We start from the raw sequence: 72,089 nt of genomic DNA, 5'->3' as shown, positions 1-72,089 counted from the left end.
AGGTGTCTGGTTCCTTGATGCAGGCTCAGTCCACCTCACCCACCTGGGCCCTCCCTGCCACACTGCTGCATTCATCACCATGAACTTGCTGTTATCACTCCCATCGACGGCCACCTCCTGGGTTGATGACTGGACCTCCGCCAGGCCGCTGCTCACTCCCTTTTTGCTCAGGCTCTGAGGGGTCACCCTCTCCACATTTGTTAGGATACAGAGGAAGGAGTGCATCTTTAGGATGTACAGCTCAACAGACAGCTTTCACCAACTGACCGATGCCAGGGTCAGGGGACCTGATGGGCACACAAGATGTTCTCTGCCTCCTGCGGGGGTGTGGGAGGGAGCACACGGCACTCCCTGCATCGGGTGCTTGGCCAAAGAGTGAGGCTGAGTGTAAAATTGAGGAAAGCATCAGAGATCCTCAGGATGCAGACCCCGAGCCAGACACCTGGCCTGCGCCTTCACACAGTCAGCGTTCCCATCATAGAAGACAGCAGAAGGGGGAGATGGTTGGGGTTCAAAAGGAGGAAAGAGACCCTTCCTGTCCTTTTGAGCCCCAAAGTCTCCTCCTCCTGCTGTCCTCTATGCAGAACGCTGACTGTGTGAAGGAGAGGGCCAGCTGTCTGGGTCAGGGTCCACGTCCTGCAGAGTCGGATCCTCTCCTCTGCTCACATGCAGCCTTGTGCGCAGGGTGCTGTGTCTCTGACACTGCCCACACCGAGCTCGCCCCATCCAAAGGCAGTGTGTGCCCAGGGTCCTATGCTGTTTGCTTCCAGCTCCTCCTGACCTCAGATCTCTACAGGAGGCAGTTGGAGAGGAGCCAGGTGGTGTTCTCTCCAGAGCAGCTGTGGAGTCAGGCCTGGGTCTCCTTAGGTGTTTACTCGGATTGGAGGTGGAAGACTGTTCCAGCTCTCAGGGAAGCAGCCTAGTGGATAAAAACAGCCGAGGGCAGGTCATGGTGTTGAAATTGCGTTCTTGGTGTTCTGGTTGCTGTTGAAGCGGAGCTCCTGTGTTAGATGTTTGGAAGAGGTGGGGATGTTACAATCAGCAATACTGTTCTGTCCTTCCAACTGTACTTGGGATCTGAAAGAGGGAGAGAAGGAAAATCAAAGGAGAGCTGGGTCAGGTCCAGGTGAGAGCTGAGCCTGCATCTGGGCCACCGTGGGGCAGAGGCCAGGCAAACTCAATTCCAGTGGGGAGACTGGCTGAAGGGGAGCCCTGGGCTGCTGAGAGGGAAGTGGCAGCCAAATGAGCAGAGTCCTGCCCTGAACTCCAGCCCAGCTCTGCAGTGCTGGGGAACCAGGGCCCTTGGCCTCTCCTAACCAGGAGTGAGTGATGTCTCCCCACTTCCTCCTGCTCTCTGGTGCATTAGAAATGGATTAGTTTTCTGCAGGTAAGCAAAGAGAGCTGGGAGTGTAACCACAGCACAACTCATGTCAATAGAACAGACACCAAGTTTCTCTGAAGATTATTCCACATCTAGTTACACCTAGGACCATTCTGCTGTGTGCCTAATAGCTCACTCACTCAACTCTGAAGGGAACATTAACTTTAAAACAGGCACTCTTTAGTCATCCTAGAGTTTCCCCATTTCTTTTTCAGTTCCCCTAAGAAATTTTCTTTTTGAGAATATCCTGTTTGTATACCGGTCAGAGGGAAGGACAAACATGGGAGAATGAGACCTAAGAATCTGCATTGGAAATTGGCCTAGGAATAGAATCAGATAAAATGTGATTGTTCAATGTATATTTCTCAACCCAACAGAGGACTTGCAATCAAGTGAGTGGATGGTGAACAGCATGTTTTAGGGAGAGAAGTTCAACTTTAAACATTTCAACTTGATTATGAGGGGAGGTATCTATTTTGTGGGTCAGGTTTCTACATGAGAAGGATTTTCTATTTCAAATTATTGATCCAAACAGAGAGGTTACAGTTATACCCTATCTGAACAAACAGAAATGAGCTATAATCTGTGCGCAGTGTAAGAAGGAATAAGTACATCTCAGACACACACACAGGATTACCTCTGTCTAGGTGTTAAGGCCCAGGAATCTGAAGGTCAGTGCCCACATGTTGGCCTGTGGTTTTCCCTTCATCTCCTGGCCAGGGAATTGACACATGATTTTCCTCTCTGTGGGCTGTGGTTTGCCCTTCATCTCCAGGCCAGGGAACCTGCAGGCCAGTTCGCATTTCCTGGGCTTCCATTTTCCTTTGATAACATTTTCTTTTGGGGTACTTGGGACATCGCTGGGGCTGATGCTATGACTCTCACACTTGCTGGTGATGGGATCTTTGTGAGGACCTCCCTCCAGCAGGGAATGGGTCTTCCTCTCAGGGGCAGCAACAAAACTCAGTTCTGAAATAGAACCACAGCTGTCAGGATTGGTATTCATGCTCTCTCTCTGGCAGTCAGGCCTGCAGCAGAGGGACTACAAGTAAGGAAAGGGGCCCTGGACAGTCATGTCCAAATTAGCAGATGAAATCTGCACAGACACTAAAATGTTTTCATTCGGGTTGATATCATACATATTCACTGATAATTTATCACTAGGCAAAAGTAATAAACATGGCTCAGATGATCACAATATTCAACAAAGTTGGACTAATAAAACACACAGCTCTTAAGCTTTTAAGGCACAGAAACCACACTGTGTATCTGTTGAAGGTTTGGGGGGATGGAGCAGGATCATCTAACCTGGAGGGCATTGTAATGAGAGACAAGGACAGGGGACCACTCACAGCTGGAATGAACAACACTAGCACAAGAACACATGCATTTCATACATGCACATGCTTTCCTGAACATACACCAAGCACATCGACTCATAGGATATATGCCTTCAGTGCCTGTCATATAGATAATAATATATATGATGTGGCCATCACTTTTCTGGTCAGTTGAAGGGGGAACCTAGTTACAGGTACCTGAAGAATGGAGAGACAAGCTAAGGTGAAACACAAATGTTAGGAAGAAATCCCAGGTGGGCTGTAAGGCATTGCTTTGGCCTAGCACACACATCTCCCTCCTGAGACAGTGTCTGTGCACTTGCCACCCTCCCCATGACTGCCCAGCCCTGGCACTGGGTGTTTCTGAGACAAAGCCACACAACCACTGGTCTGTGGCAAAGACAAGTTCAAGGCCTCACTGGGACCCTGAGTGCAAAAAGCCCGAGGTGAGAGACCAGGAACTTTCAGGACATGGGGCACTCTTGAGCTGGAGTTCTATCTGAGAACCTCAGTTAGGTGCTGACCCTGCTCAGGGATGAAGCATACCAATGTCTTCCTAGTGGGAGATGTTTGCAGGGCCTTTAGAAGTTCTTGTTTGCAGACTGGAACTTTTCTACTGATATTTGAAATTCTCTCAACACAATTTGTTACAGAAGAAAATGTTTAAGTATGAATACCCATAGCAGCCACATGGCTGGCATGTCTGCTGAAAACAAGTGGACTGAGCCTACAGACAAGGGGCAGGCCAAGGAGTGGTCTCTGATTGCAATGCACACAAGGTGGGGTGATCTGGGAGAGTGACCTTGTTGAGCCTCAGGATCCTCCCCCCAAGGTGGGGACAGAATCTCCACCAGGAGAGGTCCAGTGAGGGTTGCATGGATCAGGACAGCACAGGGTCTAGCACAGCACAGATGCCCATGAGAGTGGCCTTCATAGCTGGGTGTGAATCGCTGTGACCTGGGATGACTCTGCACATCTCTGTACCTCTGTACAGAGGAAAAACACATGGTCTCACCAAGAAAAGGTGCCTGCTGATCTATAGCACTGGGGGGACAACTGTCACTGCCAATTATACTGCAGAACACTGAGAAACAGGGAAGGGCATCAGGATTTCTTGATTTTCCTACTGAATGATTTGATGAGTGAAGGTGCCTCAAACCCTAAAGATTCCTCCTGAGAGAAAGTGTAAAACCTCATTGAAGCTCAGATTCAAGGAAATTGGACTTTTTCTCTGCCCCCCTTATGAAGCCATGCTCCAAGGCTCCTACTCAACAAGAGGCACTCTGCCTGTGATGACGTGAGGGAAACCTCAGCCTCACTCAGATAGTAAATAGATTCCTGTCCTGGTGCAAGATTATGGAGGCTTTGCATGAGAAAAAAATGCCGAGTGTAGACACTGGATTAAAACTACAGACCTCATATGAGCACAAATCAGTGCTGTTAAGCTGAAGATGAAAACCACACCATGGACACTGGTGCGGGACTGGACTGCTGTGCTTAACACCAAGCTGCTTCAGAGAAAACAGAGAATCTGCCAACCAAGGATACCTAGTATCAGATAACTAAGGAAACATTGTACAGACTGCCAAAGCTTTAAGCCTGAGAAGTTTGGAGGATGCTGTTTACAATTGCAACTGTTGTTCAAATTAAGAACATCACAGTGACTTGTTAAAGAAGCCTCTCCAAGAGAGATGGTGGTGGCTCGGTGTTTTGCCATCATGCCTTCCCATCCCCTCCTTCCCTGTTTTGATATCAAAAGCTGCACCTTGAAAGTGGGCCTGGTGACAGCCAAGGGATTCCCCTGTTTGATGACTATGAGCAAACTCCATCCAAAAGCCACATCCAGACTGAGATAAGTCCCCAGGGCCTGAGTGCACAGTGGTCTGTCTCACCCAACACAGGTGCAGCAACCCAAGACTCCAGAGGCCACCTGGGAGACCAGTGTAGTGTTCCTGTTCACAATGGAGCACTCACTGTCTCCAACAAGAGCAGAGCAGACAGGCTGTTTCCCAGTGAGGACCAGGTGCTCCTAGTATGGGAGCAGTCAGAAGCTTCCAGAAGAAGTGCAGGAGTCAAACACGTACTGTGAGAGTCTTGTGAGACATCTTGATCTTCAATCTCTGGAATCTCCCTGATGAGACTGGAGGGAGGGAAAGGTGGGTGAGAAGCATAAAGGGAACAGAAAGCCCCTTTCCAAGCTGTTCCTAAGAGGAGGCTTCCAGAAGTGGCTGTCCTGAGTAAGGGGCCACCCACAACCTTGTCCCTATCTGGGGAAGACTGGCTACTAACGGTGTAGACAGGATGCAATGTCTTCCATTTGAGGAGGCTCCTTGCTGAACCACCTGGAGGAGACGAACTGAACGTTAACACAGGGCAGCTTTCATGTGAGGAAAAATGAAGTGCTCATAGGAAGCGCGTGGCAAACAGAAAGCCAGTTACAACAGAAACCCCACCGCCTTCACTGAGAATAGTATGTGTGTGTAGATATATAATATTTACACACAAATCAACTACAGCCAAATAGTAAATGTTATTGAATCTGTGTGTTCTTGTAGACTTCTTTATGCTGATTTGTACTGCTTGAAGTCATTTGAAAGTAAACAGGCAAACAGAACTCTCATCTTCTTGGAGAAAGAGTATTAGGTTTGAGGTGATAGGTGAGTAGCAGAGATATTGAAAGGGCATGGAGACAGAAGCAGAGAGAAACAGAGAATTTCCTCTGTGATGAGGTCATTAGGGACTCAGCCTGGAGAAATGACTCTCAGTTGGTCCACTAGTACCCATGAGTATTTGGAAAACAAAAACTGGCTTCAACAGATTTAAGCAAATTACATGCAGAGTCAATGAATTCCCCTTTTGGGATACTAGAGACTATCACAGCTTTAGCTGTCAGTCTTATTCTCAGTGCTGAGGCACTAGTTTCTGTCGGGTGGTTTCACGTGATTAATGGGGTGCAGAGAAGCTCATGAGAAGAGGAGACCTGTGAGCAGCACCCTGCCCTTCACTGCATGTGAGAGGCAATGATGGCAAGGAATCCCTGGAGAGGCTCCTTCATGGAGTCAGCCTGCTGCAGGTCACTACATGGAAAAGGTAGGGAGAAGTGGAAACCCAGACTAGTACCCTAATGATGACAGACAGCAGTGCTGACGGGGTACCGCTGGGTTGGCTCAATGGATGGGAGATGCACAGTGGCACTGCTCTTCTTCTCTGGACCTGGAGTCTGCCTGTGTCAGCACTAAGCTCGCTGCCCAGGGTTCCTAAGACTCACCTGGAGTGTGATAGGGCTTGTGTTTCCTCTTGCACTTCATCATTGTCATGTTCCTTTACTGCAAATGAATTCAAATAGGCACAGTCATCTAGGATGATCCCCTCAAAGCCTGTACAATGCGCTGTCCAGCGCTCGCACAGCACACCAGTATCCTCAGTGTCACTGCCGACTCCTCAGATAGGAATTGTCTAGAGGGTTGAGGTCATTTCTGAGGGAACTAGCTTGTTCATTTTTCTTGACACATGAGGTAAACCTCCCTATTCCTCCAGTCATCGCACCAATAATCGCTGACCTGATTCCCTACAGAAATGAAACGAATTTTCCCAAGTGTGGGTGCTGTGGCAAGCAGGTAAAGCTGCTGCCTTTAACCCCAGGATCCCATGTGAATGCCGGTTCAAGTCCTGGCTGTTCTACTTCTGATCCAGATCCCTAATGCACCTGGGAATGCAGTAGAAGATGGTCCAGTACTTGGGCCCTGCACCCACATAGGACACCTGGGGGAAACTCCTAGTCCCTCCCTGGGCCTGGTCCAGTCAGTGCCATTGTGGCCATGTGGGGAGCAGACCAGAGTATGCAAGAGTTGCCTCTCTCTCTCTTCCTCCCTGTTTCTCTCTCTAATTCTGCCTTTCATAAGATAAAATCAAATCTGAAATAATAATCTCTGGAGATGCTTGGTTCCTAGTGTGATTCCTTTCCATGAGAGGAAGTGCAGTGCCCATGGTTCTCAAACAAGCTATCTTGGTAGTTTGTGGTTTACCATATTTTGTACATTGAGGATAAGATAAAAGGTGGAACAGGTGAATTTTCAGTTCTGGGTATCAGAGTGAATGTGTGCAGCACAAGAGAAAACTGGGCTACTCATGGAATCTCTCAGCACAGGTCTCAGACTTGCAGCCTGGGGACACACTACTAAAGGAATGGCAGAACATTCTGTACGTGTGGTAGGTGAAATGATGCCAACTTTGAAGGGACAGACAACGTGGTTGGGTTCAATGAAACAGGGGGAGTATCTTGACTGCAATGGAGATGAGCATGCTGCTGGCTCTGACAGGAAACAATGTCACATGACAGGGACGGGGAATGACTCCTGTGATCAACACTGCAGGGGGCAGAAGGGTCTGCTTCATTATGAACGGATGGCAGAGACAAGCATGAGATGTGCTGCTTAGGTTGGTGTGCATCTGTGACATTCTTCTGGCAATGACTGAGCACTGGAATCTGAGTGACAAAGCCACACAAGGAATGGGAAGACAGCAAGGCTGGATGGGCCAACCACACCTGTGCAACAGACTGGTTGAAAAAGAACAGATGCTGAGAATGTCTCAGACCATCCCATGTCCAGGAGCCCTCTCAGTCAGGTGGGAGTGATGAGTGCAAGGATAGTGCGGGCTCCTTGGCAAGCAGAGGGGGTTGTATCACCTCACAGTGGGGGACTCACTGTTTGCATCTGGAGCAGAAAGCATGTCCTGATGCTCCAGGGAGCACCAGCTGCCCCACGTGGAATGGTCAAGCTCAGAAACGACCGGAAATATCGAGGGAGAGAGGTAGCACTCATCCAGCCGGTCGTCTGGGTCTTCCCGCTCTTGCTCCTCTGGGAGCTTCCTGCTGAGATGGGAGGGCAGAGACACTGAAGACACGCATCACAGGTACAGAAGTGACTTTGTCATCAGACTACAGGTAAAAATATGTGAGGGATGTTCAAAGGGGGAATATAGAGGGAAACAATACAAAAGGGAACATTATGAACGGAGCCATTTCATCATTGGCTGAATGTTCAAAATGGCTGTAGTCACCAGTTTCTCCAGCATTTCAATTCCCTAGTAGTCCATGCTACACTGTCTGCTCTGCCTCCGAGTTACCTGGAAGTGTATGTGACAACTTGCTCTGGTACCTCCACTTCGTGATATTGATTTTCTGCAAACAAATTCAGAAAGATTGACCAGGTTAAGCAGCTTTTGGGTCAGATATGGGTATCCAATGGCCACTACTACCAAGGGGACAGATTGTTCTCGTGTGAGAACAGGAGACTGTGACAGAAATCCTCCAGGAGGACTAAGTTGACATCAGGAGATGGGCTTGGTGAGCCATCCTGGGCAAGGGGTCAAATCTCCCTGTTCACAGTTGGATCAGCATCTCAATAACCTCTGTCCAGAACCCTTAGAAACAGCCTGCAATGGTCCTCAGGGATTCTAAGCTCACAGCCCAAGAACTTTCTAGGAGGCAAACTGCAGTTGTCAGGCTGCTCTCATTAAAGGACCCAGGTTGCTGACTGTGGAGAGGAGGTAGAACACTGGGAGAGAGCTATGCATGGAGTCTGTATGGCCTGGAATTGAAACCTGTTTGATGCCACACAGAATCTTGGCTATTCTAAGAGTTGCTCATGAATAATCTCCCTCTTGTCTATGGGAACAATAAAAGCAATTCAAGAGCTCTCTCCCCAGGCCCTTTAGGGTTTATGTTTCCAAAATCTATGAGTGTTGCTATAGTACTGACTCATCCTATCAGACTGATCATGGTGAATAAGGGTAGAGGAGTTTCTACAGAAGGCTGAATGAACTCCATAACACCTTGCATAGATAAATATGCAGTTATAGAGAAACATTGAACATTGATTTTGTAGGATGTTCCTAGATTCAGCTATGTTTTTTGAACTGTACAGGATGTACAGTATAAAAGACTTTATGTCCTGGTTTTGAGATGATTGCATAGCTAAGATAAGCTGTATTAAAGAAGACAGAGACTAGGGATGGAAGTAGGGAAACTAGGATCACAACTTGGCCCACACATGGGAAGTGTTACCAAAAGCCTGCACGGGGCTAGAACTCCAGGGATGCAGTAGTAGAACAGAATGATATCACTGCAGGTGACAGCAGGCATTATTTCTAAGTTAGAGTGTCTGAAAGGCACTTCCTACACAGGGCCTCTGTATGTTCCCATGGGCTAGGATGCAGTGAGACAAACAGCATCTGAGGGGAGGGAAGCTCCTTGACTCTCCTGATGTCTATGTTCAGTGCCACAACCTGGACCCAACCTGATTGAAACCAACTTGTGTCTGCAGGGCCTGTGCTCAAAAGCAACCCTCAACCTGAGAATCATTGTGTACAAAGAATGGAGAGGCTACCTGGGAGAACGGTGACAGGTTCTTCTTTCTTGTGTGAACAAGCGTGTTCCCCGTCTACACCTAGCACACCGTGGGTGTCCTCAGCATCATGAGATATTTGCACAGTGCCCTCAGGCAGGCAGGAGTCACTCGGCAGGTGGTCAACAGCACCAGTGATAGATGTTTCCTGCTGTGAACTTTGTGGGGTTTCCATTTCATCCACTTCCAAGAGCTCCCTGAGAAGCCAGGTGGGATAAGGATGACAGAGATTAAACCAAGAAGGAAGAGACACCAGGGAGTTGACTAATTTGGATGGGATGCATAAAGGATCGGTCATAGACAGCATAGAGGCGGTTCCCTCCACTCTGGACACCGTGTGGCTGCCTAGGGGGAGAGGGCCTGGGAAGAGATCAGCCTCTGCTCATCACACTCAATACACAGCAGCTAATGAGGAAGCAGCCTCCACTGTCGCTGCATGGCACAGTCACAGCACAAGCACACATTGACAGCCACGCGGGCTGACACCCTGTGCTCAGGTTGGGTTGTTGCAGTGTCCTGCAGCCATGTGATCAAGGTTCTAGGGGCTTGGCAGATTCTAGAGATGTGCTACCTTCTGGGCCTTCTCTTAACCAAGTCACAGGACAGCAAACATGGTTCTGTAGAGGTGCTTTTCTGCAGTTGAACCTGGCTGGATTCTTCCTAACTGCTCCCTTTGCACATTGCCTCTTTGCTAGTTTTCTCTGATGAGAACTTCAGCTCTCTGTAGAAAGCAGATGCGCAGCTGGCGCTGTGGCTCACTATGCTAATCCTCCACCTTGCAGCGCCGGCACACCGAGTTCTAGTCCCGGTCGGGATGCTGATTTTCTGTCCCGGTTGCCCCTATTCCAGGCCAGATCTCTGCTGTGGCCAGGGAGTGCAGTGGAGGATGGCCCAAGTGCTTGGGCCCTGCACCCCATGGGAGACCAGGAGAAGCACCTGACTGCTGCCTTTAGATCAGCACTGTGCGCCGGCCATGGCAGCCATTGGAGGGTGAACCAATGGCAAAGGAAGACCTTTCTCTCTGTCTCTCTCTCTCACTGTCCACTCTGCCTGTCCAAAAAAAAAAAAGCTGATGTGCATCTTCCTCTACTTTTCTGGAAAGCAGAGAACAGGGGTTCCCTTTGTGTGCAGGCAACACCTAAGGCTGTGAGTTCATGATGGATCCTATCAGCAACTAGACAACTACTTTAACAACTACTTGAACAGGGGGATTTCCTAGTTGTCAAGAAAGGACTCAACACAATCTGAAGTTGTGTTTCTGCGTGCGTCTCAACTCCATGACTGTCTTGGCCCCTTTTCTGTTCTTTAGGAGACCCTGTGCATCCTTCACCCATTTGTTGCCAGCTCCTAATCATTCACTATTACCTGTCAGCAACAGGTCCTTGTGCTGGTGTTTCCTCCTCTTCAATATTTTCTGTAAACAATTTTAGAAATGTCCAATCAGATATTATCACCCCCCTCCCACTACAATCAAGGTGGCCTCTGTGTGCATATGAATATCTACATATGGGCCAATAGTGGACAAAAACTTCAAATGTTCTGTGTTTAAAGAAACACCTTGCCATTCTCTTGTGGTCCATCAGGCTTTGTGTCTCTGCACTTGGAGATCAGAACCATGGCAGATTCTGCCTGAAACTAGGCCCACATCACTGGAAGCTTCTCAAGCTTCCCTGGGACTTCTGCCTGTTATCCCTCATCCTGCCACTAGTGGGAGTCCAAGGCATGGGTTCTATGTTCGCATGGGTCTCACAGAGAACCTCCATCTGTCATGAAGAAGCAAAGAACCTGACTTCCATCCCTCCCTCACAGGCCCTCCACGTTTTCTCTGCTGTATCATTAGAGGAAATTCTCTCTGTGTTATGAGTTCCCTTCTCAACTGCTTTCCTCACTTAAGTTCTACTAACTCTAGTGCCTGGTCTGGCACTCCCAGGGAGAGGAGGGCCTTTGTCCTACTGGGAAACATGCAAGCAACAGCTTCCACCTTTGACGGTTACATCTGCTCTGCCCCAGATTTTTTGGTCCATTTAGTGGCTGAGGAGAGAGAAATCCTGGTGGAGAAAGCAATCACCTGTCTACCATTTGAAAACCACACTGAGCACAGAGCTGGAGGCTTCCATTCAAGTTAGCTCAGTGACTGTGTTCAGCCTAACAGTGGCCTCACTTCACAAGGTCTTTCTGGTCTTGATATGGGAATGGACCCTGCCTCTTGCCCCAAAGGCCAACCACAATCAGGAAGGGAGGAGACCTTTGGGATACTGCAAACTTGAAAGACTTATCTGCCCCTATCTGTGTTTCCCAAGCAGTGCTGACCTAGTCATGGCACACATGTTCAGTACCAAGAAGAGCTGAGGCAAATGCCCATGGCAGAGAGATGAATGCATCTGAACCCCTGAGGCTTCTCAGATGACAGCCTGTGCCCAGCTTACCTGCTCCAAGCAGGTCCTCAAGGCACGCTGACAGCCGGACAGCCTCAGTGAGCAGTCGTCGGAAGCCCTGCCCCGTACAGGTCTCAGGGTCATGCACGGTGAGCACGTCCTTCAGGTACTGCTGCAGGATGTGGGCTAGATTTCTCCCCCTTTGGACCTTTGGACGTAACTGGGAAAGTTCTTGGTCCTGATCTTCAAGGATGCCACGGCAATGCCTAAGGTGCAAGAGTGGAGAAAGTTCTAGACGGGAAGGGATGAGTGTTAGGTTCTGTGTGTTCTCACAGATTTTCATAACAATGCCTTATAGAGCCCTCCACCAGCATCACCACTCAGGTTTGGAGAAATACCTGTGCCAAGAAAAGCAAAGGGCAACACAAGGCCTTGCTCCTACTTTTAGAGAAAGATCTTGTCACAATTCCTGAGATTCCATTCAGGTTGTTTTCTATCAACAGTGCAAGGATTCTTCCTTCCTCACCTTCATAAAGGGGCTAATTCAGTTCCTCCTTCCAGCCACAGGCATTTCCATATAGGAAGAGACACAGTGTACAGTGCAGTGACTGGGAGTCATGCTGCACACAGGGGTTACATGGCAAGAAACAAGAATGAAGGTCTGGCAGGGCCCAGCTAAGCATCAGTCTTCTATATCAGGAGGTGATGGTGACTAAGGGTAAATGAGGATTGATTATAAGATGACCAAACAGAGGAGCCCAGCATCCCCTCCACCTCCCCTGAGAAGACCCAATGCAGCTCCATCTCGAGGTGAGTGCCCACAGAAAAGCACCTCCACACTAAGGGAACCATGAGAACACGGGAGGAAGAGAGAACAGGCATAGCACCACCTACAGAGGACCAAAGCTAACTGGTGACTGGATTCTCAGAAACACAGCCACGGGGATTTCCTGTTGCAGAAGAGAGAGTAAACAGGAGGGCCCCATGGGAGCCCATCCACCTGCACACCTTACTTACAGACTCTCCACACTTTTAGCTCTGAATTCAGATTCCTCTGCTCCCTCCTTGTTTCATAACATCTGAGACACGGGGCTTTGCTGTAACTCTCTGCCCTTGTTTGGCACAGGCTGGCTCAGTTTTTGATTTGGGCTGCCCACTAGTGAAACACATCCCCACCTGCCTGCCCTACACAGAGAGCCTTACCTGAGCAGCTCAGCAGACCTGGGCTGCTTTGGCAGGGGCTCTCCACGTGTAGATTCTTGGTCAACATGGACTCCATGATGTCTTTGTTTTATTATTATCTATTCATACCATTTTATTTGGGAAATCAACAGTAATTGAGGAGGAAAAATGTATTTTCATTTTAATTTCTCCTGAAGGGAGAACTTTTTCAAAGTACCTATTCACTTTTACTTTCATTGTAACATTAATTTTTACCATTTCTTTCTAAAAATTTATTCATTCATTTATTTTAAGGAATATACATTTCATAAGACAACTTTAGGAATATAGTTATTCTCCCCATACCCAGGGTACCACCCACACTCACAGCCCAGCTCCTCTTCCCTCTCTACTTCTCAGTCTCATTCTCCATTAAGATGTATTTTCAATGAACTTTGTACACAGAAGACCAACTCTATATTAAGTAACAATTTCAAAAATTCGCGCGCACGCACACACGCCCACCCAAGAATAAAAACTGTTTGAGAAATGTTTCACTGTAACTCTCTCTTAATAAAACTCATTGAGGACAGAGGTCCTGCATGGGGAGTCAGTGCACAGTGACTCCTGCTGTTAATTTAACAATTAGCACTCCTCTGTATGTTGTCAGGGACCACACAAGGCTCATGACATGAGCTGACTAGGCTATGGAAGCATTTTGAAAACTCTGTCCATATTTAGACAAGGCCATCAGCAAAGTGGAAGTTCTCTCCTCCCTTAGAGAAAAGTACATCCCCCTTTGATGGCCACTTCTTTGTCTGGGGTCCCACAGTGATCCTACATGGAGAACATTGTTTTGCACAGTGCCTTGGCTTTCCATGCCTGAGATGCCTCAGTTCTCCCTTCTGAGCTGCCCCACTGGAGACACCCACACACCTCCCACCTGCCTGCCCCACACAGAGACCCTTACCTGAGCAGCTCTGAGACCGTGGGCTTCTCTGCCAGCGGCTCCTCCAAGTGGAGCTTCTTGGTCAGTATGGACTCAATGATGTTTTTAAACTTCTCACAATCTGGGGAAAGACAGACATGCAGAACTCAGGGAGGTGCTTTTGTAGTCAGTGCCTGCTGAAGCCCAAACGAACTCCAGGGCCAGGCTCCAGATTCAGAGTTTCACATCTGTATTTCATCACCTCACTACATAGCATCTGAAATTTCCTATTTTAAAATATTTATTTATTTACTTGAAAGGCAAGTTACAGAGAGACATAGGCAGAGAGAGAGAGAGAGAGAGAGAGAGAGTTAGAGAGAGAGAGAGAGACTCTATCACCTGGTTTACTCCCCAAATGGCTGCAAGGTTGGAGCTGTGCCAATCTGAAGCCAGGAGCCAAGAGCTGTTTCTAGGTCTCCCATGTGGATGCAGGGGCCTAAGCTCATGGATTATCTTCTACTGCTTTTTAGGCCATAGCAGAGAGCTGGATTGGTAGTGGACCAGCCGGAATTGAACTAGTATCCATATGGGATGCCAGCACTGCAGGCAGCGGCTTTACCTGCTGAACCACAGCACTGACCCTGCTATTTCCCAATAAAATGAGAAAAAAGGACTTCAAAGATACTGAAGTTGACTTGACAAGGTGATTCCACCGGTGTTTACAGAATCAGAATTCCCAGCCCCTGAGCTCAGACTGAATTATGAGCCACTGGACTCAGCAAGTCTTGCAGCCTCTCAGGTCAAACGTGAAGCTGAGGCACGAAGTCATCACCTTTTGTATGTTTGGGAGCTTGATAAGGGTGTAGGACTGTTTCCTTGCATTGGGAAATATTTCAAATGTTTGTTATTTCAGACTTAAGGGACCATCTTTCATGGAACTGTGTAGAATACAATGTATAACAAAGTAAGGCCCTGAGGCAATATGGCCCAATAAAAAGTATAGTTCCTGCTAAATTAGAAACAGTACAATAAGGGCCTCATGGATTCTGCTGATCTTGAGCAAGGAACCATCCTTGGAGTTGTATAGGAAAGAAGGAGCACATTTTGTTGTGACAATCTACAGAGGCAGGAATTATGATAGCACCTATGAGTGGGAGAGAAATTGAAGTTACAGAGAAGGTGGGCAATGGGGGGCACCCAGGTGAGTGGCCCTGATTCCCCCCCCCTGTGTTCCCACTCCCAGGTCTCAGGCACCATCTTCCTCTTCTGGGAGAAGAAGAACTTGTGCTCCAGGAGCAGGACTTTTCTCCCAGTGAGGAGGCTGTGTTGTGAGGGTGTTCCCATGGATACCAGAGTTCCAGTGCACAGGAGACTCTCTGTCTCTCTGGGAGCCCATCCTGCTCACCCTGAACACATATCCACTTCTGGACCTAGGACAGTGATTTGCCAATGGGAACTCAACAGAAGCTTGAATTGAGTGAAATGCGTTAGCCCCAGAAATGGGGCCCACAGTGATGGTATAAGGCTGCAGGAGCTGACACAGACAGGATGATCATAAACATGCACTCAATATGGTGGAGCCTGAGCCTGAGGACAACAGGCAGCTCTATGCCTCATCAGGAATCCATGACAGATTCAGCACTCCTGTCACCCTACACCTCACCGCTAACTTGGAAAACTTGCAAAACCCTGTGTGTCAGCTTGGGAGTGTGGTCAGGAGGAAATTAAGTTTGGCAAAAAGAAGACAAAAATCAAGTAATGAGGCCATTTAGTTCCTCAGGAGAAGATACAGGACAATCATCACTGTGGTGAAATGACCCGAGAGAACTTACTGTATTTTTTCAGCTCCCTGGCCAGGGCAAAGTTTGTAGCCTCAGCTATGAGAAACTTCTCCTGGAGCTCCCAGTATTCCTGTTGGCTCTTTGCCAGCTGGGATCGCAACTGCTGGCATTCGAGGTCGTTCAGTTCTGCCACGGGAACTGATGCAGGGCTGTGGGATCCTGCCATGCTGATGGTGTGTCACGGCAGGACAACAGGGACTGGGGAGAGGAAACCCAAACACAGGCGAGGGTCAAACAAATGACATCCAAGAGTTTCAGGTAGGCTTGAGGGGTGACAATAACTGTCCAGCTTCACTTACTGATGTGAAACACCTGATCCACAGCCCGACAACACTGGGAAGTTCTTCTCTGGACAAACAAGGATAAAATTGCCAAAGCCTAGATTGAAGGCACTGCCTGTAGCTCAGTCTCTGCTAGGACTGGCTGTTGTGTGGCAGCTAACGGTCTGCCGTTGCCATCGCAGAATTAGAAGGTGGAGAGTGTCACGGAATCTTTGGAACTCTGCCTTCCAGGGGCCTAAGCTAGGTTGAGGCACAAGACCCCCACTGGTGGGGACAGCCTACCCATCTGCCAGTCTCATAGTTATAGATCCTGCGCTGACACCACAGACCGTGTCCCCAAATCACCTAAGCATGTATCGCTCGTATAGTCATGTATGTGTATGAAAATACCAAGACAGAAAATGTGTCCCAACAAGCCTTCCTTTCTCAGGACTGTTAGGAAGTCACCCCACCTGCTGTTTAAGAGATCACAAGGCTTTTCTACCTGTTTGAAATGTTGAGTTTTAAGTTTCCATGATAAATGGGTCATTTCATTTTTCTGAATGAAATTTTGAGAGCTCTTTTAGTTCTCTGAAAAGAATTGTTATATCAGGTATGTAATTTCAAAATGTTTTCTCCCTATGTTGGCCTGTCTATTCATCTTCTTATCAATGACTTTGAACAGGAAATTTGAACATATTGGGACATTTATGAATTTGTTCTTTTATTACATGTAGTTTGGGTATAATCCCTAAAAAATGTAATCTAATTCAAGTTGAAAGACATTGTACTATTTCTTCTTCTAAGAGGTTGAAATTGGCACAAGCATTTGGCACAGCAGTTAAGATGCCACCTAGGGTGCCCACACCTGGATCAGAGTGCCTGGGACTGAGTCCTTGCTTTGCTCTCCCCTCCAGCTTCCTGGTAGTGCACACACGGTGAGGCAGCAGTGACGGCTCCAATACTTGTGTCACTGCAGTCTATGTGGGAGATCCTGATGGACCCAGTCCTAGTTTCAGCCTGGCCAGGCCCAGGTTACCTCAGGCCTCCTAGGTTCACACCAGTCACTAGGAGAGCTCTTTTCTCTGTCTTTTTGCCCTTTGAATAAAACAAGTAACTTATAAGATGAAACATTTTATGAAAATGAAAATGTTTTTTGTTTAAGTATACTTATTTGAGATGTGGAGAGACATACACACAGAGAAACACAACCAAGGCTATGTGTTCCATCACTATTTCAGTCCCCAAATGCATGCAACAGTCAGGCTTGGCCAGGGTGACACTTGGTGTCCAGAACTCCAATTTATTCTGCCAATGTGTGTGAAGAACCTAATGCTTTTTTATAATAAATTTATATATAATTATTGCAACTAATTTTATAATGATGGCAAACTTATTTTGAGGAATATGGGTGTTACATATTTGAAGTAGTTTTTTAAATTAACTTCTTTATTTAATGTTGTATCTATGGCATAAATGCAATGTTAAGAACATAGTTCTTCTTCCCACCTACCTGCCCTCCCACCTATTCTCCCCCTCTTCCTCCTCCAACTCTCCTGTTTAGTCTGAGAAAGAAAAAAAGACAGAATGGAATAAGAAAACTAAGAGAACTGTTACTCAGCAGCCTAGCAAAGGGCTGTCCAAGGTTACTGCTTCTCAAAGGGGATTTCACTTTTTGCCCCCTTCTGCTATTCCCTTCCTCTTCTCCCTTCTTTCCTTTTAGAAACTTAATTGTCTTCAAAGAAGAACCCACGGATGATACATCTGCTGTGAGCTCTTAGACAGAACTATAACCTATGAGACATAAGAATATCCTCCATTTAATGCACTAAAAGGAAGTGATTCTGGAGAACAGTTCTACTATTAGGTCCCTTGATGCAGCTTTGAGGACAGAGGGCAGTGCACAGTGGCTCTCACTGTGTCTTTAACAAATCACACTCTTATGTCTGACCTCAGTGCTCACCCAGGGTGCTTGACATGAGCTGCCTCAGCTACAGAAGCCTTCTGGATCCACCTAGCTCGACAAGGCCATGAGCAAAGAGGCAGCTCTCTCCTCCCTTCAGGGAATGTGCATCCTTCATAATGGCCACTTCTTTCCACTTCAGTCTCACCCACAGGTGTCCTATATGTAGGGCGTTTTTTTCCAAAGGGTCTTAGATTTCCATGCCTGAAATGCTCCCATGGGCTTTCCAGCCAGACTGGAACGCCTTATGGGGATATTTTGAGTTCACAGTGCTACTCATTCTATGAGTCTGCTTTTCATGCTAGAGCCTCCACTCCTTTTGAATTCTATTATTTTTTCCAAACACTTTGTCCTATTTATATGATCACTTTAACACTTGATCCATCTATATGTTCACTTTACCACTTAATCCTGTCCATTTACTTTATAACACTGAAGCTGCTCTTTTTATCAGGCAGCTTAAGGGATTTTGGTGTCCTATGGCAAGTTCTTGAACTTGTACCCTTAGAACTAAGAGATCTAATACTTGATCCATCACATGCTGCCTCCTAGGGTGCACATTAGCAGGAATCTGGACAGGAAACCCTTTGGTGACTCAAACCCCGCCACTCAACTATAGGATGTGAGCATTGCAAAAGCCGCTTAACTGCTGAACGAAATGCCGGCCCCAAAAGCTGCAGATGTTAAGGTTTCCATTTGAGTGGATGATCAAAACTGGGATTTTTTTTTTGAAATTTTAAATTCTGATGTCTAAATAAATGTAGGAGTCTCCACTGTGGCTTAGTGGGTTAAGCCACCACTTGAGACACTGTCTCCTCTATGAGTGCTGGTGGAGTCCCAGTGGCTCTAGTTTGAGCTGACCCAGCTCCCTGTTGATGTGCCAGGAAAAGCAGTGGAACATGGCTTATGTCCTTGGCCCTTGAGCTCCTGTGAGATACCCAGATGGCATTTTGGGCTCCTGGCTTTGTCTGGCTCAGCCCTGGCTGTTGTAGGCACTTGGGGAGTGACAGAAGATGCAAGGTCTCTCCCTCTCAGTGTGTGTGTGTTCCTCTGTCTGTAGCTCTGCTTTTCAAATAGAATAATAAATCTTTTAAAATAATTATTAAAATATTCAAAATGATATTGTAATGTACATATCCATAGTGTAATGATTCCTCTAGACCAGTAAATAAAGTATTCATCATCTCACAGTTAACCTTTATGTGCCTGCACATGGTAAGAACCCATGAAATCTACTCTTAGAAAGTTCTCAAACTTTCTCATTCTAATGGAGAATAGAAGGCTCCACGAATAACTCAGATTCTCATGCTTAACTTCAGAACCCTAGATTTAGTTCTTCTCTATAACTACTACTTTGTATTCTTGGGTCAACATCTCTCTATTCTTCCCACCAGACTCCTCCACCTTGATGATCTCTCTTTCATTCTGTATCGACATATTCAACAATTTTTCTTTTTTTCTTTCAGACACCACACATAACAGACTTCATGCAGTATTAATATTTCTATATCTGGTTTATTTCACTCACCATAATGTCCTCCAATTTCATCCAGTTTCTCACAAATGACAGGAGTTCCTTTATCTTTGAGTTGAACAGCATTCCATCATATAAATATAAATACATATTTAAGTCTAATCATACATATATCATGTATAATGTATTGTTACACATTATATGTATATAAATATCTATACACAGAAATGCATGAGTGATACAAAATCTTCAAGTGATTCCAAAGTGTCATGGAAAATCTGTAGTATCCTTTTATTAAAATACACTTTTCAAGCCATATATATAGCCAGCAAGATTTCTTAACCAACCATCTGTTGATGGACATGTAGGCAGTTTGCATCTTGGCCTCTGTGAATAAGGCATCAACTAGGGATTGCAGGTATCTCTACTAGATGCTGATCCGGATTTTTGTTTCTTCTTTCCTTGCACATATACCCATAAGGAGGATGAATGGGTCATTTGACAGTTCTAGTTTAATGTTTCAAAAATATTACAATAGTGTTTTCTATAATGGCCATACCACTCAACAGTCTCACACATAATGTAAAAGGGTTTCCTTTTTGGTACACCCTTGCCCACATTTATTCTCTCGTCTTTTTGACAGCAGTTGACCCTATGGTTCTGAGGGGATATCCCTCTGTGGTCTGGAATGGTGTTTCCCTGATGAGTACTGATAATGGGCAACTTGTCATAAACCTGGTAGCAATGCGTATTCCTTTCATGGAGTAATGTCTACTCAGGTCCTTTGCCAATTTCTCAGATGAATGATTAATTATTTTGGCTACTGAGTTCTGTGAGTGCTTTCACACTATAGCACAGAGAAAGCAAAAGCCTTGTGAACAATGTACATAGGTCTTGGCCCCATGTGGGGATCATGGGGATCCTTACTTTGGGGCTGTGTGACTGCACCACTGCCATTTTAGGACTGTGCAGTGTGTTGCCTGGCAGAATTGAGCATGGGTGGGAAAATGTACCTAGCTGAAGAGGGCAGGAAGTGTGTGGTTTCTCTCTCTCTCTCTCTCTCTTTTTTTTTTTTTTTTTTGGTGGTGACACTGAAGTTACCAGGATCTCTAGTTTGCATGGAAAGCTTGTGTTCAGCATAAACCTGCTCTGATTCCATCCAGGGATCTCCCTGGCCAGGTGCACAGGTTCACTGTGGAGTCAGTTTCTCTCCTGACCTCAGTGCTCATGGAAGGTGGCTCCTTCAGGGGCTGGACAGTGGAGTAGGCCTTTCTGAGTATCCCCTGAGGTTTCTGACACAATGTGTCCTTCATCTCACCCACACTTGGTTTCACCCTAACATTACCTTGTCATTCTCTGGGTCATTCTTGCGTCCCAGAGAGCTGCTCGTCTTCCTTCATCTGCACCTTCAGTTCTGGGTTCTCAGGATGTGGACTCAGCTCCGGATCTGGGAGGAGACACAGAGGAGGGACTAGGTCAGCTCTCAGCCTCAGTTCCCAGGGCACGTGTGGTTCCCCAGGGACTCAGAGGAACCTAAGCAGCAGGACCTCAGAGAGGAACAATATACACTTTACCTCACTGATGAGGAACCTGAGCTCCATAGAGACTAAGAGGTTGTCTCAGCACCACAGCACCTGATGGAAGGAGGGCCAGCCCATGAACTTTGACCTCCAGCTTCCCTGTGCCAAGCATGGCTCTTGTCTTCCAAGAATGCATTGTTGGGTTTTGTGGACTTTGGATAAAACACTGCTATTTCTGCTGCTAAAAACAAACAAAAGTATGAGGGTCATTCCTTGGACACAGCTTTTCCCACACTTCTATTGTCCATTATTTATTCTCTGTTTTCAATCACTGGGTGATAGAATGGGAGCAGAGAACACACAAGTTGAATGAGTAGTTAACACAGCCCTGCCTGTCCTGTGTGGGTCCTTCCTCCAGAATTCTCCCTCAGGCTTTCTCCTCTGCTGCAATGCTGGAGAGTGTCAGACCTCGTGGAGGTCATTTCAGTATGGAGACCATGTTCTTCTTTTTGTCTCCTGGAGCCAGGGAGAGTAGAGATTCATTCTGGACCTCTGTGGACCCAGCTTTTCTGCTAGGCAATGCTGCTAGTTTCAAAGACAAAAAATTAAAAACCACAATGACCAATGGAAATCAGGTCAATAAAGATTTTCCAGAGGTGCCTGAGATCGTGAGAACAGCCCCTCGTAAAGTGGTCAGAGCCAAGCATGGGGCATTGGCAGGCTGACTCAGGTAAGGCAGATGCACAAAACAACCAAGAAAAGGCTGCTGACACCAGGAAGAGGACAAACATCAGAGGAGTGTGAGAAGAAAGGACGATTACTGGCTCAAATGAAGATGGAAGTATGCAGGCTGAGACTCAGAGGCAAGGCCCCATGTCACAGAGGATTAGTCCTGGGCTTTGAAATCTATCCCAGGAAGTCCTGTTGGATTTGCCAGGAGCTGGGAGCTTCTGCCAGGTCTCCCACGTGGGTGCAGGGGCCCAAGGACTAGGACTATCTTCTACTGCATTCCCAGGCCACAGCAGAGAGCTGCATAGCCAGTGGAGCAGCCCCCATGGAGGCTGGCTCTGCAGACTGGGGCTCTAACTTGCTGTGCCACCTGGCTGCTGGACCCTGCCCTTCTGTGCATGCACTGTCCCCCCTACCTCCCCCCCCCCCCCCCACGACGCAGCTCCTGCGCGCCTCTCAGTGTGACTGCGCCAGCTGCCGGGCCTCTAAGCCCAGGACAGAGCGGGATGACCTGCAGCCACCTTAACCTCACTTCCTTAACTGCACTTTAACTCTCAGAGACTTCTGCCGGCAACAAAGTTATAAACTACAAACCTGCACGCAGGAGGCAAGGCCTCCTCTCTCTAAGAGAAACACAGCAGGATTCTAGCTCCTGGAGTCTGGTAACTTTCAAGTCAGTTTCTCTGCACAGCACCAGAAACGCCGTGGTCCGGGCCTGTGCTGTGTCCTGGGCCTGTGCTGTGTCCTGGTGGGCTAAGCCTCTGCCTGCAGGGCTGGCTTCCCCCATGGGCGCTGGTTCCTGTCCTGGCTGCCCCTCTTCCGTTCTGGCTCTCTCCTAATGGGCTGGGGAAGCCATGCAAGATGGCCCGAGGGCTTGGAGCCTGCTCCTGCCTGGGAGACCCCTTGTAGTGGCCATCTGGAGAGCGAACCAGAGCATGGAAGACCTTTCTCTCTGCCTCTCCCCTCTCTGTAATTCTCTCTCTCCAATGAATAAACACAACAGTAAGAATGAAAGGCCTGGAGTTACAAACAAGAGGCTGTGGTCCCGGAGAGCGCCCCCTGCCGCCCGGGCTCCGCAGCCCCGCGGCCTCCTCCAGGGGGCCCGGCCCTTCCCGCCCTCCGGGAGCTGTGGGCGCGGCTCCCGCATCCTCCTCCCGAGGAGCGGCGTCCTGAGCCTGGGGCCGGCGCCCGTCCTCCTGGAACCCTGTCCCTCGGCGCGGGTCCGCCCCGCGTCCGCGGTTCCCTGTCTTCTCCTCTGACTCCAATTCCGGAAGCCGGCCCTCAAGTGACCCCGCACCGCTGTCCTGTTCCGGAGCCCTGGCGCGGGGTCCTCCATTGTCCACAGCTCTGTTTTCTGAAGCGGGGTCCGCATCCGGATTCCCCAGGGGGGCGGCAGCCCCCAGGGCCCTCGGCGGCCTGCAGGCCGGGCTGGGGGTCATCGATGGCGCCCTCGGGGCGCAGTGGCCTGGGCTGTGTGAGGGGCTGAGGGCAACGGGCGGGTGGGCGGGGCTTGCGGAGGGCGGGAAAGCGCCGGGCCGCGCGGCGGTGGGCGTGGCCTGTGGGAGCCCAAGGTCTGGTGCGGGGTTGTCCCGCGTGTCCGTGTCCCCGCCCTTCCCAGCTGTGTGGGAGCTGACGGAGGAGCGGGTGCGTGGCGCTGTGGCCTGTGGGGTTTCCCCTCTGAGGATTTAATGATCGCTCTGCCACCTCGAGCTCCGGCTTCCGTTCTCTCTGGGGATCCCGACCCTTCCTCCCTTGCCCGTGGACCACTCTTCCCGGGGTCTCTCTGGCCCGGATCCTGAGGGAGCAGCAGAGTCCGGAGGAGAAACCAGCGCTGCCCTGGGGGAGCTCTTTGTGTCCCCTCTGCCCTGGCCTCTCGCTGAGCTGCTGTTGCTGTCAGGCTGTGGTGCCCTGAACTCCAGCGTGTGTGTGTGTGCATGTGCGTCCACGCACTTTCCTCACGGAAATGTATTGATTAAGAAGTCATTATTGAAAAAAAAAAAAAAAAAAGAAGAAGAAGAAGAAAGGAAAGGGCGACGCCGCGGCTCAGGCTCATTTAGCTAATCCTCAGCCTGTGGCTCCAGCACCCGGGGTTCTAGTCCTGGTTGGGGGACTACAAGCTGAAAGTGCCAATAGTTAAGGTTACCAGAGAGCAAGCTATCAATTACAAATCCGAAACACCCTTAGAAAACCAGTCTCTTTGGAAAGAAAAGTTATTTCTTCATCCTGTAAGAATAAGGATTAGGTAATTGCCTCTTATAAGCCAGGAAGAGAAATCACAGAATTAAGAAACAATCTTTGACTACAAAGTTTATGTTTTTGTTTGGTATTAAGAGAGAGCATAGGGGACCAGAGACAAAGAACAAAACTGGTCTCTGGGAGTTTGTTAAATTCCTCCTTCCACCCTGGCAGCCCATAGCAAGAGCCTTGGATGTTCACTGATGTCATAAAAAAAGAGTGTTAATTGTTAAAGCAATAACAGTAGTCACTGTGCACTTGGTCCCCATGTAGGAACTCTGTCCCTATTGAATTGTAATATGAGAATTGGCTGCAAATTCTCTCCCCAAACTGTGCTCTATATGTTGTGTGTGGGCATCGGGACAAATAGTTGAAGTCTATGATTAGCATAGAGTTACTCCTCTATATATAAAGTCATAATAAAAATGAACCATAATGAAGAAGGAGATGGGGGAGGGAATGGGAGGTGGGATGAGAGTATGGGGGAAAGAACTACTATATTCCTAAAGCTGTATCTATGTAAAAATGCATTCATTAAATAAAAATTTAAAAAATTCCTCGTTTCAGCACATGGGATTTTATAATGCTGCTCTGTAGAGCTTAACTGAGACACAAAAGCAGGAGCCTGCACTGCAGATGCTGATCTCAAGTGGCTGAATTCTTTTCCTTCTGTCTCTAGAACAAGCAGCTCCTGGTCCCAGAACTCTCCTGTATTGCAGCGTCTTCCTTGACCTACCCTCAAGGGGCTATCTACCCTGAGACCAGGAAGGGATACCCCTGAGAAGGCAGTTCCCCTAGGAGTGCATAATTAACCAGAAACAAGAACTCGGGCCACAGCACCTCCCTTCCTGACCAGGATTTGGCGGGGAAGGAGAGGGCTGCCTGTTTCTCTCTGCTCTTTACTCATCTCAGTGCTCATCTTCCCACCAGTTCCCCTGAGCTTATACTCACCCAACTACAGAGAGGGTAAGTTATGAAGCAGTGAAGAAGATTCATTTCTTTAAAAAGCAAATATTCCCTGAGCAGAATCCCATGAAAGAGACATTAACATGTAGAGCTCAGCATTCAAAATAGATAACAACCTAAAGTCAGCAAAGACAGGAAACAGGAACCAATAAGAAATATATTCTGCCAGAAAGTTCCCTGGGAGGTTTAATACAGATTCTGTGGAGAGAACCCTTTCCCACCAAACTGAACACGTGCCACAACACACAAGCACACCCCCGCCCCTTTCCTGCAAAATCTGTGTCCTGAGCCCTTCTCTGATTTTACAGGCACTGCTAAACCAGGATGCTGAGAAGGAGGAGGAGAAAGGAAGTGAAGGGAGGAACTGTTCAAATTTGCTCATGCTAGGGACCCGCCCACCTCACTATGCAGCAGCACTAACAGAAATTCCTGCAGAGGTGGGGTTGTTCTGTGCTGGCCAGTATGGTAGCCATCAGTGACATGTAGCTGTTGAGCACTTTAAATGTGACAGCGTGACTGCAGAGAAGAAATTTTAATTTTATTTTGTTTTAACAAATTTAAAGTTAAATAGCTCAGCTTGGCTAATAACTACCCATTGGACTACAGCAAGACCCTCCGGGGAGCCAGCTGTTCAATTCTGGAAGAAACTGCAGGGTCCACAGCAGAAAGTTGCCAGCTTTTCTCAAAGACCTCTGGGTCCCTGGACGCACTGCTCCACACAGCAGGCTTCCCAGCTGACATTTGCTCCTAGTGCCTCCTGCTCGAATGAGGCACTAATCTTATCTTTCCCCTCAATGATGTGAGAGAGGGACAGAGCTGCTGTTTCTAAGGTGTGCTTTCTGAAACATGTGCTGGAAGCAAAACTGGCCTTCATTTGACTGAACAAGACGCAACCAAAGTCACCCTGGGTGGTGATGCTAGGTCCATTTGAAATAGTGTAACACTGACATCTAACCACATATGCCATTAAAAAGAAACTGTGAGACTATTGTAATGGTGGCCCCAGTTCTCTACTATTCCTGTTATTTTCCCATTATAAAGCAACTCTCAATTTACCATTACATCTCACATCTGAGATTTTAGAGAGAGTTGCATACTCACCCTTGTATTGCTTTATAATCATAAATGGCTCACAATTTTAGACAGATTAGAAATAAATTTATCTTGAAATAAATTTCTCTAATTTGCCTTTTGGTTTCTTCTTTGACCCACAGTTTATTGAGAAGCATGTGCATTAATTTCCAAATATTTGAGGTATTTTTCAGATGTTTCTGCTCTTGATTTCTAACTTAATTTCATTGTTGTCAGAGTACATTTTATATTGTTTGAATTATTTTACATTTACAGAGATTTTTGTTGTCTAATATATGGTCTACATAAATATTCTATGTGCCTCTGAAAATAAAGGGTAGTGTTCTGTTGTTGGGTAGAATAGTTTACAAGGATCAATTAGATTCATTTGGTCAATAGTGTGATCAAGTCTCCCACATTCTAATATCTTGCTATTTATTTTCTACTTGTCCAATCTTTTATTTATTCTCTTTTTCCTATTTCTCTTATTTTCTATTGAATTTTTATGATTTAATTTTTAGCTGTTTTTTTGTTATATTAGGTATAACCATTTTGTTCTCTTGCTAGTGTGGTATTAGGTATAACCGTTTTGGTTGTTTACTAGTATACATCTTCAATTTCCTGCAGTCTAACTTCAAGACTGTTAAACCAGTCCACACATAGTAGAAGAACCTCATAATCATACACATCTGTTAACTCCGAGAACTTTATTATTGTCACACATTTGCTATTTACATGTTTTATAAACCTCAAGTGATCAGTCCTGGGGATCAAGGGACCAGCACATAACATTTGGTCTTAGGACCCCCTGATCCAGTACAAGTCTATTTATTATTTCTTTTTAATTCTCCAGATTCATGAGCAAAATGCTGAAATGGAGAGCGTTAAGAGTGTATTTGGCATCCTTGTCCAAGAGGACAAATGAAATGAATAACTGAGGAACTAGACAACACTGTGAGACACAGGCATGGCTAGTCCTGACACACCACGCAGCCCATTCCTTATGGTCCCACATCTTTACACATGCCAGAAGACACATTAAAATATCCATCAGAGAAGGTCTTTTGGGCTGGATGGAGTCCTTTGAACTTTTCTATATCTGGATGTCCATACCAGTTTCAAGGCTTAGGAAGTTTTCAGCTATTACTTCAATTAACAGATCCTCAATGCCCCTCTCCTTCAGTCCTTGAGGTGTGCCCATAATGCCAGTGTTGTTCACTTAATAGTGTCTTGTATGTCTCTTAGGCTTTGTCACCTGAAAAATGTAGGGAAAATTAAATGAATCTGGATAAGGGGAAACCATATTAGAGTCAGATCGAAGGAATAAAATCCATGTGTTACACAGCATAGTGGGGTAGCGATCATCAACAATTACCTATTACATATTTTATGAGCCAACAGAAGAAAGGCAATCTAAGGCTTCAATAAAAAATAATGCCAAAGAAGGAGGAATGTTGATTACTCTGATTTGATCAGTACATAGTATATACACGTATCGTTGCACTGTCACACATACGTATGCACACTCATTCTTAATAAGAACTTAGAAAAATAAGACAGGGCAGGTTTTGTCACACAATGGGCTAGACCAGTTCTTGAAATGACTGCATTCCATATCAGAGTGTGGTTCAAGTTCCAGCTATTTGGCAATTCCTGTGCAGCTTCCTTCTGATGCCCAACAGAGGCAGCAGATGAGGGCGCTCATGATTGGGTCCTCCCCACCACACGGGAGAACCAGATGGAGCTCCTGGCTCCCGGCTTCAGCCTAGCCTGGTCCAGATGTTGTGGTCATTTGGGAAGTAAACCAGTGGGAGGGGATCTCTCTTGCTTTCTTTGTGTCTGTCTCTCCTACTAATTCTGTCACTCTTTCTTTCAAACAAGTAAATCAAGAAAGAAAGAACGAAGGAAAGAAAGAGAGAAAAAAAAGAAAGACACTTCAAGGACAAATAGAGTACCAAAAATATAATGTACAGATATGAAAATGACACTTTGAGATTTTTTTTTTTTTACAGCCCTTATCTCTACTGTTGAGGAAGACTGTTTTTTCTTCTATTTGCTGAACTCTTTAGTTATTGTATGGTTAATCTTAAAATCTTAAAGTAAACTGAAAATAGATCATTGTTAAAATTAAAAGAGAAGGACTAGGACTGTAGTGTAACAGGTAAACCTGCCGCCTGCAGTTCTGGCATCCCATGTGAGTGCCAGTTCAAGACTGGCTGCTCCACTTGTGATCCAGCTCTCTGCTATGGCCTGGAAAAGCAGTAAAGGTGGCCCAAGTGCTTGGTCCCCTGAAACCACGTGGGAGACCTTGGATGAAGTTCCTGGCTACTTGGCTTCTGCCTGTCACAGTCCCAGTCACTGCAGCCATTTGGGATATGAACCAGCAAATGAACCATCTCTCTGTCGCTGTCTCTGCCTCTGCCTCTCTGTAACTCTGCCTTTCAAATAAATAAGTAAATCTTTAAATAAATTAAGAGAGCTAATTTGAGGGGAAGGAGGAGGAAGGGTTGGAGCACGGGCAGGAGAGAGGGTAGAGTGGGAAGTATCACTATCTTCCTAAATCTGTTTAAATGATATACATGAAATTTATATACATAAAGTTAAAAAAAAGACCATAAAAAGAGTCCTGTGAATTTGTAGCCATTTGATCCTTGGAACCAGGGGAGAATCCTCCAAGTTCTGCCAGAACTTGGGCAGGTGACACAAAGACCCCTGTTCAGTAAAACCGGCCAGCCCTCAGTGGTGCTGCAGTTAATTTTTCAATAATTTCTTTCCTTCTCTCCATGTCCCTTTTATGGCCACAATCTGGTATCTTTTTTTAAACCCATGGTCTCCCCTCTCATACCTATAAAAATATTGATGACACTTTATTAGAAGTTATGTGATAAAGATACCAGAGGATGATTTTCACAGCTCTTCCCCAGAAAGTCTGTGGTGTAAAGTGAAAGCCAGTTCATTTCCCAGAACTCTCCGTTATTAAAATAAGATTGCTGATTGCAAAAGCAGCTATGCACAGTGCCACTTCCTCCCTGCCCTAGCCACAGCCATTTCCTGTCTCAGCCTTCACCTTTTGTCTTAATCATCACAACTAGCTGTGGTCCTTTCACAGCAAAGAAATGTTAGAACAGAGGAGTCATGTCCCCTACCTTGTGCATAGGATGCTGCTCCAGAAGCACTGTAGGGAGAAGCCTGGGAAAAAAAGAAATACCCCAAGAAGGTCTCTGGACTCTGAACTGTGCCAAGGTTCCTCCTTGGGCTTCTCTTCAGATTAGTGTTGGCCCAAGAGGAAAGCAGAGGGGAATTTTTCTGAGTTCACAATCTGGACAGTATAAATAGTTAACGATAATCACAGTTCTGTCTTGAATTAAGTAAAATGATCATTGTAAATCATTATAAAAATGAGTAAAACGATCAGTGCATACGTCAAGAACGTTTATAGCTAACAATGCTATATCATAAAGACAGAAAGGTCTCAAATAAACAATATAATGTTGTAACTCAATGAAGTAGAAAACTAAGAGCAAACCAAATACAATATTAGTAGAAGGAAGGAAACAATGGAGACAAGAGTTCAAATAAAAGAAATAGAAAGTAAAATCACAATACAAAAGATCAAAAAAACAAAGAGAAGATACTTATTAACATAATAAAGAAGGTAATGCTGTTTGGTAAAGAAGAGCAGGAGTTGGAGAAGATAAGTTAAAGGTTTTAATATTGTTGCTAAGGCATAACTGCAAGACCTGATCATGAAGATAAAAAATGATTTTACATTTATAAGTGCAACAAAAAGACATCATATTTGTAGGGGAGTAAATGAGTTACAAGAGAAAATAGATCTACATAAATCTATTTATGATGACAGGTTTTAACACATATTTCTCAGTCATTACTAGAATAGGCAGATAAAATAAGGAAGTACATAGAATGCTTAAATGACATATAGACCTACATAAATCTACAGTTATGATGACAAGTGTTAACACATATCCCTCAGTGATTACTAGAATAGGCAGATAAAAAAATAAAGAAGTGCATAGAATACTTAAATGCCACAATTAACTATAAACTTGACCTAATCAACATAGAGCAGTTCTCCTTCATTCAGAGTGTATATGTTCCAAGACCCTTGTGGGTTCCTCTAACCATGTATAGTACCGAACCTCAAAAACACTATATTTTTTCCTAAACATACATACCTATGATGAAGTTTAAATTATACATCAAGCATCATATATTAATAATAATTAATGATAAATAGAACAATTATAATGATATACTGTAGTAAAAGTTGTATGAAAATGCTCTTCTCTCTCAACATACCTTCTTGTACTGTACCTACCATTCTTCTTATCAGTGGAAGACCACTGGTAACTGAAACCAAAAAGGTGAATTCTGAGTAGTGGGAATAATACATACAGAATATTTAAGAAAATTGCAGTCAGTGGTTTTCAAGTACATAGGGAACCTTTATGAATATTGATCTTAGGTTTACCCGTAAAGAAATACTTTACAAATTTCATAGGATTGAAAGATCATAGATCATGTTTCATTACCACAGTATAATTAAATGATAAACAAGTAAATATAATATAATATATAGTTGGAAATTGGAGAATATAGTTTTAGTAACTCATGGATGGATTAAGTATGATATGATAGTAAAAATTGGTAAATATTTAGAAAAAAGGTAATAAAAATATTGCACACCAAAGCTTATGAAATACAGTGAATATAGTGATTAAAGATTGGATTTAAGCTTTTTTTTTTGAAATTCACATACTTTATTTGCCAGAACAAGGCTGGTTCCATCATACATTTTGAAATTAAATGATTTTTTAAACTAAAATTAGCCATGTAAAATATTTTAAAATGTATACCCTAACCTCAAACATAAGCTTAAACAGCTTATAAAACAATCCAATCTAAATTCAGCATCATTTTTAACATGATCTTACAATTCCAATTTTATTTTAATGACATTTGCATATTTATTTTTTTGTTTATTTTTTAACTTTTATTTAATGCATATAAATTTCCAAAGTACAGCTTATGGATTACAATGGCTTTCCCCCCAATAACTTCCCTCCCACCTGCAACCCTCCCCTTTCCCGCTCCCTCTCCCCTTTCATTCACATCAAGATTCATTTTCAATTCTCTTTATATACAGAAGATCAGTTTAGCGTACATTAAGTAAAGATTTCAACAGTTTGCACCCACACAGAAACACAAAGTGAAAAATACTGTTTGAGTACTAGTTATAGCATTAAATCACAATGTACAGCACATTAAGGACAGAGATCCTACACGAGGAGTAAGTGCACAGTGACTCCTGTTGTTGACTTAACAAATTGATACTCTTGTTTATGGCATCAGTAATCACCCCAGGCTCTTGTCATGAGTTGCCAAAGCTATGGAAGCCTTTTGAGTTCACTGACTCTTATCATAGTCAAAGTGGAAGTTCTCTCCTCCCTTCAGAGAAAGGTGCCTCCTTCTTTGATGACCTGTTCTTTCCACTGGGATCTCACTCGCAGAGATCTTTCATTTAGGTTTTTTTTTTCCCCAGAGTGTCTTGGCTTTCCATGCGTAAAATACTCTCATGGGCTTTTCAGCCAGATCCGCATGCCTTAAGGGCTGATTCTGAGGCCAGAGTGCTGTTTAGGACATCCGCCATTCTATGAGTCTGCAGTGTATCCCGCTTCCCATGTTGGATCGTTCTCTCCCTTTTTTGTTCTATCGGTTAGTATTTGCAGACACTAGTCTTGATTATGTGATCCCTTTGATTCTTAGTCCTATCATTATGATCAATTGTGAACAGAAAATGATCAAATGGACTAGTGAGATGGCATTGGTACATGCCACCTTTATGGGATTGAATTAGAATCCCCTGGTATGTTTCTAACTCCACCATTTGGGGCAAGTCAGCTTGAGCATGTCCCAAATTGTACATCTCTTCCCTCTCTTATTCCCACTCTCATATTTAACAGGGATCACTTTTCAGTTAAGTTTCAACACTTAAGAATAACTGTGTATTAATTACAGAATTAAACCAATAGTATTAAAGTAGAACAGACAAAAAGAATACTAAGAGGGATAACATATTTAGTAACAACTATCAACAGTCAGGGAAAGGGCTGATCAAGTCACCGTTTATCATAGTACATATTTATTAACACATGATTAACTTTGTCTTAAGTAAAGAGTTCAACAAATAGTATGATGAAAAAGCAAAGAAAAAAAAAACTGTTCCTCGACAGTAAGACAAGGGGAGCTCAAGTCATCCCTTCTCAAAGTGTCAATTTCACTTCTGCAGATTTTACTTTAGGTTCTCTACTATTTCTCACATTTCAGGGAGCACATATGATATTTTTCCATTTGGGACTGGCTTATTCACTAATTATGATATCCAGATTCATCCATTTTGCCACAAATGACAAGATTTCTTTTTTTACCCTGTGTAGTATTCCATAATGTACACATTCCATTATGTCAGTTGCCTCTTCACTTTCCGGGTTTTTTTTCTTTTTTTTTGGGCCATACAGAAACTTGTCAATTTGAAATAATCACAGTTGTTAATTTTGGCTTTGACTGCCTGTGCCTCTGTGGTCTTTACCAAGAACACTTTGCTTGTGCCAATGTCTTTCAATGTATTCCTGATTTTTTTCTAATAATTTTATGGTTTCAGGTTGTAGATTTAGATATTTAATCCATGTTGAGTGGATAGGAGTTGGTTGTATATGTTTTGATTGCTTTCTAGTGTTTCTATCCAGTTCCATTGGTCTATCCATCTGTTTTTGTACCACTACCAGGATGTTTTGATTATAACTGCTTTGTAGTATGTCTTAAAATCTGGTATTGCAATGCCTCCAGCTTTATTTTTGTTGTATAGGATTGCTTTAGCTATCTGAGGTCTCCTGTGCCTCCATACAAATTTCAGAATCATTTTTTCCAGATCTGAAAAGAATGTCATTGGTATTTGTAAATGTCCATGCTTCCAAAAGCAGTTTACAGATTCAATGTGATACCAATCAATCAACTTATATTTGATTAAGGATCTAAAACCAATTCCTGGAGCAAGGACTGTTTATTCAACAAATGGTATTGGGAAAACTGGATTTCCACATGCAGAAGTATGAAGCAAGACCCCTACCTTATACCTTACATCTTAAATCCACTCTACATGGATTAAAGATCTAAATCTATGACCCAACACCATCAATTTATTGGAGAGCATCAGAGAAAGCCTGTAAGATATTATCACAGGCAATGACTTCTTGGAAAAGACCCCAGAGGCACAGGCAGCCAAAGCCAAAATTAACAACCGGGAATACATCAAATTGAGAATCTGTTGTACTGCAAAAGAAACAGGAAAGCAAAGAGGCAACTGACAGAATGGGTGAAAATTATTTGCAAACTATGCAACAGATAAAGGGTTAATAACCAGAATCTACAAAGAGATCAAAAAATTCCACAACAACAAAACAAACAACCCACTTAAGAGATGGGTCATGAAATTAAACAGTATTTTTCAAAAAGGGATATCCAAATAGCCAACAGACACGTGAAAAAAATGCCCAGGAACACTTGCCATCAAGGAAAAGCAAATCAAAACCACAAGGTGGTTTCACCTCTCCTGGGTTACAATGGCTTTCATACAGAAATAAACAAACAACAAATGTTGGCAAGGCTGAGGTGAGAAAGGTACCCTAATCCACTGTTGATCGGAATGCAAACCGGCAAAGTCACCATGGAAGACAGTTTGGAGATACCTCAGAAACCTGGATATAGCCCTACACATGATCCAGCCATCCTACTCCTTGGAATTTACCCATGGGATATGAAATTGGCAAATAAAAGAGCTATTTGCACCTCCATGTTCATTGCAGCTCAATTCACAATAGTTAAGACATGAAATCTACCTAAATTCCTGTCAAAAAAAGAGTGGATAAAGAAAGTATGGGATATGTACTCTATGGAATACTACACAGAAGCAAAAAAAAAAAAAAAAGAAAAAAAGAAATCAGGTCATTTGCAACAAATTGGGGGAATTTGGAAAACATCATGCTGAGTGAAATAAGTGAGTCTCAAAGGGACAAATATCATATGTTCTACCTGATCTGTGACAACTAAATTAGCAACTAAAAGGAAACTTTTATGGGACTAGAGCTGTGGCCTAGCAGTTAGTAGTAGTGCTAGCGTCCCATATGGGTTCTGGTTCTAGTTCCAGCTGCTCCACTTCAGATCCAGTTATCTTCTATGGCCTGGGAAAGCAGTAGAAGATGGCCTAATCCTTGGGACTCTGCACCACATGGGAGAACCAGAAGAAGCTCCTGGCTCCTGGCTTTGGATCGGCATACCTCTGTCCATTGTAGCCAATTGGGGAGTGAACCAGTGGATAGAAGACTCCCTTTGCCTCTCCTTCTCTCTCTGTGTAACTCTGACTTCCAAATAAACAAATAAATCTCTTTAAAAAGTAACCTCTAGAAGTGAAATTGACACTATCAGAAGCAATGACTTGATCAGCACTTGTCCTATCAAGGACAGCTTATTATTTTATTATTTTTACCATTTTCTTTTTCTACTTTATACAACTGGTTGAAGACTTTACTAAACACAGAATTATGAGTGGTGTTTAAATCCAATTGAAAATTTATCCTTGTAAAAAATAAAAGTGGGAATATGAGAGAGATGTATAGTTTGGCACACAATCCTTTGGATTTACCTCTAATTGTAAAGCTTAAACTTTACCATGAAACCCCCAAATCCCATTAAGCTGGCATGTACCAATGCCATCTTACTAGCTAAAATGATCATTTTAAATCTGTAACTGATCATAAAGACAGGAGTAAGTGTCAAAGGGGTCACATAAATAGGACCAAGTATCTACTAATAACAATAGATAGTATTAAAAAGGAGAGTATGTTCCAACATGGGAAGCAGGCCACACAGCAGCCTCATAGAATGACATACGCCCTAAACAGCACTCTGGCTTCAGAATCAGCCCCTAAGGCATTCAAATCTGACTAAAAAGCCCATGAGAGCACTTCAGGCATGAAAAGACAAGGCCATGTGGCAAAAAATGGCCTACATGAAAGATCTCTGCAAGTGAGATCCCAGTGGAAAGAAAGAACCATCAAAGAAGGAGGTACCTATCTCTAGAGTCAGATGCGCTACCATTGCACCACGAGGCCACCAAAGAGTTACCTATCTCTGAAGGGAGGAGAGAACTTCCACTTTGATTATAGCCCTGCCTGTCTAAATAATAAGGGAGTATGTGGACTCAAAAGGCTTTCATAGCCTTGGCATCTCATGACAAGAGTCTTGGGTAATCACTGACATCATATATAAGAGTGTCAATTGTTAAATCAACAACAGGAATCACTGTGCACTTGCTCCCCGTGTAAGACCTCAGTCCTTAATGAGTTGTACTGTGAGAATTAATGGTAAAACTTGTCTTCAAACTTTGTGTGTCTGTGTGGGTGCAAACTGTTGAAATCTTTACTTAGTAGAGAGTTCATTTTCTGTATATAATGATACTTAAAATTAATCTTAATGAACATTGGTTTGGGAGAGGGAATAGGAGGTGGTACAGGAGTGTGGGTGGGAGGGCAAGTATGAGGGGAAGAACTGCTATATTTGAAAAGCTGTACCTTTGAAATTTATATTTATTAAATAATAGTTTTCTTGAAAAGTGTTCCCTGTTAAATATAAGAGTGGGAATAAGGGAGAGAGGAGATGTACACTTCGTCACATGCTCACTCAGACTTACCCCTAGTGGTAGGGCTAGAAAATGCCAGGGGAATCCAAATCCAAATCAATCCCATTAAGGTAGCATGTACCAATGCCATCTTACTAGTCAAAGTAGTCAGTTTAAGTTCATAATTGATCATAAAGATGGGATTAAGTGTCAAAGGGATCACATAAATAAGACTAGTGTCTGCTAGTAATAATTGATAGAATTAAAAAGGAGAGAACGATCCAACATGGGAAGTGGGATGGATACACATCAGACTCATAGAATAGCAGATGCCTTAAACAGCACTCTGGCCTCAGGATCAGCCCTTAAGGCATTCGGATCTGGCTAAAAAGCCCATGAGAGTTTCTCAGGCATGAAAAGCCAAGGCACTGTGGCCAACAAAAAAAAAGTCCTAAATGAAAGATCTCTGTGAGTGAGATCCCAGTGGAAAGAACAGGTCATCAAAGAAGGAGGTGACTTTCTCTGAAGGGAGGAGAGAACTTCTACTTTGATTATGGCCTTGTCTAAATAAGATCAGAGTTTGTGAACTCAAGAGGCTTCCATAGCCTTGGCAGCTCATGACAAAAACCTTGGGTAATTACTGACATCATAAATAAGAGTGTCAATTGTTAAATCAACATCAGGAGTCACTGTTGCCCCTACTCCCCATATAGGATCTCTGTCCTTAATGTGTTGCACTATATGAATTAATGGTAAAACTACCACTCAAACAATACTTTATACTTTGTGTATCTGTGTGGGCACAAACTGTTGAAATCTTTACTTAGTATATACTAAGTTGATCTTCTGTATATAAAGATAATTGAAAATGAACCTTGATGAGGAATGGGATGGGAGAGGGAGTGGGAGATGGGATGGTTTTGGGTGAGAGGGATGTTATGGGAAGAAAATCTGCTATAATCCAAAGTTATACTTTGGAAATTTATATTTATTAAATAAAATTTAAAAAAATACAAAATAAATATTAGTTTTCTTAAAAAATATTCACTTCACATATATGGTTCTCCTGACTCCTGTCAGTAGCGAGAGCCCCAGGCACATTTCCCCCACCCCTGCCTTCTGAAAATCAGGTAAACTGCTCCCAGGTCTGGCCCAGGCCCATCTGGAAAGCTACCCTAGTTTCGTGACCTTTAAGCTGATTGGAGAAGCATGGTGGTGCCAATGTCGGTTCTATCCTAGAAATTTGTGTTGCCCTGAATGAGATATACCCCTTCTGGCTGCCATTTGCTCCCTCTGCCTGCCTCTTAAAAGGTGTGTTTAGTCATTAATAAAGTGGACTTATTCACTGAGACTTTTCTCTGGTGCTTCTTGGTGAAGAGCTCCATCGCCCCACCCATGCCAACAGTGCATGGGCCTTGAGGGATGAGCCTGCATCCTTAGAGTTGGGGGAGAGAAGACATGGGCCACTCTTCCTTCTTGCTTTCTTCGATGAGAATTTTCTGTGGACTATGACAGGACACGGTACTGTGGTCTCTTGACTGGCTTCTGTAGCTCTTGTGAATGTGACTTGTGTGAATAGTTCTTCAAATTGATATCTCTACAGGGAGTTGGTCCCTAGAGCCTCTTACTCAACTTGATCTTGGTTCCACTTCCCAATTTCCTTTAGTTACTCTGATGCATACTATTTATTTGTCTTGTTTCACCTCATTGAATAATGCTTCGTTATACTTTTGAACAGAAGTGAGAGTGGTGGCCAAGCTTGCCTTATTCTTGCCAATATCTCTACTGCTTGCCAACTAAGAAAATGAAGTATTGGAGTGTAATAGAACATTTCACCCTGCTTATTTCATTCTTTTTGTATTATTTGTTTTTTTTTAAAACTTGGCATTAACATCAAACATTTGTATATTTTACAGGGTACAGTGCAGTATTTCAATTGCAAAGCATAAACCAATTATATCAGCTAATTAGTACTTCTGTTTCCTTTATTGTAGGCTGTAGTTACCATGCTGTTATATGGAATACCAGCATACATTATCCTGACCTGACTGTGTTTTGATACCCATTATCAAATCTACTTCTAACCATCACTCTTTGTAGATTCTATTAATCACTATTTTAGACTCATATCAGCTGTATACTTGTTTGTATTTTTAACTCCAATATAAGACAGAAATTGTGTAATATTTATCATTTGTGCTGGGTTTCTTTCACTTATTGTTCTCCAATTCTATCCATTTGGTTGTAGATATTAGGCTTTAATCCCTTTCTATGGCTGAGTAATATTTCATAATGTATATACACTACATTGTCTTTGTCCATTCATCCCTTGATGTGCATTGAAGTTTTACTCCAAATCTTGATCATTTTTTTGTTTTCTTTTTTTTTTAAACTTTTATTTAGTAAATATAATTTTCCAAAGCACAGTTTATGGATTACAGTGGCTCCCCCCCCCCATAACCTCCCTCCCACCCGCACCCCTCCCATCTCCCACTCCCTCTCCCATTCCATTCACATCAATATTCATTTTCAATTACCTTTATATACAGAAGTTTGATTTAGTATATATTAAGTAAAGATTTCATCCAAATCTTGATCATTATGAACAGTGCTGCAATAATCATGGGATAGCTTGGGTCTTTGATTTTTGAAATTTTTCTCTCCTAAGATAATGGCATCAGGTTAAAAAATTTCTCTCTATGGATGTTTGTTTCTATTTTTATATAAAAATTTAGTCAGAAAATTGAGGAAAGAACTATAAAGATATAGTGATTACAAAACAGGAATATCTTTCATTAAGGCATGAAACAGTTTCCCATGGAAAATAAACCATTTTAATAATACCAAACATCAATTAATCTAAAATTAGAAAACATATAAATACTTTTCTTTAGTACTAGATGAGAGTGTAATATGAAACAGTGCATAATTAGCATTCCAGGTATGTTTTGTTTTAGAATATTTCCAATTCAGTAAAAAATGATGGAAATTCAGAGTATAAAAGTCAATTTAACGGTAAAGACATTTAAAATATTTAAACCTGTTATCTTAGTATATTCATAATGCTATAACAAAATACCTGAGGCTGGATAATTCATACAAAACAGAATTATATTACTTACAGTTAGGGATGCTGGAAAGTTAAGACAAAGTATCAGAATGTTACTTTTCTTTAATATAGATTTATTTATTTATTTGAATGTCAAAGTGACACAAAGCTAGGCAGACATACAGATCTTTCATTACTAGTTCACTCCCTAAATGACTGCAACAGCGAGGCTAAAGCTAGGCATCAGGAACTCCCTGTGGATCGCCCACATGAGTGACAGTAACTCAAGAATTTTAACCATCCTCTGCTGCTTCTCAGGTGCATTAGCAGGGAACTGGATAGGAGGCAATGTAAAATCAGGGCTTTAACTGGCACTCCAATATATGATCCAGGCATCCCATGTGTTGACTTATCACACTGCACCACAGAACCCACTTTCTCCTTTTTTGTTTGTTTGTTTGTTTCTTATGCACCAGAAGGTTTTGGTGTCTGGTGTGGACCTGGGCCTTTTTTGCAAGACGATGCTTGCAAGCTGCATTGTCTGGAGGAGAGTTGTGCTCCTCACATGGCAGAAAAGGAGGATAGTGATCTGTCTAAGGTTGGGATTAATCCATTCATGAGGGGGAAGCCTTCATGATCCAAAACTTCCTCCAAAAAACCCACTTCACAACATGGTTGATTGGGGATTTAGGTTACAGCACATGAATCTTGGGGCACACATTCAGAGTATATAAGTAAGAGTAAATTAAAATTTGAACTACATATTTCATTCAAATCCCTTAAGATCTAAGCAATCTCTAAGTTTCCATGAAAACTAGAATTATTGGATCATGCACAGTTCCACTTCTGTATCTATTCTCTGTCAATTGTTCTTATAGTTGCAAAGGATGTTCTTTTAATGCAGGGACTTAGAGGCTGACCCACCCCTAAGAAAGCTGAAGATGTAAAGGTGTGAGAAGTTCACAGGTGCCCTGGCTTTGGTGGATTCTAGCACTTGCTATCAGAACTACTTAGCAGATGCTGTTAAGAGTCAGGAAAATGAAATAATACTTATATCAAAAGGTAATCAAAAAACAGACACAAGTCTACAAATGGTGTTGGCAGAGATGTACTCAAAGGAAGAGGGACAACAAGGGAAGATATTTGTAATATGTTCAGAGATGGAAAAATTTAGGAAAAATGAAAATTGTAGAATATAATCAAAAATCAAAACTGCACTACAATAGATTAAAGCTGATTATGTACAGCAAAAACATCAACGAAACAAAAGCACTGTACTTCAGGTCAAGAAATTACCCTAATTTTAATTACACAGGTGGTTAGCTTTATAAAAGGTTAAACAGAATGTTACTTATTTCCAGGACATTAACAATCAGAGGGAGAGAGAGAGAGAGAAGGAAGGTGGGAGAGAGAGAGAGAATCATGGATTGAATACGTCCCTCCAAAACTCTTATGGAATGTGAATCCCCAATGTGGTAGCAGTAAGGACTGGAACATGCAGGAGGTGATCAGGTCCTGGGGCCTCATCCATGTGATTGGTGCCTTTATAAAATAGGCCCCATAATGCCTTTGTCCTTTCCTCCTGTTTTCTCTCTCTCCCCTGTGAGTACACAGCTAGTTTTTCCTCTCCGAAGGGTGTAACTAAAAGTTGCCTTTTGGAAATCAGAGCATATGCTCTCACCCAGACCTCAAATCTGCTGATGCCTTGATCATTGGCTTCTCAGCCTCCAGACAGGAGAGATAAGTCAATATTGTTTATGAATTCCCCAGTCTGTGGTATATTATTATGGTAGTACAGATTGGAACAAGCACACCACACATACAGACACACATAAAACATATATGTAGACACAAACATACCACACGCACAAAATTATAGACCTGCAGAGGAGGAGAGAACAGGTAGGAAAATATTTCATAACATACTGACTGAGAAATATCTAATATTTAATTAAAAATTTTGAGTTACATATTCATTAATTTCAGTGAACTTCAGGCAAGAGAACCATACCCAGGCTTATAATAGTCAAGTTTTTATAAACTAAGGATGGCAGACACAATGCCTCAAATATCACTAGAATAAAGACATTACCCATACAAAATAATAACAATGAAGGCCGACTTCTTATCAGAAACAAGAAGCTGAGATCAAGTAAGCATCATTAAAATCTCTCCATGTGTGGTAGAGGACATTATGCATGGAATATCACCTCCAATGAAAATATAGCTCAAAATGAAACTAAAGGCTTGTTCAGAAAACCAAAAAGTAAGGGAACTGCTGTGAACATAATCACATTTTAAGAAAAGGAAACTTTCTTCCCCAGTTTAAGAATGTGAAATCCAATTCACAAATGGAGTTTTCTTATTTGTAGAGCCCCAGATTAGTTTCTTGAATTAAATAAAAATGGACAATGGCAATAAAAGATATTAACAATAGGGAAACTGGGGGGAGATTGCTGACAAACGTTCTGTACTATCTTTGCAACTTTTATATAAAGCTAACATTTTCATTTAAAGCTATATATCTAAGTAAGAAATTTGGGGATGGTCTTGTGGTGCAGCAGATTAAGCAGCTGCCTGCTATGCCAGCATCCCACATGAGCACCAGTTTCAGTCCCACCAGCTCCACTTCAGATCAAGCTCTCTGATAACTCACTAAGAGAAAACAGCATAAGATGGTCCAAGTGCTTGTGTCCTGCCACTCATGTGGGACACTCACAGGAGGTTCTGGCTCCTGGCTTTATCCTGGTCCAGCTCAAGCTGTTGCAGCTCTTTGGAAGAATGGACCAACAGATGGGCAACCTCTTTCTCTCTCTCTCTCTCTCTCTCTCTCTCTCTCTCTCTTTCTCTCCTCAGCCTTTCATATAAATCGATCTGTTTTTAAAAAATGAAAGACACATATTTCAGATGGAAAAGTTAGACTGTGGTCCAACACTCATCTCATTGAGTATGAAAACCACAAATAAACAACTATACTTTGAGGAGAGTTGCAAAGGAAGAACGGTGAGATTCAGAAGAGAGTGATGTATGGCATGGAAACTCTGGATGGCAGCACAGAGAGGAAGAGAAGCACCTTGTCTCTTGATCCCAGATCCTTGGGCAGTGTCAGTTGAGAATTACAAGCGATTCCTCGTCACAAGGAAAAGAAAGCAGAAGATCCCCAAGTACCCCTAACAATGCCACAGAAACCTCCCATCCCAACTACAGCACACTCCCACTGTCCTCACAGACCCTGAGCCCACTTGAGAAATCTCCTGGAGTCCATGTATGAGCATCATTCCAGACAAGTAGTGCACATTAGATTCCCCCTGCTCCAGTCCCCAGGACCCAAACTGCTACAACTTGGCACTGCATTCAACATGAAGTCACTGCTGAAGTACAGCCTGCCCCAGCAGTCAGTAACCACTGGGTCTCCACATCCTTGAGGACCTGATATTACCCCACCATGATCACATACATGTCATAATATCAAGTAGATCCAGTTGTGATCCTGGCACCCAAACCCACACGATTCTGTGTGCTCCAAGGTGTAGGCTGTCTATAACAGCAAGAAGACCATCCCCTAAACTGAACAACCAGTGTATGCATCTCCTAGGGTTGAGTACCTGCCCAGCAGGCAGTCCTTGCTCCTAGCATCACTGCCCTGAAATTGGTACTCCACCGTGTTTGATGCATGTCCTCCAGATCCTGATGTTGTACACACCAGCATCCCTCCTCCAGTAGCATTGCTGTACCTAGTGCTTGCCCCTTGGCACCCAACAGCCTGTCCAATGGTCCTGACTCTGACAGCACTGATCTTCCAGAGGAGCCTCTCCACCTAACATACATCCTTCAGTTCCTGAGGACTGGTCTGTCTGGTGACCCACGACACCAGCAAGTCCCCCATGGCCTCCACAATTGTTTGCAGTCTAAGACACAGATGATGAAAACTCTAAGCAAATTGGATAGAAGGAACATTCCTCAATACAATCAAAGCAATTTATGAAAAACCCACGACCAGCATCCTATTGAATGGGGAAAAGTTGGAAACATTCCCACTGAGATCTGGTACCAGACAGGGATGCCCGCTCTCACCACTGCTATTCAATATAGTTCTGGAAGTTTTAGCCAGAGACACTAGGCAAGAAAAAGAATTTAAAGGGATAAAAATTGGGAAGGAAAAAGTCAAACTATCCCTCTTTGCAGATGATATGACTCTTTATTTCAGGGATCCAAAGAACTCCACTAAGAGATTATTGGAACTCAAAGAAGAGTCTGGCAAAGTAGCAGGATATAAAATCATCCAAAAAATCAGCAGCCTTTATATACCCAGACAAGCCACAGGTGAGAAAGAACTTCTAAGATCAATCCCATTCACAATAGCTACAAAAACAATCAAATACCTTGGAATAAAGTTAACCAAGGATGTCAAAGATCTCTATGATGAAAATTACAAAACCTTAAAGAAAGAAATAGAAGAGGATACCAAAAAATGGAAAAATCTTCCATGCTCATGGATTGGAAGAATCAACATCATCAAAATGTCCATTCTCCCAAAAGCAATTTATAGATTCAATGCGATACCAATCAAAATAAAAAAGACCTTCTTCTCAGATCTGGAAAAAATGATGCTGAAATTCATATGGAGGCACAGGAGACCTCAAATAACTAAAGCAATTTGTACAACAAAAATAAAGCCAGAGGCATCACAGTACCGATTTCAAGACATACTACAGGGCAGTTGTAATCAAAACAGCATGGTACTGGTACAGAAACAGACGGATAGACCAATGGAACAGAATAGAAACACCGGAAGTAAATACAAACATCTACAGCCAACTTATATTTGATCAAGGGTCTAAAACCAATTCCTGGAGCAAGGACAGTCTATTCAACAAATGATGCTGGGAAAACTGGATTTCCACATGCAGCAGCAAGAACAAGACTCTTACCTTACACAAAAATCCACTCAACATGGATTAAAGATCTAAATCTACGACAAAACACCATCAAATTATTAGAGAACATTGGAGAAATCCTGCAAGATATAGTTACTGGCAAAGACTTCTTGGAAAAGACCCCAGAGGCATAGGCAGTCAAATCCAAAATTAAAAATTGGGATTACATAAAATTGAGAAATTTCTGTATTTCAAAAGAAACAGTCAGGAAAGTAAAGAGGCAACCGACAGAATGGGAAAAATATATATAAATTATGCAACTGATAAAAGTCTAATAACCAGAATCTACAAAGAGATCAAGAAACTCCACAACAACAAAGCAAACAGCCCACTCAAGAGATGGGCCAAGAACCTCAATAGACATTTTTCAAAAGAGGAAATCCAAATGGCCAACAGACACATGAAAAAATGTTCAGGATCACTGGTCATCAGGGAAATGCAAATCAAAACCACAATGAGGTTACATCTCACCCTGGTTAAAATGGCTCACATACATCTACCAACAACAGATGCTGGTGAGGATTTGGGGAAAAGGCACACTAATCCAATGCTGGTGGGAATGCAAACTGGTAGAGCCACTATGGAGGACAATCTGGAGATTCCTCAGAAACCTGAATTTAGCCCTACCACATGACCCAGCCATCCAACTACTTTGAATTTACACAAAGGAAATTAAATTGCCAAATGAAAGAGTGGTCTGCTAATCAATGTTTATTGCAGCTCAATTCACAATAGTTAAGACCTGGAATCAATTTTACACCCATCAACAGAAGACTTGATAAACAAATTATGGGATATGTACTCTATAGAATACTATACAGCAGTAAAAAATGCAATCTGATCATTGGCAACCAAATGGAGGAATCTGGAACACATCATGCTGAGTGAAATAAGCCAGTCCCAAATGGACAAATATCATATGTTCTCCCTGATCGGTGACAACTAACTGAGCACCTGAAAGGAAACCTGTAGAAGTGAAATGGACACTATGAGAAATAATGACTTGATCAGCCCTTGTTCTGACTGTCAAGGAACAATTTACCATTTTACTCCTTTTAGTACTTTTTTGTTCTACTTAATACCATTGGTTGAACTCTTTAATTAACATACAATTATTCTTAGGCATTTAATTTAACTGAAAAGTAATCTCTGTTAAATATAAGAGTGGGAAAAAGAGAGGGAGAAGATGTACAGTTTGACACTTGCTCACATGGACTTGCCCCAAATGGTAGAGTTTGAAAATTCAATCCCATCAAGGGGGCATGCCATGTAACTAGTCAAAGTGATCAGTTTAAGTTCATAATTGATCATAATGATGGGATTAAGTGTCAAAGGAATCACATAAACAAGACTAATGTCTGCTAATAATAACTGATAGAATTAAACAGGAGCAAGTCTGATTCAGCATGTGTCAAACTGTTCATCTCCTCCCTCTCTTATTCCCACACTTATATTTAACAGGGATCACTTTTCAGTTAAATTTAAACAATTAAAAGTTATTGTGTATTAATTGAAGAGTTAAACAAATAGTATTAAGTAGAACAAAAGAATTAAAAAGGAGAGAACGATCCAACATGGGAAGTGGGATATGCAGCAGACTCATAGAATGGCAGATGCCGTAAACAGCACTCAGGCCTCAGAATCAGCCTTTAAGGAATTCGGATCTGGCTAAAAAGTCCATAAGAGTATTTCAGGCATGTAAAGCCAAGACACTCTGGAAAAAAAAAATATCTAAATGAAAGATCTCTGTGAGTGAGATCCCAGCGGAAAGAACTAGCTATCAAAGAAGGAGGTACCTTTCTCTGGAGGAGAGAACTTCCATTTTGACTATGGCCTTGTCTAAATAAGATCAGAGTTGGTGAACTCAAGAGGCTTCCAAAGCCTTGGCAGCTCATGACAAGAACCTCGGGTGATTACTGACGTCATAAATAAGAGTGTTATTTATTAAATCAACATCAGGAGTCACTGTGCAGCTACTCCCCCTGTAGAATCTCTGTTTAATGTGTTGTACTATGTGAATTAATGGTAAAACTACCACTCAAACAGTACTTTATACTTTGTGTTTCTGTGTGGGTGCAAACTGTTGAAATCTTTACTTAGTATATACTAAGTTGATCTTCTGTATATAAAGATAATTGAAAATGAATCTTGATGTGAATGGGGTGGGAGAGGGAGCAGGAGATGGAATGATTTTGGGTGGGAGGGAGGTTATGGGGAGAAAATCTGCTATAATCCAAAATTGTACTTTGGAAATTTATATTTATTAAATAAAAGTCAAAAAATGCCTCAACAAGAATGAATAATTCTTAACTATCATAAGTAAAATTATGAGGCATCAGAGAATACAAATAATTCAATAAAATCAGAAAAAAAATCATGACCTGAAATTCAACAAAGATAGAAATATCGCACCCAGAATAAAACCCAGACATCTTGGAAGAATTCAATGAATGAAATGCAAAATTTAATTAAGGGGCTAGTGTTGTTTCATATTGGGGAAAGTTGCTCCCTGTGATGCCAGTGTCCTATATGGGTACTGGTTTGAGTCCTTGCTGATCCATTTCCAATCCAGTTCAGCTCCCTGCTGATGGCCTAAGGAAAGGTAGCAAAAGATGGCCAAAGTGTTTGGGCCCCTGCAACCCACATGGGAGATTCAGAGCATATGTCTGGCTCCTGGTTCAGCCTAGCACAAGCCCAGCTATTTTGACCATCTGGGTGGGGTGGACCATCAGACGAAAGACTCTTTGTCTATCTCTCCCTCTCTATGTAACTCTGACTTTAAAAATCAATCAATAAATTTAAATATAAATATGTATAATTGAGATATTTTTTCAGACTAAAAGAAGCAGCAGAATTTCTGAACATTAAGACAAGTCTTTGATTTACTTTTATTAGATAAAACAATATCTCAGTAAAAATCTATAATAAAGGAACAAAGTTGCTAATTAGATCAATTTAGTAAAATAACAAAAATACATAAAGCAAAGATTGTTAGATCTAAAGGGAGAGATAAATCCTAGTCCAATAACAGTTGGGCACTTCAATAAAACATTTCAACAGTGGTTAGAGCATCCAGATAGAAAAATTCAAAATGAAATATCAGAGTTAAACTATACTATATGCCAAAAGGACTTAATATTAACAGAATGTTTTACCCAATAACTGAAGAATACACATTATTCTTATCAGCCCAGTGCAACATTCTCTGGGATAAACCATATGTTAGTCTATAGAATAACTCTCAATAAATTAAAAAAATAAAAATCCCACCATGTATTTTCTATGACCACAGTGTAGTAAAACTAGAAATAAACAAAATAAATTATGGAAAACTATAACATTACATAGAAACAAAACATGCCTCTGAATGATCAATGAGACAATGAAGAATTTAATAATTTCTTTAAACAAGTGAAAATGGAAACACAACATTCTGAAATCTATGAGGTACCTCAAAAGCAATAGCAACAGGGAAGTTCATAGCCAAAATAAAATTTTTTCATCATAAAAGTTTTCAAATAAATGATCAAATGATGTACATCAAGGAACATGAACACCAGGGCCAAAACAATTCCTAAATTAGTAGAATGAAAGAAATCATATATATCAGACAAGAAAGAAATAAAATCAACACATACAAAAGGAAAAAAAAGCTGTTGGGTTCTCAGCTCCTGGTTTTGGTTCAACCTAGTCCCTCACTCTTGTAGCATTCAGAGACTGAGCAAAAAAAATGAGAACTCTCTATCTACCTATCTGTCTAACGTTACCAATATCTATCTCCCTTCCTTTCCCTTCCTACATCCCTCCTTCCCTCCATCTTAAATATACAAATATAAAAATTTAAAAGCACAAACCACTATTGAGAGGACCAAGCATTTTTCACAGTACATAAGGCACCACTTGAGACCCCAGTATCCCATTTCAGAGTCTATAGGTTTGAATTCTGGCTTTGCCTCCAATGCAGGGTGTTCTATCATGTATAAGAGTATAGGGTGTTCCGTATTTTATCCCCTAGAATTCTGTTGCACCACAATGTTTGGACTAGTGAAGGAAACCTGAGCTCTGCTAATTCAAACTGTAAAGTGGAAAATAAGAGTAATCCATCCTGAAGGATATATCCAGGATAAGCAGGCTGCTGCTCCTTGAAAAAAAAATCTATTCATCTTTTTGGATATTCATCTTTTTGGATATTATTTCAGATTTCTCTGTGTATTTCAATGAAGCAAACATTATGTTTTCCAAAGAAAAGCTCAATATGGACATGCATCAGAGCCACATAGAAGGATTGCTAAAAATACATATTTTCTGATCCAATATATGAACTGCAGAAGCTGAGAATTTGCATTTCTAAACATCTCACATGCTGCTGATGCTGCTATTCTGGTATCACATTATGTTTTTTTAAAAAAACCTTTTATGTAATAAATAAAAACTTTATGCATTTCTTAAATACAAGTTTAGGAATATAGTGATTCCTCCCACCACATACACCATTCCACCCCCACTTCCACCCCTCTCTTCCTCCCTCTCCTATTCCCAGTCTTATTTTATATGAAGATCTATTGTCAATTAACTTTATGCACAGAAGATTAATTCTATAGTAAGTAATGAATTCATCAATTTGTGTGATAAAAGAAAAAAGGAACTTTCTAAACAGTTGAGACAAGGGTTGTTCAAAGCCATTGGATTTTGAAGTTAATTACACTTCTTTATTTTTTGAGAAACTCAATTAAAGAAGCACCCAAGAGTGATACATCTTTTTGCAAGTACTTATACATAACTGTAGCTTATGAGACGAAAGAGTACCATTCACTTATTACATTAGGATAAAGTAACTCTTTGGAGACAAGTTTGTCATTAATTAAAGAAGCACTGAAGAAAACAAGCAATGGAGTAAGACACTTTGGCCTAACTAAAATTTATGAGACATAAGTATATCATCCACTTAATACACTCAAATGGGATAAATCTTTGAAAATAAGATTTATTGCTAGCTCTCCTAATACAACACTTTGAGGGCAGCGGTCCTGCATGGGAGGTTAGTGCACAGTGACTCTTGTTGTTAATTTAACAATTAACAATCTTATGTATGACCTCATTGATCACCTGGGGCTCTTGACATGAGTGGCATTTTGAATCCACAGTATTTAGACAAGGCCATCAGCAAAGTGGAAGTTCTCTCCTCCATTCAGAGAAAAGTACACAGGGATCACATTTTGAGAATGACAATACTGAAGCCAAGGTCCCGTGCTGGCAAAGGAGGAAAAGAACGTCTTCAGTAATGTTCAAGGCATTCCCCCATTTTAGATCTCATTAGCTAACGACATGGTGCCAAAGACCTTCTCCTCTCCATGATTCTGCAGGTAAGGAAACATGTGCAAAGAACTTAATCAAATAATGCAAAAGTCTATCTCTACCTAGTAATGCTGAGATGGGGATCAGAGCAGGAACCAGAGTAGAGGAAGGAGTTTTCATCCTTCTCCCTGAATGGAAGCAAGCAGGTTCCACACAATGGTTCACCTAAAATCCTGAGAATCACAGTCTGAAAAACAACCCTTCCTTGGTGCCTGTGCACAGGGAAGTACAATTCCAAGCCGTACCTGGTCACCGCAGGCCAAAAGGAGAGAAAACAATCTGTTTCCTGTTTGTGGAAAGTAAAACCGTGAGGAAGTGCTCCGTTGTGTATCAGGCTCTCCCTAACATCCCCCACACATACTGATCACTGCCATTGGTGAGGAGGAAACAATAGGTGAAGATTGCACCAGAGAATTTCTCACTCCTTGGTATGGAGAGATGAGCAGTTAGTTACTCTGCAAGCCAGGGAGAAGATAGTGTTTCAGTGTAGAAGTGTCCAGGGCAGTCTGCGATGGAAAATATCCAGCAAATTTGCTAAGCCCAGAAAATGTCCAGCATACATCATGGTGGTGGAAACCAGCTTAGGGGACTGAACTGCAAGTCTACATGAAAGGGGGTGAAATACACAGAGGACAGTAGTATATGATGGAGGATGTACAAGGAAGCGTAAGTCCCCAAAATCTCCACAAGAGCAAGAAGGGTTTTGGACTCTGGTATGCTGTGGCAAGGCAGCTTGAGCCATGAATCACCACATCTACCAGGCTCAGGATGATGTGCAGCTGCCCAGAGGGTGAACCGCAGTTAGAGAGCGCTGCATGTATTCTGGGAACTTCCAGTTCACTTCCAACCCAGCTCCCTGCTAATGCGCCTCACAGAAGAGTGGAGGATGGCCCAAGAGGTGGGGACCCTGCACCCAGTGGGAGATAAACATGCAGAGAAGGAAAGTCTATACCTTTAAATGCTTATGTCAGAAAAGAAGAAACTTTAACAGTATGCAGAGCACTGTAGAAAATAAATTGTAGAGATTCTGGGTATTGCTGTCTTTTTTGGAAGAAAATCGAGTTTGCTCCAGTAAGCACTGAAATTACTAACTCATTACTCTGACCTTGTTAAGGCTGGGTTTTAGGCATCTTTAGCAAGGGTCTGCTTTAATTTTCCTCTTCCTTCTAGGAAAAGTAGCTCCATCCTGAGATTCAGTTCCTGCTCCTGAAGTATACCCTTGTGGGCATTTCAGTGTGAATCTCCAACTTTATCAAGACCCACTAACTTGGTGGGCTGTAATTTGAAATTCCCTTTGCTGCTATGGACAGCTGCTGATGTTTCTGATCAGCTTTTTTAGGTAAGATTTCCCCTGGCCTTTGTAGATTGCCCTGTGCTTGTACAGTGAGAGCCAGTGAAGGATTTGCAGAGAGCTCAAAGGCAGAACTTACAATGCCCTCCCCTCTCACTCTGATCCCACTTGCTGGCTCTTTTCTCTTGGGAGTCTTCCTGTCAACTTCTACCTGCTCCAGTTGCCCCACACCCTATCCTCTCCCTCTTCAGCTGACTGTGACTTTCTGCTTGAGTCTCCTCTGCATCAGCAAGACTGGGAAACTTCAGGAGAAGCCACACCAGAGTGGACCTGGGACCACACCACACTCTCATCCTGGGGTCAAGTTCCCTGAGAGCAGCTGCTTGCATTTGGTCACCACCTGATGCATACAAAGCTTTCGTTTAGTATTATTGTTGTGTATGTTTTACATGCAGCTTATAAACATTATTGATGGGGACCTGGAGACTGGAAACCTTCCTTGTGACTTGTCATGGCTGTTTAGAGGGAGATAAAACCCTGCACTTCAACTGATAACTGGATAAATAAAATGTGGTGTATATACCATATATATATATGTATATATTTGTGTATATATATATATATATAACTCAGCCATAAAAATGAAATCCTGACATTTTCAACAAAAAGAATGCAACTGGAGATCATTATGTTAAGTGAAATAAATCCGACCAAAAAGAAAATATTTTTCCTGTTCATGGTAGTTAGTAGAAAGGTTAGGCCGGCGCCGTGGCTCACTAGGCTAATCCTCCACCTTGTGGCGCCGGCACACTGGGTTCTAGTCCCGGTCCGGGTGCTGCATTCTGTCCCGGTTGCCCCTCTTCCAGGCCAGCTCTCTGCTGTGGCCCAGGAGTGCAGTGGAGGATGGCCCAAGTGCTTGGGCCCTGCACCCCATGGGAGACCAGGAGAAGCACCTGGCTCCTGCCTTCGGATCAGTGCAGTTCGCTGGCCGCAGTGTGCCTGCCGCGTTGGCCATTGGAGGGTGAACCAATGGCAAAGGAAGACCTTTCTCTCTGTCTCTCTCTCTCACTGTCCACTCTGCCTGTCAAAAAAAAAAAAAAAAAAAAAAGGATGAAAATTGTGTGGATGTCAGGTCTTTTGGTATGTAGTCATAAATATTGCTTCACTGAATCATACCTTGTAATGACACTTTCACATGTTAAAAAAAGAAGTGGAGATGTGGGAATAGTGAGGTTGTTGGTTATTAGCTTGATCAGTTGACAAAGAAACTCATTATGTGCCTTTCTTGATATGTATATCATATTTGAATAAAATATTTTTAAAGAAACCCTGTGCTGATTGGGCTCCTCATATTCTCCAAAACTCGTTTCTCATCCTTCACTCCATTGTAGATGCATTTTTAGAAAATAACAAATTCTAAAGGTCACTGCTGTCACAGCCTTGGTCAGGACAGCCTCCTTCTCATCACCCTCCCCAGCCCATCTCTTCCTGGCACCAAGACTGTGGGGATTCCAGAACACACACAAACACACCTTCCCAGTTCTCTTCTGAGACTGAGGGAGGATGGCATCAGGGCAAACCTGCCTCACTTCCTGCGATGTTGTGGGAGGCATCTTCCCTGCTGTTCTGTAATAAAACACAGGAAGTACTGTATTTGAGGTAATCAACATCAAATTTTTAATGAATGATAAATTTTAGGTGGCTTGCAATTTAGTCACTGATTGGACACCATTTAGTCAAATGGTTCTATTTCCTATTGTGAAATCAGTTAAATCAACAGAATGAAAATAATGACATCTATTAAAGAAATTTATCCCTTACCATAATGAGAATACAAATATATTTCATTTTTACTTTTTACTTCTGAATTTTCCAATGTGTTCATCTAGAAATAACATGGATTTGATTTATACTTGAAGCATTTACAGTCCTCTCAAACAGTACATAAATGTAAGACAATTTCAGCTAGAATATTTGAAAAGCCTTTCCCTGGAACCTAGACAAGTGATTTCAGCTTTCATATAATAGATCAAATCCCTGAGAATTGCAAGGAAAACATAAAAATGTAGATTGACAAGCAATTGTCTCACCATACTAAAATGAAAACCATTACAATCAGATCAGTATTTTATTCACATAAGAATAGAAAAGTAGGGGCCAGCGCTGTGGCGTAGCAGGTACAGCCACCACCTGCAGTGCTGGCATCCCATACGGGCACTGGTTTGAGTCCCAGCTGCTCTACTTCTAATCCAGCTCTCTGTTGTGGTTTGGGAAAGCAATGGAACATGGCCCAAGTCCTTGGGCCCCCTGCACCCATGTGGGAGACCTGGAGGAAGTTCCTAGCTCCTGGCTTCAGAATGGCACAGCTCCAGTCGTTGCAGCCAATTGGGGAGTGAACCAGCGGATAGAAGACCTCCTCTCTCTCTCTCTCTCTCTCTCTCTGCCTCTCCTCTTTCTGTGTAACTCTGACTTTCAAATAAATAAACAAATATTAAAAAAAAAGAATATAGGGGCCAGTGCTGTGGCATAGCAGGTAAAGCCCCCGCCTGCCGTGCCATCATCCCATATAGGGGCCAGTTGAAGTTCCGGCTGCTCCACTTCCTATCCAGCTCTCTGTTATGCCCTGGGAAAGCAGCAGAAGCAGGCCCAAGTCCTTGGGCTCCTGAACCCACATTGAAAGACCTGGAGGAGGCTGCTGGCTCCTGGCTTGGGATCTGCGCAGCTCTGGCCATTGCAGCCAATTGGAGAATAAACCAGTGGGTGGAAGACCTCTCTCTCTCTCTCTCTCTCTCTCTTTCTCTCTGACTCTCCTTCTCTCTCTGTATAACTCTGACTTTCAAATAAATACATAAATCTTTTAAAAAATAAAAAAAGAATACAAAAGTATTCTGAGCAAAAATGAAAATTTTGACATAAATGGTAGGGAACATGAGATTTGAATAAGTGGTAAATCAAAAGGGAACCCTCCCCAGGAGGTATTTATGAGTTTTCTCAGACTCCTTTTGGACTTGGGGCAGCCCTGCCAAGCAGGACTCCTCGACGAACACTTCCCCAGAGCCCTGCCCCTGGGTCATTCCAGTTTCCTGCTCTCCTTTGAGCAGAAGGCACTGCTGGGAGTATTGGTAAGCCCTGTTGCTAAAGTGGTGGCCTTCCGTTTCCCACAGGATTCCTTCCACTTTCTCCATGAGCTCCTGCAGCTGGGCCTCCTGCTCAGCCCTCTCCCCTCTGTTGCTGAAGCCACAGTGGCGCCGCTCGCACAGCACATCCAGCTTGGCAAGGTCCTGGTTGTCGGTCTCGTGCAGGTACTCTTCCAAGGAGCGGCCAGCAAGGTCTTCCTTCCGGGTGAACACTAGGATGGTGTGTGCCAGGATCCCCACTCCAAAGATCTCCTGGAGACGCCTGACTGCCTGCTTATCCTCCTCTGTGAATCGGCCCAGCTGTGTCACCAGGAGCACAGCGTGAGGCCCTGGCGAGGAGAAGGTGATGGCTTGACAGATCCGGGCTTCCACATCCCGATGGAACAGAGAGGACAAGATGTCAGGGGTGTCAATCACCTCGAGTTCCTTCCCAGCCCACTCTCGGATGCCTCTCTGGAAGGTCTTGGTCACTGATCTAGTACTGAGTTTAGACTCAAATACTTTTTTGCCAAGGATGCTGTTTCCTGTTGCACTTTTCCCACTTCCTGTTTTCCCCACCAGAATGAGTCTCAGTCTCTTTGGGGTCTGCTCTTTCTTCTTCAGACCTAGAATCATCAGAAGAAAGCAGAGGGAATTGGAGTTAGAGCCCATCTACCCAATTTTTCCTCAACAGAAACCATGCCCCCAGGGATGCTTCATTCCCTCAGGGGATGATTATCTTGGGCTGGGAGGTAGGAGAGACAGAGACCAGCACCTGTCCTTGACACCTGCCCAGGGCTCCCATTGTTTGCTCACATCCTGAAGGTGGGGCTGAACATTCTCAACTAGGGGACTATCAGTTATCAGTTGAGAGAGGAGACTTGGAGATACCAACCAGACACTGAGAAACTTAATCTCAAGCTTTGTAGGGATGTTTAGGGATGGGGGAAGGATGGGAATTCCCTTCTCTTATCCTCACAGAGCACCTGGAGCACACAAAGAAGGGACCATTGGGTTAACTAGCAAGTTGTAAGTCATTGATGGGTCTCAGATGACAGGATTGCACACCACCCGGGCTTGCTGACCCACCGATGAAATCTAAGGGGAAGAGATTGGCTCTCTGCAGCTTCCCTAGTTGGAAGGAAAAGAAATTTGAGTGGACAGAGTGTCTGGGAAGTGCAGAAGGTGGAACACTCTTCCTTGCCTGGCAAGCTGAAGACAGACAGTAATTCCCACTGGTGCAGTATGGAATCAGTACATACCACCGAACCTTACCACTAAATATAGCACTTGAGCTCAGAGAACATTTTTAAAGTGATATCTAAACTTGATTTCTGTAAGACAAAGTTAAATAGGCATTAGCACATGTACTGGTAATGTTCCTATGAAGTAGATTATATTTTCATGCCTTTTTCCCCAGTGCTCGGGTCATTTATGTTCATAAAGTTAAAAAAAAAACAGGTTCATGTTGACATACATAATGAATCACAAATATTTTCTTCTGGTCAGGAAAATGGATGAATTGACAACATTCCTAAATTCTGTCTCCCTCGGTTAGATGGCAAAGTTGATACCTTGAAAGTTAAGTAAGCACCAACCCCTGAGAAGGCTGAGCTTAGTCCCAAGGCCATGGCCAGTCAAGTACGTTCTGCTTGTTCACAGGAAGCTTTTGATTCAGGGCTGTCACTTCAGAGCCAGTCAAACCCTGCAGGCTCCCAGCTTTGGTCCCAGACGGACTGATTTCCTTACACCGCTCTCTCTGCACCCTTCTCCAGCTCACCCCTTTTAGGAAAGTACTTTTACCTCTTGACAGCCTCCCTGTGGTATCCTGGGACATCTCTCCTGGCAGATCCTCCAGAGAAACCACTTCATATTCATTTTCCTCCACCTAGAGAAAACAGTAAGGCTTACTAATACTCCGAGTTTCCAGAAGCACCTGCCTTCATCTTCTCTTGCTAGAGGGAGGTTTTTAAATTTGATGTAGGAGTGGAAGAATGAATGAGGAGAGAGGCCAGATTCTCTATTTCTCATCCACACCTACTCACCCCAATTATCACTCCATAATGAGTTTAAGAGATTTCATGGAGGAAGGTGCAATGGCCTGGAACCTGAGGAATGGCTGGAATTTGAGAGACACAGGGTCTGGAGCTGTTGTGGGCAGAGATACAAAGGCAGGTACATCACTGACCCTGTGTGTCCCAGGTGGCAGGGAGGTTTCTATGGCTGAATGGACAGGAAGGTTCTAGGAAGGGTCTGGATTGGTTGTTTGGGGGACCAGAAATAACGGATCAGGCTTGATCTTTGGAGAAAGCTTGGAGTGAAGATTGCAGAGGCCTGAGAGCTGGAGGTTGCTTGGGTGTTGCTGTTGTGAGGAAGGAAACAACCAGGGAACCATCCCAGCGCAGGAAATCTCCATGTTCAGTGGAGACATGGACATCACTCAGGACAGTCACCCTGCCTGGGCCTCAGCATCCCTGCGGAGTGAATCTTGGGCCTCAGCTAGCTGCCCATGGAGCTCTCTCCCTCATATGATCCCAACACATTTCATAACACTTTTGAGCAATTCTCAGTCCTCTACAAATTAGGGCCATGTCATCCCCATGTCATCTCTCTTCTGATGAGAGAGCAATGTATCTTTGCTTCACACACTGACATCACTCACAATTTCAAGAGCATGCGGTTGCATCTGCTTGATTTCCTCTGTGAGACTAGGGAAGACACATCTGTTTTTCCAGATAAAACAAACCCAGATGAAGGCTCTGGGGTGTGGGGGAATCCTAACTGCAATAGATCTCAATGTCATGGTTTACTCACTTGCACAACACTGTTGGATGTGTATTCTACTCTGTTCACCTGAAACACTATCTCAGGCCTCCCTGAGTCCCTGCAGTCAACAAAGGAGAACAACATGCATGTGGCTTAGTGACTGGCATCTTTGTTCAGTGACGTCTTCTCTAAGTATGAGGCTTAGGATGGAGACAGAGGAAGGTCTGGTGACTTTGCAGGAAGAGAGAAGAATCAGAACAAGCGGATAGCCTCAGACCTGGTCAGCCATTTTCTGGGAAGAACACAGTATTTTACCTCTGAAAGTTCTTTGGTGAACAGGGAGGCCACTGCCTCCTAAGTCTGTGGACTACTGATCTGAGAACTACGGGCCTCTCAATCTCCTTGTCCCTGGCTTCTTTAGACTCCAGGTGACACTGACACTATGCTTCATCAATGCAATATCATTTGTACTTTACAGGGAATGGTCAGCTTAAGAGAAAAAAATGGCCAGGCAGGACCAGGCTGAGGGGAGGAAGACACCTGAGAGCAAAAATGAGTGGTTCTTCTCTGGGATCTGGAATCAGTTTGCACCCTCTGCACCCTCTGCCTCACCAGCGACCTCTATCCAGAACATGCCTCACAGGTGAGCCACATTCTGTATTTTCTGCCTCCAACACAGAAGAGCTGACATATGTCATCCCATTAGCGATGTTGCTCAGGAAGAAAGTGAAATTCAAGACATGTCTTGTGAAACATCCAGTAGTGAGTTTGTCACAGAGCACAAGGGGCACACAAATATACATGCACAGTACACACATATACACAAACAGCCCTTGACACATACATAACACAAATACATGAATGTGTAAAATACACACACTATCACACACACTCTAAACACACATATTAATACAATACACATATATACGAACACATAAACACACACATAGCAAGTACCTCCCCACATACACACACACAAACACACACATATATTCACACCAATGTCACAACATACTCAGACTTACCAGCCAGCCACTCCCCTTGGCCACACACTCCTGTGACATCTCCACCTCTCCCTTTGGGGCTGATATGTGATCATCTCATTGGAGGAATGAACGCAGGAGCCAGAGGAAAGTATCCAAGGTGTATGAATACACGGAGAACATTCCAACGTTTGCTTATGTTTTCAGCAAAACACGTTCTGAGAGCCCGGCCAGACCAGTGGCGTCAGTGCTAGATTAGAGAAACAGGAAGTGAAGAGGAACATGCAGCTTGCACTGCGCAGCCTCAGAAACAGAAAACATAAGATCCTAGTGTTGAAATTATGTAGCTAGACTCAGAGGCTTAAAGGACATCAGGTACCATAGAAGGGTTCATGCTAGAGGAAGAGCCTTTAAGCTGATTTTCCCTTTTGAGCCCTGCCCTCTTCCCAGGGAGACTTGTCTTCAGTACTGCAGCAGCATTCATTGCCCTTCTTCCTCCACTCTCCTACCCCTCGAATATCTTCTGTCAAGGACAGGGTCTGAGATCAGGCTCCTGTGCAGTGCCTTGCAGGAAGATGCTAGGTACCATCATGTCCTAGTCTCTCAGTCTCCCAGCCTCCCTCCCTTAACTTGAAGTGTCCTTGCCCTGTTTTTATTATTGCAAATCAATCCCTGACTAAAACCAACTCACTGAATTGAGAGAGTGGTGCCACCTGCCCCACAGGGTCCCTGATCACAGGATCAGGAGGGCATTTATCTCCCCTATAGGTAACACCTTGATGTTTGGTCTCACTTTCAGGGGCTTCTTTTCCAGGCCCCAACTAAAAAGTAATGACAACCAGAATTTAGCCCCAAGATTGAATACAGCCCCCTTTGCCATCTTCAAAATTCCCTAAAGAATGCAATATCACTGACTAATCAAGGATGGCAATGATCACAAAAGCCAACCAGAGACCTGGCCACAAGCTGATCACACACCTCTTGACCACAACTTCAATCCTTAACAACCTTTGTCTTCCAAGCCCTCAAGGAGCCTGGGGATGAAGTGATGGCTGTTCTTCTCCTTTCTGTGTGCTATCTAATAAATATCTCCTCCTGTCCACACCTCCGGTGTCAATAATTGGATTGCTGTGCAAGCCAACCCAGTTCTGGGGATTCTACAGCAAATCCTCCAACCTATTTTGGGGCTATTCTAGGAAGGTCTAAGGCATAAGTCAATAATCAGAATTTTAGATGTGTACTCTAATAAGAAGGCAAATGTGAAAGCATATCTAAAAATGTAGGATTACAGAGAGCAGTGTTATGGGGAGGATCAATATCTCAGAGTTACCTAGGGTAGCTACCTGCACCCTAAAAAACACATTTTCTAGGATTCACCCCCCCACATCTGACTGCTCTAATGAAAAGGAGCCATTAAAGGAAGGAATTGAGAACAGTAAAGGACGGGTGATAACAGAATGACCACATGCTTTTAAAATATTAGATTCCCTCAAAGTCCACTCATGATTCTAATTTTCTCATTTTATTCCAGTTGATATCTATGGAGCATTTACTACAATTGTTACACAGAGTAGTTATCATCTAATGTTTTGCTTCTAATTCTGTAAGTGCTCTACATGATTAGTTCTTGGAAATTTTGTGTGGATTTTTATCACTCCTTCCACTACCTGAGTAATATCATTACCCCACCCAGAATCAAAATAACCCATCTATTTTCAATCTAATAGTTGTCATTTTCTGCGTTTATTCCCAGGGGAGCTGTCCAGATATGGAGCAGACTTAGCAAGAAAGAAATCAGCTTGGCGTTTAGCCACTTAGACTCAGAAGTATTTGTTACTGCAGCACAATCTAACCAACCCTGACTGACTCATAATGTAAATCTGATACTGATTTTTTGCAGATTTTTTGCAAATTTAAGAGTTTTTTTTAGGAGAAGCTTTCATAATCTGTGATTGTGAAGTCAAGTATGGGAATCCTAGCAGCTGAAATCAAAGCAGTTTTACTTCAGAGAGGGGTTACATGTATTTTCTATCAGGAACTAAAAAGGGAGTGCTGGTGCTACCTAAGAGACCACTTCAGCTCCATTCTGGGATCTCTGGCTTGATCCAGAAATCCCTCAGTTCCACATCTCACTTTACCACTGAGTCAAAATTTAGGCTCCCAAGAGCATTGCTGACATCTTCATTTGGCCTGGGGGCAACCAGCATTCCCTGGGGGTTTATAACTCAGAACTCCCACTTCCATGGAAGCTTAGTTTAGTTTAGGTTCTGTTGTTGTTTTCTTGCCCACATGGTGTTATCTTGTGCCTCTTCAAAGTCAAATAATGTAGCCTGATGTTTTGTTGAGGGGTAATCTCCCTAGATTCATCTCTTAAACATCTAATATCTACAAAGATAGAAGTTTCTCTTATTGTCTTTTTTATTAAATCACATATGTTAACCAAAACCCAGTCATGTGGCCCCAAACTAGGTGCAAAGGAAGCTGGGATATGAGAGCAGCACTTGAGTGGTAGACACATCATCCAACTTTGATAATTTTTCTTAAGGAAGAAAAATTAGCCACAGCCACAAAATAGCTTTTCTATAAAGACACATGTCTTCTAAAAAGAATGATGATTATAAAATCATAAATAACATTTAAATAGAACTTGCTATGCATCAGGCACTTTTTAAAGTGCTTTATATAGTTAACTCATTTAATCTTCACCTCAAACAGGGTCCTTCCCTACCCTGTCCCCACATGCTTTTTAACTAAAACAAAGGTAAAAAATAAATAAGGTAAGGTTTTGAATTTGAGATGCTGCAAAACTTCTTAGCTCATAAATATTTTGCTTCACATGGTCTAGCACTTGTGTAAAATTCAGTATTTCCATCTCGCATGCTTATTATTGGTTCCAGGAAGAGGATAGCTGAAGTGGAAGAGAGCTACCCCAGGCAATCCACATGGAATGCGATGGTTAATTTTCTATGCCAGCTTGTCTAGGCTATGGTACTGGTTGTTTGTTGTGAAGGTGATTTTTGTCCTTTCTCTTTTTTTAATAAAACTTTTATTTAGTATACATAAATTTCGAAAGTACAATTTTTCATTATAGCGGTTTTCCCCCTATAACCTCCCTCCCATCTGCAACCATTTCATCTCCTACTCCCACTTCCATCCCACCCTTCATTAAGATTCATTTTTAATTATTCTTATATACAGAAGATCAACTTAGTAAATACTAAGTGAAGATTTCAACAGTTTGCACCTACACAAACACACAAGTATGAAGTACTCTTTGAAGACTAGTTTTACCATTAATTCTCATAGTACAACACATTAAGGACACAGATCCTACATGGGGATCAAGTATTCGGTAACTCCTGTCAATTTAACAACTGATACTCTTATTTATGACGTCAGTAGTCACTCGATGCTCTTGTCATGAGCTGCCAAGGCTATGGAAGCCTCTTGAGTTCACAAACTCTGACCTATTTAGACAGGGTCATAGTCAAAGAGGAAGTTCTCTCCTTCTTTCAGAGAAAGGTACCTCCTTCTTTGATGGCCCGTTCTTTCCACTGGGAACTCACTCACAAAGATCTTTCATTTAGGTCATTTTTTGCCACAGTGTCTTGGATTTCCATGCCTGTGAAACTCTCATGGGTTTTTTAGCCAGATCTGAATGCCTTAAGGACTGATTCTGAGGCCAGAGTGCTGTTCAGGGTATTTCCCATTCTATGAGTCTGCTGTATATCTTGCTTCCCATGTAGGATCATTCTCTCCTTTTTAATTCTATTAATTTTTATTAGCGGACACTGGTCTTATTTATGTGATTCCCTTTGACACTTAATCCTATCTTTATGATCAATTATGAACTTAAACTGATCATTTTAACTAGTAAGATGGCATTGGTACTTGCCAACTTAATGGTATTTGGAATCCCATGGCACGTTTCTAGCTTTTTCCTTACGGGTAACTCCGAGTGAACATGTGCCAAACTGTACATTTCCTTCCTCTCTTATTCCCACTCTTATTTTTAACAGGGATCAATTTTCAGTTAAATTTAAACACCTAAGAATAATTTTGTGTTAATTAAAGAGTTCAACCAATGGTATTGAGTAGAATAACAAAATACTAAAAAGAATAAAATAGTAAGCTGTTCCTCAACAGTCAGGACAAGGGCTGATTAAGTCATTTTTCTATTAGTGTCAGTTTCACTTCCACAGATTTCCTTTTAGGTGCTAAGTTAGTTGTCACAGATAGCATATGATATTATTAGTGGTGATTAACATTTATGTCAGGAGACATTGAGTAACACAGATTACACTCCATAAAGTAGATGGACCTCTTCTAATCAACTGAAGACCTTAAGAGCAAAGATTGATGTATCCCAAGAAAAAGGAAATCAGTCTCAAATGTGCAACAAAGAAAACCTCCCTGAGTCTCCAGCTTACTTTGTTTGACCAGTAGATTCTGAACTTAAGACCGCAAAACCAACTCACCTGAATTTGTAGCCTATCACTTGTCCTATGGATTTTGAACTTGCCAGTCCTCATGGTTGTGTAAGCCAGTTCTTTAAAATAGACTTCTCTCTTTCTCCTCTTCCTCTAGCTCTGTCTCTTTCTCCCAGTCCCTTTCTCCTTCTTCCTCTCCCTCTCTCCCATTCTCCCTCTCCCCCATCTTTATCTCCAACTACTTTTTAAAAGATTTATTTAGGTATTTGACAGAGTTACACAGAAAGACAAAGAGAGGCAGAGAGAGAGAGGGAGGGAGAGGGAGAGAGGCATTCCATCTGCTGGTTCACTCCCCAATTGGCCACTATGTCAGGAGCTATGACAATCCAAAGCCAGGAGCCAGAACCTTCGTCTGGGTCTCCCACATGGGTGCAGGGGCCATAGGACTTGGGTCAACTTCTACTGCTTTCCCAGGCCATAGCAGAGAGCTAGATTGGAAGTGGAGCATCCAGGACTTTAACCAGCGCCTATATGGGATGCTGGCAGTGCAGGCAGCAGTTTTACCCACTGTGCCACAGCACCATTCCTATCTCCATCTCTGTCTCCATCCTTCCTTTCCTCCATCTTCTTCTCTCTCTCTCTCTCTCTCTCTCTCTCTCAATTCAGACATAGATACAAATACAGATATCATTATCCCTCAGTGTTTGTGAGGGACTGGTTCCAGGATACCCTGTGGATACCAAAATCCATGGATGCTCATGTCCTTTATACAAAATGATGCAGTATTTGGTATAACCTAAGCACACCCTCTCATGTACTTTAAATCTCCTGATTGTTTGTAATACCTAATACAATGTTAATGCTATGTAAATATTTGTTATCCTGTACTGTTTAAGGAATAATAACAAAGAAAAAAGCCTGTACATCTTCAGTATAGATGTAACTATCACAAATATAACTACATTTTCAAGTCACAGTGGGCCGAAGCCATGAATGTGGAATGTGTATTTGAATCTGTATTTGGAAGGATGGCTGTATAGACAGAGATAGATAGCAATTTATAGATTCAATGCAATTCCAATCAGGATACCAAAGACATTCTTATCAGATCTAGAAAAAATGATGCTGAAATTCATATGGAGGCAAAAGAGACCTTGAATAGCTAAAGCAATCTTGTACAACAAAAACAAAGCCGGAGGCATCACAATACCAGATCTCAGGACATACTACAGGGCAGTTGTAATCAAAACAGCATGATACTGGTACAGAAACAGATGGATAGACCAATGGAACAGAATTGAAACACCAGAAATCAACCCCAACATCTACAGCCAACTTATATTTGATCAAGGATCTAAAACTAATTCCTTGAGCAAGGACAGTCTATTCAATAAATGGTGCTGGGAAAACTGGATTTCCACGTGCAGAAACATGAAGCAAGACCCCTACCTTACACCTTACACAAAAATCCACTCAACATGGATTAAAGACCTAAATCTATGACCTGACACCATCAAGTTATTAGAGAACATTGGAGAGAAACCCTTCAAGATATTGGCACAGGCAAAGAGTTTCTGGAAAAGACCTGGGAGGCACAGGCAGTCAAAGCCAAAATCAACTATTGGGATTGCATGAAATTGAGAAGTTTCTGTACTTCAAAAGAAAAAGTCAGGAGAGTGAAGAGACAACCGACAGAATGGGAAAAAATATTTGCAAACTATGCAACAGATAAAGGGTTAATAACCAGAATCTACAAAGAGATCAAGAAACTCCACAAAAACAAAACCAACAACCCACTTAAGAGATGGGCCAAGGACCTCAATAGACATTTTTCAAAAGAGGAAATCCGAATGGCCAACAGGCACATGAAAAATTGTTCAAGATCACTAGCAATCAGGGAAATACAAATCAAAACCACAAGGAGGTTCACCTCACCCGGGTTAGAATGGCTCACATTCAGAAATCTACCAACAACAGATGCTGGCGAGGATGTGGGGAAAAAGGGACACTAACCCACTGTTGGTGGGAATGCAAATTGGTCAAGCCACTATGGAAGTCAGTCTGGAGATTCCTCAGAAACCTGAAGATAACCCTACCGTTCGACCCAGCCATCCCACTCCTTGGGATTTACCCAAAGGAATTTAAATTGGCAAACAAAAAAGCGGTCTGCACCCTAATGTTTATTGCAGCACAATTCACAATAGCCAAGACCTGGAACCAACCTAAATGCCCATCAACGGTAGACTGGATAAAGAAATTATGGGATATGTACTCTTTAGAATACTATACCGCAGTAAGAAACAACGAAATCCAGTCATTTGCAACAAAATGGAGGAATCTGGAACACATCATGCTGAGTGAAATAAGCCAGTCCCAAAGGGACAAATACCATATGTTCTCCCTGATCGGTGACAACTGACTGAACACCAAAAAGGAAACCTGTTGAAGTGAAATGGACACTACGGAAAACGGTGACTTGATCAGCATAGCCCTGACTGTTAATGAACAACTTAATACATTATCCCTCTTAGTAGTTTTTTTATCTGTTCTACTTAATATGACTGGTTTAGTTCTGTAATTGATGCACAGTTATTCTTAAGTGTTGAAAATTAACTGAAATGTGATCCCTGTTGAACGTGGGAGTGGGAATGGGAGAGGGAAGAGATGTATAATTTGGGACATGCTCAGGCTGACTTGCCCCAAGTGGTGGAGTTGGAAGCATACCAGGGGATTCCAATTCAATCCCATCGAGGTGGCATGTACCAATGCCATCTCACTGTTCCAGGTGATCAGTTTCAGTTCACAGTTGGTCATGGTGGAGTGACTGGGAGTCAAAGGGAGCACATAGACAAGTCTAGTACCTGCTAATGCTAACCGATGGAGTAAATAAAGGGGAGAGTGATCCAACATGGGAAGTGAGATACTCAGCAGACTCATAGAATGGCAGATGTCCTAAATAGCACTCTGGCCTCAGAATCAGCCCTAAAGGCATTCGGAGCTGGCTGAAAAGCTCATGAGAGTATTTCAGGCATGGAAAGCCAAGACACTCTGGCAAAAGATCTCTGTGAGTGAGATCCCAGTGGAAAGAACAGGTCATCAAAGAAGGAGGTACCTTTCTCTGAAGGGAGCAGAGAACCTCCACTTTGACTATGACCTTGTCTAAACAAGATAAGAGTCGGAGAACTCAGAGGGCTTCCATAGCCTTGGAAACTCATGACTGGAGCATAGGGAGATTACTGATACCATAGACAGGAGTGTCAATTGGTAAAGTCAACAACAGGAGTCACTGTGCACTTACTCCTCATGTAGGATCTCTATCCTTAATGTGCTGTACATTGAGATTTAATGCTATAACGAGTACTCAAACAATATATTTCACTTTGTGTTTCTATGTGGGTGCAAACTGTTGAAATCCTTACTTAATGCATACTAAACTGATCCTCTGTAAAAAAAAAAAAAAGAAATTATCAATTCCCAACTTGACTCTCACTGGGATTAAACATGACAATAGGTCTGATCTGATTTCATCATCATTTTAAAAAATCATCTATTATTTTTCACTTTATGTTTCTGTGTGGGAGCAAACTGTTGAAATCCATACTTGATGTATATACTAAGCTGATCTTCTGTATATTAAGATAATCGAAAATGAATCTTGATGTGAATGGAAGGGGAGAGGGAGTGGGAAAGGGGAGGGATGTGGGTGGGACGGTATGGGGGGGAAGCCATAGTAATCCATTATTCGTACTTTGGAAATGTATATTCATTAAATAAAAGTTAAAAAAAAAGAAAAGAAAAAAAATACATTATCCCTCTTAGTAGTTTTTTGTCTGTTCTACTTAATATGACTGGTTTAATTCTGTAATTAATACACAGTTATTCTTAAGTGTTGAAATTTCATGAAATGTGATCCCTGTTAAACATAAGAGTGGGAATAAGAGAGGGAAGAGATGTGCAATTTGGGACATGCTCAGGCTGACTTGCCCCAAATGGTAGAGTTAGAAACATACCAGGGGACTCCAATTCAATCCCATCAAGGTGGCATGTACCAATGCCATCTCACTAGTCCAAGTGAACTCAGGGGGCTTCCATAGCTTTGGAAACTCATGACTGGAGCATAGGGAGATTACTGATACCATAGACAGGAGTGTCAACTTGTAAAGTCAACAACAGGAGTCACTGTGCACTTACTCCTCATGTAGGATCTCTATCCTTAATGTGCTGTACATTGAGATTTAATGCTATAACGAGTACTCAAACAGTATATTTCACTTTGTGTTTCTATGGGGGTGCAAACTGTTGAAATCTTTACTTAATGTATACTAAACTGATCTTCTGTAAAAAAAAAAAAAAAGAAGAAGAAGAAATTATCAATTCCCAACTTGACTCTCACTGGGATTAAACATGACAATAGGTCTGATCTGATTTCATCATCATTTAAAAAATCATCTATTATTTTTCACTTTATGTTTCTGTGTGGGAGAAAACTGTTGAAATCTTTACTTAATGTATGCTAAACTGATCTTCTGTATATAAAGAGAATCGAAAATGAATCTTGATGTGAATGGAAGGGGAGAGGGATTGGGAAAGGGGAGGGTTGCGGGTGGGAGGGACGTTATGGGGGGGGGGAAGCCATTGTAATCCATAAGCCGTACTTTGGAAATTTATATTCATTAAATAAAAGTTAAAAAAAGATAGGTATAGTGATAGCTACAGATACACATAAAGATATATATTTCTATATAATATATAGAGAGAATTATATATACATACATATATATGTATATATATGTATTACATGTTATTGATTATGTTACTCAGGATCTCTGAAAAATAAACCAAAGAACAGTGGGGAAGGCAAGAGCTGATGAGTTGAGCCCAGTCTCAGTTTACTGAACAAACCAAACCACAAATGTGTGAGAGATAAATATGTCAAGAGTCACTGGGTTCGAAAGTTATTTGTGGTACAGCATTATTGTGGCAAAAGATAAAGAAGATACCATGAATTTCTTTTTAACTGAACTTTTCTAAAATGAATGAGTACCTGAATTTTACTAGATGTCTTTTAGGATCTATGGAGATGATCAAATGATTTTCTCCTAGCATTTATTACTTTGATGAATTAAATTGTTAGATTTCCTAATACATTTCCATTATCACAATCAACTTTGTTGATCATAATTATTACTTTAGTTATTGTTGTTAAATTATATTTCTAGCATTTATTAATTTTTTCATCTATACTTAGAAGTGAAATTGGCTGCAGCTTCTTTTTGTGAAATATTTATCTATATGGTTATCAAAGTTAGAACCACTGGGACAAATATCATATGTTCTCCTTGATCGGTGACAACTAACTGAGCACCAAAAAGGAAACCTGTTAAAGTGAAATGAACACTATGAGAAACAGTGACTTGATCAGCCCTTGCCCTGACTGTTGATGAACAACTTAATACGTTATCCCTCTTAGTAGTTTTTTTGTTTGTTCTACTTAATACTTTTGGTTGAATACTGTAATCAGTACACAGTTATTCTTAAGTGTTGAAACTTAACTGAAAAGTGATTGCTGTTAAATATAAGAGTGGGAATAAGAGAGGGAAGAGATGTGCAATTCGGGACATGCTCAAGCTGACTTGCCCCAAACGGTAGAGTTAGAAACATACCAGGGGATTCCAATTCAATCACATCAAGGTGGCATGTACCAATGCCATCTCACTAGTCCCAGTGATCAATTTCTGTTCACAATTGATCATAATGATAAGACTAAGAGCCAAAGGGAGCACATAAACAAGACTAGTGTCTGCAAATACTAACTGATAGAATCAAAAAGGGAGAGAACGATCCAACATGGGAAGTGAGATACACAGCAGACCCATAGAACGGCAGATGTCCTAAACAGCACTCTGGCCTCAGAATCAGCCCTTAAGGCACGCGGATCTGGCTGAAAAGCCCAAGAGGGTATTTCAGGCATGGAAAGCCAAGACATTCTGGCAAAAAAAAAAAACCAACAAACAAAAAACACCTAAATGAAAGATCTCTGCGAGTGAGATCCCAGTGGAAAGAACAGGTCATCAAAGATGGAAGTACCTTTCTCTGAAGGGAGGAGAGAACTTCCACTTTGACTACGACCTTGTCTAAATATGATCAGAGTCGGTGAACTCAAAAGGCTTCCATAGCCTTGACAACTCATGACAAGAGCCTGGGGTGATTACTGATGCCATAAACAAGAGTGTCAATTTGTTAAGTCAAAAACAGGAGTCACTGTGCACTTACTCCTCATGTAGGATCTCTGTCCTTAATGTGCTGTACATTGTGATTTAATGCTATAACGAGTACTCAAACAGTATTTTTCACTTTGTGTTTCTATGTGGGTGCAAACTGTTGAAATCTTTACTTAATATATGCTAAACTGATCTTCTGTATATAAAGAGAACTGAAAATGAATCTTGATGTGAATGGAAGGGGAGAGGGAGTGGGAAAGGGGAGGGTTGCAGGTGGGAGGGAAGTTATGGGGGGGGGGAAGCCATTGTAATCCATAAGCTGTACTTTGGAAATTTATATTCATTAAATAAAAGTTAAAAAAAGTTAGAACCTCTGAGTTGTATCTTGAAAATTATAAGTAGTCTGTACAAATTGGGGGTACCCGCACATCCAAGTACACACTCATATTCTGTCAATCACAACCCTAAGTAGATCTGCACAGGTAATGAGTCAATATATAGGATTTCAGTTCTCACATGCCTCTCCTGCCTGCAGGGTCTCAGCCAATGCTACTACCTTGAATGCTTTTTTGATCTGCTGCCAAGGAATCCCACATAACATCACATCAGGCCAAGGAACCGCCAGAATTGTGAGGAGTCTGAGATGTTATACTGCTTGCAAGTATGTAAGTTAGCCTCCTAACAATGTCATTGGATTCTTCTACATCAGGGGAAAAAGCTAGTTTATCACTCACAGAAATCGCTCTAGCTACATGTGCCAACATGAATTTATGTAAGAATAGCCTCCCCTGGTAGCTGCAAAATTCACCAGAAGGCATGACTCACTCATTCCTACTCAAGCACAGTGATGGCAGTAAACTGTGAGTAATTGGACTCTGTTAAGTGCAGTGTCTGGGAAGTGACCAACTTTACCTTATTCTATGGTGTTCTGACTAAATGAGGACTTTACCCCTGAGGATTTCTTTGACAGCTCAAGCTCCAGTGACAGTGGCCTGGTGGCTCTCCAGATACATACTCTGGTTTTTCTCAGTTGTTTCTGACAAGGTTTGCCTCAGGAGAACTGCTGTACAGTTCCTTGAGAATCTTCTGGGTTTAGCCACATTCTGCAAGCCATAATGAGAGACCATCATAGCCTTGGACCTTCCTCCTGGGAAATTCCCAGGCTCCCAATAAAACTGTGCCCACTCCTAAAGGTTCACCACGGTGTGAGGCAGATCTTTTGACAGAAGAATCCTAACTACCCCACCCTATTTATTATTACAGTTCTATTATTCATTTCACTCATCTGTATGCTATAATAGAACAATACATTGTCACCATAACTGCTTTGAATAAATCATTACCTCATTGATCATCTGTTAATAAGAAAATATATTTTACTTATATTTATTCCTGCATCAAAAATTTTCTTTTCTTTTTTTAGATTTTTATTTATTTTATTTGAGAGTTAGAGTTACAGAGAGTGAGAGTGAGAGTCAGAGAGAAGGTCTTCTTTCCGTTGGTTCACTCCCCAAATGGCCTCAATGGCTGGAGCTGCCCAGATTGGAACCAGGAGCCAGGAGCTTCTTCCTGTTCTACCACGTGGGTGCAGAAGCCCAAGGACTTGGGCCAACTTCTACTGATTTCCCAGGCCATAGCAGAGAGCTGGACTGGAAGTGGAGCAGCTGGAACTAGAACCAGCACCCATATGGGATGCTGCCACCTCAGGTGGAGGATAATCTACTGTGCCACGGCACTAGCTCCCAACAATTTTCTTAATATAGAGCTAAGCTTCTGATAAACATCTATTTTCTTCTCCCTAAAGAAATTCTTTTAGCATCTTTTTACAGGGCCAATCTGGTGATGAAATATTCATTAAGTTTTGGTTTTTCTAATAAAATTTTTATTGCTCTATTACTCTTGAGTGGTAAGTTCACTGGATATAACGTTCTAGTTTGGTGGGCTGTGTTCTTTTTTTCTTTTCAGTATTGAGTATTTCAGTCTCTTACCTTTGGCACAGTGTCTGCTGAGGAACTCACTGTCATTCTTTCTTCCTCCATAGGTATGATTTTTTACAGTCTTCAAAATGCTCATGGAAAGTGAGAATCATTTTAAAAGTGTGCATGCTATGTGCATACAGAGGCTGTTGATATTTGTGTGCTGATTTTATATCCTGCTACTTTTCCAAACTTTTCTATGAGTTCCAATAATGTCTTAGTGGAGCCGTTCAGATCCCCTATATATATAGAATCATGTCACCTGAAAATAGGAATAGTTTGACTTCCTCCTTCCCAATTTGTATCCCTTTGATTTCTTTTTCTTGCCTAATGGCTCTGGCTAAAACTTCCAGTACTATATTAAATAGCAGTGGTGAGAGTGGGCATCCTTGTCTGGTTCCTGATCTCAGTGGGAATGTTTCCAACTTTGTCCCATTCAATAGGATGCTTGCTGTGGGTTTTTCATAAATTGCCTTGATTGTGTTGAGGAATGTTCCTTCTATTCCCAATTTGCTTAGAATTTTCATCATGAAACGGTGTTGTACTTTGTCAAATGCTTCTTCTGCATCTATTGAGATAATCATATAGTTTTTGTTCTTCAGTTTGTTAATGTGATATATCACATTGATTGATTTGCAAATGTTAAACCACCCTGAATACCAGGAATAAATCAGACTTTGGGTGAATGACCTTTCTGATATGTTATTCCTTTGATTGGCTACTATTTTGCTGAGGAATTTTGCAGCAATATTTACCAGGGAAATTAGTCTGAAGTTCTCTTTCTCTGTTTTATTTTTTCATATTTAGGAATTAAGGTGATGTTGGCTTCAAAGAAATAATTTGGGAGGAATCTCTACCATTCAATTGTTTTGAATAACTTAAGAAGAACTGGAGTTAGTTCTTTTGTAAATATCTGGTGGAATTCAGCAGTGAAGCCATTCAGTCTTGGCCTTTCCTTTGCTGGGAGGGTCTTTATTACTGATTCTATTTTGGTCTTGGTTATTGGTCTGTTTGGGTTTTCTCTGTCTTTATGGATAATTTTATGTATGTTGTGTGCTTCCAGGATCTATCCATTTTTTCTGGGTTTCCCAGTTTGTTTGCATATAGCTCTATGTAGTAATTTCTGATGATTCTTTTTATTTCTGTGATATCTGTTGTTTCATTTCCTTTTCCATCTCTAGTTTTGTTAATTTGGGTATTCTTCCTCCTTTTTTAGGTTATTTTAGCCAATGGTGTGTCAATTCTGTATATTTTTCTTTTCAAAAACGAGTCCTTCATTTTACTGACATTTTGAATTGTTTATTGATTTTTATTGTATTGATTTCTTCCCTTATTTTAATTATTTCTTTTCTGATACTACTTTTGGCTTTGGTTTGCTGTGTTTTTCTAGGTCTTTGAGATGCATTGATAGCTTGTTTCCCTGGTCCTTTTCCAATTCCTTGATGTAGGCACTAATAACTCTAAACTTTCCTTTTAACACTGCAGTTGCTGTGTCCAATAAGTTTGGATTTGTATTGTCATTTTCATTTGTTTCCTGAAATTTTTTGATTTCTCTTTTGATTTTGTCAATGACACACTATTCATTTAGGAGCATGTTGTTCAGTTTCCATATGTTTGCATATGTTCTGGAGATTCCTGAATTTTTGATTACCAACTGTGGTCAGAGAAGATGCAGGGTGTGATGTTGATTTTTTTGAATTTACTAAGACTTGCTTTATGGCCTAGCATGTAGTCAGTCCTACAGAACTGATGAGAAGAATGTGTATTCTGCGGCTGTAGGCTGGAAAGCTCTAAAGGTATCAGTTAGGTCCATTTATTCTATAGTGTCAGTTGACTCTGTTGTTTCCTTGCTGATATTTGGCCATGGTAATCTGTCCACTGCTGAAAGTGGGGTATTGAAGTCCCCTATTACTATTGTATTTGTGTCTATATCTCCCTTTAGATACATTAACATTTCTTTTAAATAGCCTGGTGCCCTGTAATTAGGTGCATATATGTATACAGTAGTCACTTCTTACTGTTGTATTGATCCCCCATTACATAGTTCCCTTATTGGTCTCTTTTGACAGTGTTTGTGTTAAAGTCTATTTTGTCTGATATTAAGATGGCTATACCACCTCTGCTTTTGGTTTCTGTTAGCATGAATTATATTTTTCCATTCTCTCACTTTCAGTCTATGAGTGTCTTTTTGGTGAGATGTGTTTCATGTAGGCAGCAAATAGCTGGGTTTTCTTTTTTAATGCATTCAGCCAGTCTGTGTCTTTTATTTATTTTTTCCTTTTTTATTTTTTATTTAGTAAATATAAATTTCCAAAATACAGTTAATGGATTACAATGGCTCCCCCCCACCATAATTTCCCTCCCACTCACACCCCTCTCATCTCCCGCTGCCTCTCCCATTCCATTCACATCAAGATTCATTTTCCATTATCTTTATATACAGAAGATCGATTTAGTATATATTTAGTAAAGATTTCATCAGTTTGCATCCACACAGAAACACAAAGTGTAAAATACTGTTTCAGTACTAGTTATAGCATTACTTCACATTGTACACACATTAAGGACAGATCCCACATGAAGAGTAAGTACACAGTGACTCCTGTTGTTGACTTAACAA

The 72,089-nt window shown here is 42.4% G+C and overlaps 2 protein-coding genes across 5 annotated transcripts in view; both read right to left on the bottom strand.

Annotated features, from left to right (window-relative positions):
- The window catches only part of LOC103345539 (putative NBPF family member NBPF5), a 24,752-nt gene extending 1,903 nt beyond the window's left edge, over nucleotides 1-22,849 (bottom strand). Inside the window, exons 1-14 of one of the 4 annotated variants that reach the window (XM_089336902.1) lie at nucleotides 20,705-22,849; nucleotides 20,476-20,577; nucleotides 19,185-19,238; nucleotides 15,425-15,631; nucleotides 13,635-13,734; nucleotides 11,555-11,769; nucleotides 10,494-10,542; nucleotides 9,111-9,325; nucleotides 7,849-7,903; nucleotides 7,428-7,594; nucleotides 5,990-6,047; nucleotides 4,806-4,861; nucleotides 2,019-2,350; nucleotides 1-1,077 (exon numbers count right to left, since the gene is read on the bottom strand). The exon at nucleotides 1-1,077 is cut by the window's left edge and continues 1,903 nt beyond it. In XM_089336902.1, the coding sequence (XP_089193028.1) occupies nucleotides 2,025-2,350; nucleotides 4,806-4,861; nucleotides 5,990-6,047; nucleotides 7,428-7,594; nucleotides 7,849-7,903; nucleotides 9,111-9,325; nucleotides 10,494-10,542; nucleotides 11,555-11,769; nucleotides 13,635-13,734; nucleotides 15,425-15,599 (1,416 nt within the window). In that variant the 5' untranslated portion in view covers nucleotides 15,600-15,631; nucleotides 19,185-19,238; nucleotides 20,476-20,577; nucleotides 20,705-22,849 and the 3' untranslated portion in view covers nucleotides 1-1,077; nucleotides 2,019-2,024. Of the gene's footprint in view, nucleotides 1,078-2,018; nucleotides 2,351-4,805; nucleotides 4,862-5,989; nucleotides 6,048-7,427; nucleotides 7,595-7,848; nucleotides 7,904-9,110; nucleotides 9,326-10,493; nucleotides 10,543-11,554; nucleotides 11,770-13,634; nucleotides 13,735-15,424; nucleotides 15,632-19,184; nucleotides 19,239-20,475; nucleotides 20,578-20,704 lie in introns of those variants that run through there. The other 3 variants (XM_089336903.1, XM_089336904.1, XM_089336905.1) reach the window with 3 other exon arrangements.
- A 28,781-nt stretch (nucleotides 22,850-51,630) lies between these two features.
- LOC100343767 (GTPase IMAP family member 6) lies at nucleotides 51,631-57,112 on the bottom strand. Its single transcript, XM_002722514.6, has 3 exons — nucleotides 56,885-57,112; nucleotides 54,897-54,981; nucleotides 51,631-53,719 (listed from the first exon to the last, which is right to left on the bottom strand). Exons 1-3 carry the CDS (start codon nucleotides 56,921-56,923, stop codon nucleotides 52,929-52,931), a joined length of 915 nt encoding a protein of 304 aa, XP_002722560.2. The 5' UTR covers nucleotides 56,924-57,112; the 3' UTR covers nucleotides 51,631-52,928.
- Between the last annotated feature and the right edge of the window lie 14,977 nt (nucleotides 57,113-72,089).

Source organism: Oryctolagus cuniculus, chromosome 7 (genome assembly GCF_051225735.1).
Source record: "Oryctolagus cuniculus isolate XC-2025 breed Fujian yellow rabbit chromosome 7, ASM5122573v1, whole genome shotgun sequence".
NCBI lineage: Eukaryota > Metazoa > Chordata > Mammalia > Lagomorpha > Leporidae > Oryctolagus > Oryctolagus cuniculus.
Note: the sequence above shows the minus strand (reverse complement) of the source record. Positions and strands in the feature narration are given on the sequence as shown.

Bases quoted from the DNA above. Each gene is read 5' to 3' on its own strand.
- LOC100343767 (XM_002722514.6), bottom strand. From the start codon at position 56,923: ATGTCACAGGAGTGTGTGGCCAAGGGGAGTGGCTGGCTG. The intron at 54,982-56,884 runs GTAAGTCTGAGT...TGTTTTCTCTAG, and splicing joins CCAAGGGGAGTGGCTGGCTG to GTGGAGGAAAATGAATATGA. The intron at 53,720-54,896 runs GTAAAAGTACTT...TGATGATTCTAG, and splicing joins CACAGGGAGGCTGTCAAGAG to GTCTGAAGAAGAAAGAGCAG.